The sequence below is a fragment of the Anser anser genome (assembly GCF_964211835.1).
Source record: "Anser anser genome assembly, chromosome: 11".
NCBI classification, from domain to species: Eukaryota; Metazoa; Chordata; class Aves; order Anseriformes; family Anatidae; genus Anser; species Anser anser.
The window spans coordinates 6,718,968-6,790,419 of NC_139732.1; the positions used below are offsets into that span (position 1 = coordinate 6,718,968).

General features: G+C 41.3%; 3 protein-coding genes across 10 annotated transcripts in view; 2 read left to right on the forward strand and 1 right to left on the reverse strand.

Annotated features, from left to right (window-relative positions):
- The window catches only part of LOC310879880 (uncharacterized protein), a 59,007-nt gene extending 49,065 nt beyond the window's left edge, over positions 1–9,942 (forward strand). Inside the window, exon 9 of one of the 4 annotated variants that reach the window (XM_083794861.1) lies at positions 9,460–9,942. The gene's annotated coding sequence lies outside the window, so the exon portion shown is untranslated. Of the gene's footprint in view, positions 1–497; positions 2,629–5,602; positions 6,333–9,459 lie in introns of those variants that run through there. The other 3 variants (XM_083794859.1, XM_083794858.1, XM_083794860.1) reach the window with 3 other exon arrangements.
- On the reverse strand, positions 2,770–10,793 carry SNX20 (sorting nexin 20). Its single transcript, XM_083794857.1, has 4 exons — positions 10,363–10,793; positions 8,106–8,284; positions 6,339–6,490; positions 2,770–3,769 (listed from the first exon to the last, which is right to left on the reverse strand). The coding sequence occupies exons 2-4, from the start codon at positions 8,269–8,271 to the stop codon at positions 3,101–3,103; spliced, it is 987 nt and encodes a 328-aa protein (XP_083650983.1). The 5' UTR covers positions 8,272–8,284; positions 10,363–10,793; the 3' UTR covers positions 2,770–3,100.
- Positions 10,794–16,127: 5,334 nt separating this feature from the next.
- CYLD (CYLD lysine 63 deubiquitinase) lies at positions 16,128–42,848 on the forward strand. Of its 5 annotated transcripts, none has more exons than XM_083794830.1 (17): positions 16,128–16,281; positions 20,088–20,740; positions 21,716–22,018; positions 22,866–22,971; positions 24,035–24,133; positions 24,815–24,931; positions 26,524–26,903; positions 28,487–28,652; positions 29,441–29,582; positions 30,184–30,306; positions 31,549–31,640; positions 32,702–32,768; positions 34,062–34,194; positions 34,805–34,913; positions 35,619–35,737; positions 36,384–36,600; positions 38,312–42,848. In XM_083794830.1, the coding sequence occupies exons 2-17, from the start codon at positions 20,234–20,236 to the stop codon at positions 38,494–38,496; spliced, it is 2,865 nt and encodes a 954-aa protein (XP_083650956.1). In that variant the 5' UTR covers positions 16,128–16,281; positions 20,088–20,233; the 3' UTR covers positions 38,497–42,848. The 5 variants fall into 5 exon arrangements, with proteins under 5 accessions (XP_083650956.1, XP_083650955.1, XP_083650958.1 ...); XM_083794829.1 differs by having other exon boundaries at positions 16,133–16,336; XM_083794832.1 differs by having other exon boundaries at positions 16,134–16,336; positions 21,716–21,883.
- Positions 42,849–71,452: the final 28,604 nt, after the last annotated feature.

A 71,452-nucleotide genomic window follows, 5' to 3' on the forward strand; every position in this document is an offset into this window, starting at 1 on the left:
GAAACTATGCAATCAACAATAATTATCTAGGTTTGACAATTTACTGCCTCTTGAGTTCTCTTCCGTTCCAAGAATATCTTCAAGAAATGAAATGGCTTGTATAAATCAAAATTGCCTCCATCTTAATGCATGTTCCTAAGTTAAACATTAGTCTTAACTTATTTGGTCAAGTTTCACAGCTTCTTTGTTCAGTGACTACTGAAAACCTGGTTGAGGAAACATTAGCAGGGAAGTACTGAATGAGGAAATAGAGGTTAAGTTACTTGAGCAAAGTTCAAATGAAGCCTGGGGAATCCAGGCCCCTTGGGTCCCTGTTCGCTGCCATCACCCTATTAGCTTTTCTTTTTGAGGATTTTCAATATCATCTCTGAAGTGATAAACCAGAAGGTCGTAGGCTCTTTATTGGTAGGAAGGGGACATGTACATGGTTTGGGGGAGGTTGAATTGCTGGGGAAGATTTTTGTTTTGTTGTATGAAATCACAAACTGATGTTACAGATGCTACGCTTGACCCTTTGCTAACATGCTGTAGGCTCTGTGGATTCATACACGCAGCTGCTTTCCTGGAAGTCTCAGTGCAGGTGAAATTGCAATCAGGCCCTTAAGCAAGGCGTGTTCTTCTTGCGTTGCTCTGAAGGTGGACTCTGAGGAATGATAAAAAGCTGACTGCGGCTAAGGGGTTGCCCCAGATGCACTGAAAAGGCTCTGCAATAAAAAAGTTCAGTATGGGGAAATTATACAACAGGCACATTGCTCTTTCTTTGCACCATTCCTGCATTTTTTTGTTCATTATCCCTACAATACAAAGAGGAGAACAACATCTGTCTTCAGATGGATAGGGACAAAGTGACGTGTTCTAGGAGCATTTTGCTGATATAACTTTGCTAATATATTATATGGAAAAGCATTCTCAGAAAGGAATTTGGCTTATACCGACAAAATAGTATTTTTTTGGCAAAGTTTATTTTAGTGCCTTTTAGATGATGTAAAATTTTCTCTTTGCCAAATTGCACCACCTCATATTCTTAATGTGCACTGCCATGCCAACAAAAATTGGTCAGCTTTGGATCACTTAATCCTTCAGAGACGGAAAGTTACAGCATCACCACAAGTAAAGGTTAAGGAAGATCTCTCTGTGCTGCTTTCCTGGTACTTGTCTTTGCCAGACAGCATGTACTTATGGACCCACTAATCTTGTAGTCAACTGTAGGACAAGGGTCTGCGGACACAATTAGCTATTCACACGCAGCCTCACAGGAACCTGAGGAGAATCCAAGGCAGCTGTGCCTGGGATGCTGCACACAATGAGGGGAGGGAACAAAAGGGGGGAACTTGTTTCCCTATTGTTCTGGTCTTTCACCACAAACTACTGTGGAGGTGGAGCAGCATCATGGCCATGCTTCCTTTCTGCCTTAACTCCAAGCTGCCTGAGCATGGTGCAGGCTGCAGGCATGCTTCTTTTGTCACTGTTTTGTCACTGATTGAGACGTGATCCTAGAAGAAAGTGTTACCGTTGGTCCATTTTGACTGTCCTGCAATATGGTATGTTGTGGGAAGATTAGTCCTTAAGTCTCTTAAACACTCTTAATTCTCTTACTTTTAATATAACTATAAAAAAATAAAATTATATGTCAAATATTATAATCCACATATTTTGAGTTTAATGCCTAGCTGGTAATACCTACTTAAAATATTAACTTTCCACCCTAGACCCATCTATTATTCTGTATTTTTTCCAAGCCGTTCACCTTGTAACAATGCACAGTAATGTTTTCCAGGTTGAATGCGTTTTCAAATGGCTGATTCTTTTATATGTCTGGGAGGCAACTTAATACAGCTATTCCTAATTCATAAACAATGCAGCTGTGGTGCATGTAGTATTTGTAGCTGGAGCACAGGCCTAGAAATACTCAGCAGACTACATTCTGCAGAAAATAATGACCCATGCTAGCATGACCTGTTAATTACAATATTTCTAACAATTAATTTACCAGATTATTACCAGTGTGTGGGAAAAGTGTCGAGAATGACAGAAGCAGGTAAACACAGGCTTTTCCATTTGTTAGGGAGCTTTCACAAGAGTGTTAGGGCCAAGCTAAGTGTGGTATTCATATATGTGGATTGGGTCCATCAAAGAATTAGATACGATATTGTAGAGCCACCAAAATGATAGTTGTATGGTGTACCAGGCTGTAAAACTAAGGCAAAGTCCAATTTACATAAACCTCTGAAAGACAACAGAGAAGCATGTGCTTAGGATAGACCGCTCATTAATCACGTGTCTCACAGCTTGATAATCAGAATTAAATGCTACCATTATATTAGCCAGATGTTCCCCTCAGCGGCACCCTTCAGTGGTTCCTTTCTGCTATCTGTACGTGGCATGTGGTATGAATTTTTTACTCAGGTCAGAGCTATTCTTAAAAATTGCCTCAAACAAGAATATGCCTTCAATGCAAGTCATAAAACTGTGTCAGCTACAAAAGGGAAATGAAGCGCGTTCTCTCACCTCTGATAGCATGACCATCACTTGTATTTTTTACTCCTACCAAAGTTGATTGCAAACCTTCCCCCAGATCCTCCCCCCAAAGAAGGTGACTTCAGTATGAACAGGACCAACCTCAGCATTCTCAGAAATGGCAAAATGTTGTTTGACTGGGCTTCAGCTGGAAGAGTAAAAAACATTTGGTGTCTGCAAATGTGTCCTTTAGATATTTTCCTTCTTGAAAGGAAGTAATTTCCCCAAGAGCAAGCAATGCCTCTGATTCTGCAGATTCTTAAGTGCTTTATTCATTGTATTTTCCTATTCTAGCTATCCATACATACAAAGTGGGCTATGTTCAAAATACTGTCAAAATAAGCAAATTATAAACGACTTTTAGTTACAAATTTCTTTCCAGAAGTCTTAAGCTTAGGCGCTTCTCAAATCTGTAGAGTAAATATAACATTTTCAAACATATGCTAATGTTGACATATATTTGTTCTACTAGTTTAAAGTTATGTTACCCTAACAGGTAATTTCTAGTTATTACTCTTTCAAGTTACTGTGTTCAGGAAAAGGAGCAGGCAACTTTGCTATACAATTAAATTATTTCTTGTATTCATTGTACATACTCCCGAACTGCAAGTTCTTTCAGGGAAAAAACCCGTACGGGATCTTTTTTTGCCTTCCATTCTTCCAGTTTCTCTTGCAAAGACAGAAAATCCTTGCCAAGTTCATATGCCAAAGTTATCATTGCTTCTAACAGGGGAATATAATACCTGTGACTGTTATGCACCCGAAGGCGTGATAGAGCTTTTTCTCCATATTCAAAGGCACTTGCTGGGTTGTCCAGGTCCTTGTGGCACACCACGATAGCACAGAGAGTAGGGACAATTGAGACAGGGTTGCCTCTCGTCAGCCTCTCCTGCAGACCAATGACTTCTAAAAGGATTTCCAAAGCTTTGGTGTAGTGGCCACCTCGCAGGCAGCTGTATGCTTCCTGAAGCTCTGGCTTTGTTAAAAAGTCAATAAATTTTTTTGATCTTCGGATATATTTCATAGAATATAGACGCCTCAGGTAGTCCTTAAAAGCTAATTTTCTCTCATTGATTATTTCTTCTGTGAAGTTCCCTGTTAGGGCTTTTTTGGGAAAGCTCACATCTTCCAATTCTTCACTAAAGTCCTCCAGAAGATTTCTGTGCAGTTTCTCAAAATCCGAATAACGCCGTTCAATTACAGACTTGTTGCTGTCAAAGCTTCCTGTCTGCAAAATTATGATTTTATACATCTAAACACAACAAAACAGAAAAACAAAAATGAAAAGGACCATCCTAGCCCCAGTGCAGCCACATTTTGGGTCTGTTACTGCTTTGAAAAGATTGTATACTCCGCCAGCTGAAACCTTCCTGCACCAATTTCATGCATATAATCCTGTATACTCCTCGGGATTGTTGTGCAGCTTCTAAATTAGTCACTGGCTAGGATTATAGAGTATGCTCGGTGTAGGGCTGATCTTTGAGATCTGTAGCCATCAAAGTAATAATTCCCACTTCCAGCTGTTTTGGACCTTGGCACTATACTTTGCCTTTTGCATGTACATGAGTTGTAGATAAACAAAGTACTAATGGATCCCATCCTGCAAAGTGCTGAGAATGGCGAACTAGCAGACTGAAGCACATAAAACCACTTACAGAGCCTTACAGAGCATTTCTGTAGCTATACTTGCTTGTGATAGCCATGGCTGCTGCAATCAATCTTCGTCAGTGGACTGAATGGATATCCCAGACTTAATATTGAACTTTACATTGTATTTTACATTGGTGGTAATACACAGAAATTGTTCGTATCAGACATTTCTAGGATTTGGGGGCATTATTAATGCTGTGAAAGAAAAGGGAATATTTGGCAGTAATATTTGGTGTATGCAAAAATAAGATGGAGCAAATCCAAAGTCTCTTTTCCCCTCTAAATGATTGTCCTGTTGGTCAAACTTACTTGGCATATAAATAATGCAAAAAAGTGACATTTCTACAAAAATCTGTTTGTTAGCCAAAATCCTTCACTAACAGCAACGCTGTCCCACATTAACAGTACTCAAGAGTCCATCTTCCTCAGCTCTTTTCTGGCCTCAAAAAGAAAATGACTATAATAAATGTGATATTAGCAAAATAGCTGCAAAATAAAATTGAGAGTTGTGTTGTACAGATACAGTCTCCTTTGGGCCTGATCCAAGCACAATAATGTTGAAGAAGGGCCAAATACCTAATATGCGTAAACCAGTGGAGCTCCACTGAGGCCAGCTTCGCTGTGTCATTGTGCACCAGCTAAGGGCATGGACTGTTGACCTTGCTGGCTTTTGGATGTTCACATTCAACTTCCCCCTGTTCCCACTGAATTATACAAGAGCTGGAGCAGTTTTACACACACCAATTGTTTTCTGTGCTGGAAAAGAAGGGTGCAAACTAGTACTAGCACTAGTGTCATTCTGATCCTCTTCCTTGATTTTCCTTAAAGGGAAATTCTCTGTATTAATCTTCATAAATGATCTTTACAGGCACTTCTTGAAAGGTTTCTAAATTTGAGCTGACTCCTCTGATCTCTTTTCATTTGTAAGCTCTGTGACATTTTGCTATATTTTGCCCTGTTCCCTGCTGAAAAGTGTATATACTCTTGATGCATATCCAAAGCAATCATAAGTTATCATTTTATCAAGGGCAGCTAAGTGAATAATTTACATGTACTTTTTTTGTGTGTGTGGAGTGTGCATGAGAAAGGGAAGAAATACCATTTAATTAAACTGTCATTCAAATTGGCTCAATTTTGTTGTAATGTAAATCATTTTGCCTAGGCTTGTGACTTAACGGCTAGGTTTAACTACTTGCAGGTACACCAACTGATAACCTTGTCCTCATACAGCTGTACTAAAATATTCTTTAATTGTTCAATAACCTATATACTCTTGAGGATGTGTAAGACAGTAGCATCGAAGTAGGTGTGTATAGCGTGCAACAAAATATTCGGACAATCTCTAGAACCTGCTTTAAATTCTACCGAGCTGCATCACCCAGCATCACCCAGTATCAGTGTCACCAGTATGATTGTTAGCACTTTTCATCTGCAGATCTCAGAGATTGTTGCAAATGAGGAAAACAACCCTATCTGAATTTCACTGACGAGTACTGAAGAAGACTTGCTCTAGATCAGTCCTCCAGAAGTCCGAGAGCAAAATCAGAAATAATGATAATAATAATAATAAAAACTAAGTCTCAGTGCTGTGAGAAAAGGTATGAAAATCCAACCTGTTCTCTTGTTCCTGTCCCTCATACTCATGCTTCACCTTAAAACTGCGACAGAAATATTCCATCTAATAGAGCCCTAGGTAGGGAAGGGGAACAATCCTGGAAGAGATCTAGCTGGAGGATGTCTTACACTTTGTCTACATCAAAGAATTTTGCACTTGTGCTAACATAAATCTCTGATGTGGAGGTTATATAAATACAATGCAGCTGTTACAGCAGTCTAGCTCAGTGCAAGCGTAACTGCATTGATATTTTTGTACTTGTGTGAATTTCTTTAATGTTGACAAGCCTCTGGGTGTAAAGGATACTCAAGCTACTAATTGACTTGATACTGCTTTCCCACTGCTGCAGGTTTTATGAACTGATTATCAGAGGTTTTTTTTTAGGGGCAGATACCACCAGCTATGCCCTTATGAACAGTGAGAACAGGCTCTACTCAGTATGATCACAGCTTGCAGAACTTGGCCATCGGAGCGGCCTTCATGCTGTGTGCTGTGCAGACCCATGTAGAGTGAATAAAAATTAATGAACTTCTTACATATTAATTTTTTCACTTACCACATATTTAGATAAGTGGTGCTCTACAATTCTGGTTGATGGGATTTCAAAAAGGAGTTTGACCTGTATGCACTGGCTTTTTTCATTCCTCCAGTATTCCTGAAGCTCCTTAGTGGTCATTGAAGAGTTGGGACTTAGGGATGCACTAGAATCTAAAACCAATATATTTAATATTTCAGATTATAACCTTTGCATTTGAAAAGAAAACTTATACACATTTATTGTGAAAGCAGAGCTTAGAATTTCTGTTGCCATAACAGCAAAACCTACAGAATGATCCCACTGCTAATAAAGACTGCTCCAGATTCTCTAAGGAAAGCTGTTGCGCTCTGAAATTTGAAAGACGCTACGTTGGCTGCAGAATATAAATTTAACTTATGGAAAAATATTGACAAGAAGTATTGTATGTCTAGGTTGTAGCCTCAGGTGCAGTCCAAGCAGGAGGTAGGCCTCAGCATCCTAGCTGAGGCCCAGTAGGCCTAAAACCCTCCGACTCAGTCTTTTGAATCAGATGCTTCTCCAGCCTTCTTCCTTGCTAAGAGGATGAGATAATACAATGCAGCTGCAAATTTAGACACATATTGAAATACTGACCATATTCAAATATCGGGACTGTGCAGTAACAGGTGAAAGCTGAGAAACATGAATGCCCTAACCTTAAAGAAGAAACTCAGATAACCAGCTTAGCTGAGGGAGGAATTGTCACATCCTCTTTTCTTTTGTAGCTGAAGTGATGCCACAGTGATATTTATTTGTGCACCTCCCTTCCTTCCTCCATGCACAAACAGTCACATACACACAAAATCCCCATAGTACATGCATATGTAAAAATGAAGCTTGGCTGGTTGAAATGTTTGTTTACAGGGGAATTTGATGAAGCTTTTCAAAAGGGTGATTTCTCTGTCTTTGAAATATAGCGACAACAGTTTTCATCAAGTGGCATACAGCCTAACAAAGTGGATAAAAGAAATGGAATAGTGGGCACAGCGGTCTCAATTTCCTATCAGTAATGTCTCTGTCAACACAGTCAGCTGAAGTCAGCCTGCAACATGCAGACAATGGAAATGAATGACCACAAGTGAATGGGAGGATAACTGCTTGATGCAGAAACAGGAATGTAAAGGCACTGTAGTACTCCATCAGTAGCCCCACTTTTACATGTTGTTAATCGTTTGGTCATACAGTTCTAATTATCAAGGCCTATACTGATTGGCTCAATCTCTGTAAAATGTTATTTCTTGAGAGAGAGGTGCTGTTTATGACAGCTTTGTAGGCTGAAAATCTTGATGAAATTATATATATTATGAGTTATATTTAACATTTTATTTAATAACGTGACAGTAATCTTAGGGATAGTAGAAGTCCAATGCTGTTTCTTCATTAGGCATGTGAGAAACTACTGCTTGAGATTAGTTTCAATCAAGTTCTTAGTGTCCTTGATGATACTGCCAAGAAATTCAGATTTTGTGATGTACAGAAAGAGCACTCCCGAGACAGGCCATCTGATGAGCACTGTTTTGGTCCCGGGTGTATAAATTGATTCTGGAATAAATTTCAGGTACAAGAGATTTAGAAGGAAAACTGTACGTGTGCGTATCAAGAAGTGCATCTGTTTTGCTATTGCTACAGTATTACTACAAGTTTAATCAAGGGTTACTTTCAGTGGAGTAGGCAATGTAAATTTGGACTATTGTAGTAAATAAAGTGAAGTTTTTATACAAGTGGTCAATAACTACATGAGAAATAAAATGAAAGGATAGCATCAACCTTGGAGGCCATCTTTTTCCGGGTTTTCTTTGCTCACTTGACAAGAAATTTCAGCTTTAGGTTGATTTTGTTCTTCATCAGGAGAAGCAGTGGTAGAAAACATAGTAATCCTGCTCACAGCTTCCAACAGCCCCCTTTCTGCTGTGCAGTGTGCGCCTTCTTCCATTGCAAAGCTGTCACTGAAAGATTACAAAAAATAGGATATTTCTTGGTAGCATGCCTTTAGAGGATCCAGTCTGGTTATCTTTTTCGTTGGCTTGCTCATTGCTTTCTGTGAACATGTATGAGGGCACCGGTAGTTTCATGAAAACTAAAGTAATAAATTGAAACATCTACGTAGTTACCAATGAAGAACTATTCTTATTAATATTACCACTGAAAGCGTTTGGATATTTTTTGGCAGAGTAAAATCAAACATGAAAACCACGGTAAGTTATGTTAGATAGGATTAGGTGCATAACTCCATGGTTACCTATGAGAATTTTGCCATAAACTTCAGTGGGAGCTGATTTTTTCTCCTGAAATCTGATTTATTTATTTATTTATTTATTTTGCCCCACACCTCACAAGTATTAGTTCATGTGGACTCAAATCTTGGAGATTATTAGTATAACTAGCAGCCTGGCTCTCTTATGCTGCTGGAAATTACCGTTCTCAAGACTCCAGAACTTGCCATCTGTTCTTAATCACTACGTTGGCCTATAAGGCAAAATAAGGCGCTATCTGAAACAGCATAATATTTTTGTTTTATTTCACAGTTTCAAGTTCTCTCCAGAGAGACTTGTCACTGTACTGTGAGAGAATAACAACTGAGTTTGACAATGGCTAGGTGGAAGGCAAACCGAGGTTTCTAACTATTATGCACAAGCAGTCCACAAGCAGTCTTTCTTTACTTCTTTTAGCCCATATACTGTGCTTGTAGTAGATTTGTAAGTCTGTTCTGCTAGGACTGATATTTTGCCATGTGCTTATAAAATGCTTAAAACAATCTACTACTCCATAGACTGGATTAGCTATTCTGCCACATAAATGTCTCCTTAAGATTTATGTTTTATTAAAAAAAAAAAAAAAGTACTTCTAACATCATTGCATTCTACCAGCAGTTTAGAAAGTTTTAAGAACATCCTAACAACTTTGCCAGGGTGCTGTGTTCAGTTAGTTACCATGAGAAGTGTTGCTTACAGTTTATCCAATGGGTGAAAATCAAATAACATGAAAACCTACTCTAAAAAAGTGCAAGTCTCCCTGCTCTAAATGTAGAAATAATGCCCAAGGAGAGGTTATTAAGTAATGAGGGGGTTTAGGACAGAGGTGTTACTACATATCATTTTGTCACCGCTTGTCTACCACACAGTTACGCAATGCCAGTTACAGAGGTGAGGAAACTCCTTCAGCAGAGCTATTGATTTCTGGCAAACTACAAGGCTGTAAAAAGAAAAGCAATTACTTTCCACGCTGGAAATAATGGAAGTGCTTTCCTCTAACAGCAGCCTTTCCTTTGCCTGGCTTGGATAAACAAGAACATACACATCATCATCCTCATTATGAAGAGCATCATAGAAGCCCTTAGTTTTGAACTTTGGACTAAGAGGTGAAAGTTCTCACTGTTCTTCTATTACTTTCCAAGATGTCCTTTTTGAACAGTAAGAGTAGCCGATTATTTCGATCTGCTTATTCCTTTTGATATTTGTGACAGTTTATCCCAAGACTGTAAACTTTCAAATATTTTTTTGAATGTAATTTTAAAATATCAGATTAAATGAGGCATCTGAAAATGGCCAAATTTAAATAAGGACATTTTTCTTGGTTGTGAGTTGGCATAACCTAATAAGCAAAATTGCATTTATATTCAAGAAATATATCTTTATATATCTATAAACTTTATATACATAAATATCTGTGTGTATACATATATAAATATCACTTTAAAACATGATTTATCTGAGCAATACAACATACTTGCAGATAGAGTGATGCAGAAGTGAATGGTGTAATATACAAGTCTTCACGTATCTGCATTGAAAACCATCTATGCTTCATAACACTTTTACTTTCCCAACTAAAAGTCACTGTAAACTTTTTTAACTAAGTGACTATTTATTTTTGCATATAAAAAAAGTCCAGAACAACATAAGGAAACCTGCAATAAATGACAACAATTTTACGTTGGCCAGACACTGCTGTTCTGTATCAGAGTAAATGTCACTCAGACTGAATTACAAGTATCAGCAGAAGCCAAAGTGCACAGAAAACTCACCTGGGAACTGCCAAGGAGATTTTAGTTGTGGTGCGTGGGTAGTCTGTACGAAGTCATGAGAGGCCTGCTTTGCATTTTCAAAATGCAGAAAAATATGTCTGTGTGTGCTGCTAGCAGGCACATTCTGTGTTTTACAAAAAGGAAGGAAGAAGTCTTGATTAAATCAGACTTCCTCATCCAATTGGCTCACTGCTTCGGTGCTGACTGATTACACATGTAATTTCCTATCTGCTTCGAACAGCCTGGCTGCTGTCTGCAGACAAGATGCAGCGATGCAGCTCCAGCCACAAGGGCAGGTTTGCAAACCCAAATGTCAGTATTACACACGCAAACACAAAGCAGGCAGAGGAAAGAGCTCAACAGTAAATGCAATTACAAAATCAATGAAAACTTGCCCACGTGGATTTCTGACCACCCTCCCTCCCCCCAAAAAAAACACCCCAGAAAAAAACCCACCCACCCACCCACCCAAGAAAAAAACAAACCCACACTTATCAAATAAGAGATGAGGAAAAAAAGAGTCAAATATGTAAATGCACTTATGTGGAAAAACATGCCCTGTAAGACATCTTTAAAATACAAACATAGCATCCAATTCAGGAAAGAAAATGCAGATGGTACCACAATAAATAGCCTCGTTCTATGTAAAATTGCCCTTCTGACAGAAATCCTGATTCTGCACAGTGCTTAAACATATGATAAATTTCAAATATCTGCTTAATTGAAGTTCAAAAAGGAGCATTATCATATTTGACATGACGACTAAACTTGAAATGGGCTTATGTGTGTGCCTAAAATTAATCCTGTACTTAAATTCTTTGTTGAGCTGAGGACAGAGTGAAGAAGAATGATGCATTAATCCACACGTCCATTAGCCCAGACGCTTCCTTTTGTAGTTCACTTCACTTTGGAAATTTGCTTTAAAACACCGGGATAGCTATTTCTGGGGTAAATAGTATGGACGCTCTTTTTTAGTAATGTAATTTTCCTGGTTGCCAAAGCTCACTCACTGAAAAAAAACAGGACAGTTTAATGCAGCACCAATGTGGGAGGCGAACGTCCAAAGGACCGCATGGATCCTGCCCCACACATTCCTTTAGAACAACAATTTCAAATAATATAAAACCAGGGCCATAAACTGGCAATGCCTCTCCTCTGCTTTATTCTCAATGTAGAACAATGCCAACTTTAACTTGGACTCTGTCTAAATGTAGAAGTTTTGCCAAAATAGCTGTCAGAATGATGAAAAATCACTCCCATGCAGCTACAGCCATACTGGCAAGACCCCTAGCATAGATGCTGTTATATTGGCAGAGTCCTTTAGCCCATTTAGCATGTTCCATGTGGAAAGTGATTTAAGTTACACCAGAAAAGAAATCTCTGCTTGCCAATACAGCTCTAAGGTGTAGCTGTATCAGCCAACTCTTTCAAGTGTAGACAAGGCATGGGTTCCTGGCTCAAGTCTTATTCCTTTAAAGTTAGATTTATGGGTTTGGTTACAATTGTGAACAAAAACCAAGGGGGATTTCAGTGCATTTCACCCCTGCTGACAGTTCACAGATGTATTTGAGCTTTGAATTCTGAATCCACTAATTTATGTTGCCAAAAAGCAATGTATTATTTTGTGATGCTTAGTGCTATTGTCCTGCTCTTGATAAAGCTGAAGGAAAAGAGGAAAGTGTATTTTCAGTATATGAAGAATGACCTCTGTGTTCAATTATTTCAGACCTTCTAGTCAAATTAACCTGGATGATTAAAAAAAAAAAAAAAGTGAAATCTATTATGAACATGGCTGACCGATACGAAACAGTTTACAAATCGAGGGTGTTCTGCAGGAATTCTGTCTACCTCAGCAGAGCCAGCTGTGGCAGGTACAGGCAGTTCCTGAACCAGTGGTAAGGGAACATACCCAGGGCTACTGCGGGCCTCACGCTTGGGAGCTGTGATAGCCGTTGCAGGCCTCCCTGGCTGCTCCTCCTCATCCTGCTCCCATCTACTCAGGTTTTGTCCAGACATCCCCGGCCCTTCACCGGGACCAACTGTTGTTAGTCTGGCAGTATTTTACTTTTCTGAATGTCTACTTGATTAGCACATATTAAAAAAACCCTACAATATACAGTGGTGTTTGCTAGGAGAATGCATAACGAATATCTTTCTCTTCATAGTTTTAGTTTCACTTCCAGCAGTCAAATACTGACTAAAGGGTTAAGCAGCAGAAAAGGGGATTTTTCACAATGGCAGCATACTGTTCTGAGATGAGAAAGTGCACTTACACCATCAATTTATTTAACTGTTCATAAAATGATGGTAAATGTTTATGAAAAAGCGTATTCTGTCACATTCAGTGATGGAAAAGGGGTTTTCATGCAGTGGCTTACTCAGAGTTTGTATTCTATGCAGGCACTGACTTTGTCTGGCATACATAAAGAGCACAGCATTAAGACACATTTACCGAGGGATATGGAAAAAGAATGCTCTGCAGTAACACAGGAGCTAGGCAAGGTTAAAATTGTAACACTGCAATGCATAAAAGTGATTGTCATAGGAGTTATATCCTCCATACATATCTAAGATGGAAGGTCCCATTTTAGGAAGAATTCCCTGGAAGCTTATGTCTAAAACTTGCTAATTAGCCACCAGATGAGCAAGCCTTGTGGTGCCACATTAAGGATGCCTGTATCCAAAGACCAGCATTCATGCTTTTGATGGTTTAAGAACTAGAAGGGATGTCTACAACAGTGTAAAACATCCTGCCTTGATTTGGGCAGTTAACGTTTTCCCAATGTGAAACACAAACCCAGACAGAAAAAACATTCAATCATAGAACACAAAGCTGGTATCAGCTTGGAAAATAATGCGATAAACCAAAGTTATGCACAAGCTGCAGTTTACTGCCAGGTTTGTCCTGTTGTAATGGGCATAACAAGCTCCTGTTCTAGTAAAAGAATGTGGTTGTAGTATTTCTGTTACAAAATCCTCTTCAGCTTCAGCCCTACGAAATGCAGCTTCAGGCTCCCTCCTAGGGCCTGTATGGCTTTTCCCTCTCGGGCTCCAACCTATTTAACTAATTCTTATTTCTTTTACCAAATCATTCATTACAATTGTTGGTAATAAAACAAAAACAAAAAACAAAACAAAACAAAACAACAACAACAAAAAAACAAAACAAAACAAAAACAACCACAAGGGGAGGCAGAAATACCTAACATATTTACCCAAGTACTCTTTTATCACACAACTAATATTTTGAAAGTGCTGTAATTTTCTTTGATGCTTCTACAATCATTTTTCCTTTTTTTTTTTTTTTTTTTTTAATGCAACTGCATAAGTAACTTCTGTTTCCATGTTTGAAGTAGGAGAAATACTTAGCTGTTCTGTACGAATATTCTGCACTTTTGGGGTACCATGATAAATGAATAGCATCCTGGCATAGCACAAAATACCATTCCATGTTATTCATATAATGTTTAATTGTATGATACTGTGTCTTTTGAAAGTGGAATTTGTTTACCATACTTATATATTACAAAACATGTTTCTTTTATCAAGAGTGCAGTTTAAAAAAAAACAACAACCTTGCCATTTAATGGCAAGTATCTTGTTCTGGTATTACAGACAGGGTTTTTAACATGAAAGAAATGCAACAGGCCCATTTTACACTGCCAAAGCCCTGTTACCACTTTACAACTCCTTTATTACTTCTAAAGGAGTACGAAGGAGCTTTAGAGTAAATAACAGTCTTGGTCTGTCTTTCATCTGCAGTCTGTCAGAGAGACAGAGCTGTAATGCAAGCCCAATGGGTCAATAGGATATTAACTCGGGTTAAATTTCACAAGCGCTATTCTCTCTGTAGAATGACAGACTTTCTAAATGGTGTATGTTGGTCATTTTCCGTGCTGAAGTAAGAGAGTTAAGTACATAATTACTTGGACTAGAGAAATATTTTTAAATATTTGTTGTTGAGTTACTAGGTATACCATATATAGTTATTCCTATCTAATATTTTGATATTTTATTCTTATAATGTCTGTCAGCTTTTCTTATTGTATGTGATTATAGTATAGTTAATACTTATAGTCATGTTCCACATGTAATTTATTTATACTCAAAATGTAAATATCACAAAACTTGGGATAATAGGATTTATAGCAGACGTACTGATGCATTTTGTAGTAGTATAAAAGGTGACTCAACAAATGGAGGAAAATGCAGCCGGTGTGTAGAGATAGCCACCCTGAGGATTATCAGAGCATAGCTAGGTTTTACTGACTGTCCTGCACAGTGGAGGAAAATAATGCATAAATCTTAATATTTTTCCACCACTACTTATTCTTTGCAAATTAAGTATGACTTTAAACGGGAATTCTACTGTTAAGCATCTAAATAAATGATTAGTGGGAGCTTTCACTCCTTAACGCATTGAAACTCGAGGGGTTTCCTCAGTCAGACCCATACCGCCCTGCTGGTGTCTGACACGCAGACCCTACCCCTTTGCACTTCGCACACAGCCCAAGCCTTGCTGTCACCCTGCTGAAGGCTGTGGCAGGGGCACACACCAGCTCGGTGCTGCTGGGCCAGACGCGGGTGTCCTGGGCCAGAAGCGGGTGTCCCAGCCCTGCTGCGGGGCCGTGCCGGAGCCGCTCACTGCCTGCTCCCCACCAGGCTCCAGAGACCTACAGGGCGCAGGGTTACCCAGAGCAGCCTTTACTTCGGTCAGTGCTGAACGGCGTGCATTAACACGCTACGCAAAAGTACGTGTTAAAGGGATGCTGGAGGTGCTAAGAAACTAGGAAAGCCTTTATTTACTGTGTTCAGTACTGGGCCCCTCACTACAAGGACATCAAGGCCCTGGAGCGTGTCCAGAGAAGGGCCATGAGGCTGGTGAAGGGCCTGGAACACAAGTCCTGTGAGGAGTGGCTGAGGGAGCTGGGGTTGTTTGGTCTGGAGAAGAGAAGGCTCAGGGCAGACCTTATTGCTCTCTACAACTGCCTGAAAGGAAGCTGTGGGGAGCTGGGGTTCAGCCTCTTCTCACAGATAAGCAGTGATAGGACCAGAGGGAACGGCCTCAAGTTGTGCCAGGGGAGGCTCAGGTTGGAAATGAGGAGACATTTCTGCTCAGAAAGAGCGGTCAGGTGTTGGGACGGGTTGTCCAGGGAGGTGGTGGTGGCACCGTCCCTGGGGGTGTTCAAGGAGAGGTTGGGCCTGGTGTTTAGGGACATGGTTTGGTGGTGACATTGGTGGTGCGGGGTGGTTGGGCCAGGTGATCCCCGAGGGCTTCTCCAACCCTAACGGCTCAGTGATTCTGTCACACGTCAGCATTATAACCCCTCGGCACGTGACTGTGTTGTTTTCTCCAGAGCAGCACGAATTTCAGAAGAGTGGTTTTGAAATGCGACGTTTAGTGCCTGGAGTACGACGCAGTTCAGCGCGTTCTTGTCCAGCCCCCACCGCCGACCCGTGCCGATGCCGGTGGCCGCGGGGCCGTGTGGCCGGGCCCCTCCCGCACCTGTGCCTCCCCCAAGCCCCTCACAGCCGCCGCCCGCAGGCCGGGCCGCGCCGTGTCCCTCCGCCCGCCCGGGCACGGGCCCGGGCCGCCCGCGCAGCCAATGGGCGGGCAGCGACGCGCTGCGTCACCCAACCACTCCTCCCTCCCGCCCTCGTCCTCTCGGCGGCCAATCAGCGCCCTCCATGGGAAACGCTCCGCCAACCGCCTCTTCCCGACCTCCTCGCCCGCCTCTCCCCTCTGCCGCTCACACAACCTCGATGGGCTGGAAAGCCCCGCGTCGCCCCGTCACCTGGCGGCGCTCTCGGCCAATAACACCCCGAAGCGCTGGCTGTCGCGCTCTGTGATTGGCTGCGGGGACAGGTGGGGGCGGGCTCGGCGGGGAGCAGCAGGCTGCGTTTCACCGGCCGAGAGCGGTGAGCTACGGCGGCTGGCATCGGGGCGCGGGGCCGTGAGGCGGGGCCGGGGCAGGTGAGCGGCGGCGGCCGGGCGGCGCCCTCAGGCCGGGGGTCGGGTTCCGAGGTCGTGGGTTCGGGTCCCGCCTGGCGGTCGCGGGGTGGCGAGGCCGCGGCCCGCAGCGCTCCTCGCGGGGCCCGGGCGGGCCGCGGGGAGCCGCCGCCGCTTCTCCGGCGTTATTTCCGAAGGCAAACGGGCAACTCGGGCGTTGTTGGGAGGGCCTGGGCGGCGAGGGGCCCGCAGGGCGGTGCTGGCGGGGGCTGCCTGCCAGAGCCGGCAGGGCCAGGAGGTGCGGCTGGGCGGCGGGGGGTGTCTGTGCCTCCTCTGGAGCCGAACAAATTACCGCGTCTGGTAAAAGCAGCCATGAGATTGCATTTCCTTCTGTGAATCACAATCTCGTTTACATTGGGGCGTATCTGGTGTTTTGAAGAAGCAGCGTCTGATTTCACTCGTGGCTTATGTTGCATTCGTGTGTATGCCGAGCTGCAAGTAAATTTACGTGCTGGCAATTCTGCTCTCATGTCCCTGGAGACGTTTCCTGGCCTGCTGAAGGACACAGCTTCGCACACCAGCTGTTTAAAACTTGGTATTCAAAGTGAAAGTTTGGTGAGAAGCTGAGCGCTTTGTTCCGTGTGCTGAGGCAGAGCCGTGGGCCTGCGCCCTGCCAAAACCTGTGGCATCTCCGTGCGTCGTGTGGGGCCGGTGCGGGTTGGGAACTGCCCGCACGTTGCAGAGCAACATCAGTTGTGTGATGAGGTGACTTGGTGGCGGCAGCCCTGGCTCAGGGCTGGGCAAAGAAGGAAGTCAGGGAAGCCCTGAAGTTGGGCAGCTTGTTACGGCCTGCCTCTGACGCTTCTCTCCCCCAAAGCGCATGTTATTGCAGTCATAACTGTTTTGTCTGTTGCTTCCCAAAGCCCTTGGAGTGTGGAAATAATGTGGGTAGGAGGTGGTAGCAGCACGTAAACAACCGTGCTGGTGGTCAGGCATGGTCTGGTATGCACCAAGCATCCTGGTCCCTGCACACTGTGGTCACGGCTTGTTGCTGAGCCTAACTGGCCTAGGTCTGAGTTAATTCCCTCTGGGGGCTGGTAGTGATGGCTGGGCTGATGTAGGTATTGGGATTCAGTGAGTGTGCTTTACTGCAGTGTAATCAACTCCGTTGGAAACATCTGTAAGAGGTACTGTAAAGTAAGTGCTTTGTGTACGAGCTTCTGATGTGTTGCTGGAAGCAACCATCCTTTTCAGCAAGTTGTTCTTTGCTGTTAAGTGCTAATTTATCACTTACAAAAGAAGGGGATAGCTTTTAGAACTGTGTATTTTCTTTGGTGTGGGAATGTGGTGAATAAGTTTCTTTGAAGGTGTTTTGTATAGTGATAACAAACTTTGTCATAATGGAAAACTTCCTGGTACTTTATTTAGTAGCTTCATGCAGTTTCTAGAGATGACTGGACTAGTGGACTAGGACTTTGGAAGACTGACCACATGTAGTGTAAAGTTATCGTTATGTAATCTAATCGCAGCTGTTAACATGTTTTCCCACTGAATTCTCTACTCCTAAACATGTTAAGATTATGTAACGCTGCAGCAGTGGACCTGCCAGCAGAGTAGAATTAAGTTTTTTTTGGATAGCTGCAAACAAAGCTTTACTTGATGTATTCTTCATTTCTTTTTTTAAGCTCTTCAACAGACCTTTGTTAATGTGTTGTTTCCGTGTGTACTTATTCATATTAAAATCGTTTCTAAAAGTGAAAAGGAAAGGACTGTGATGTCAGAGATGCTTGTTTGCAGTGTTTTGAGTGTCAATTCTATGTGGAATGGCTTGTAAAAAGGAGAGTTCAGTGCATCAGCCTTTGAAAGATCAGAGCATAAAGTGGAGCTGTACAGAATAGGACGGTATGTATAGTTTCCTCAGTGTCTGGTAGAAGCAAAGGGAGGTGGCAACTAGACAGATCTTGGATAGAACTTGATTTTGATATCTGAGTAGACTTCTAAAAATTCATGGTCATTTGGGTGTGTTTCCTATAGGAAAAAAAACAAAACATATCCTGTTGTATTCTTAATGAGTTCCCTTATATAATGGTACTGTTTCAGTTTAATGTTGGACTTTTTTTTGTTAAATGGGCTTTATTCTTTGTTGATGTTCATGTGTATCAAATAAAAGCTGAAGAAAAATATTTTTTAAACTTGAAAACAAATTGACAGTCTTTGTTTCATTACCAGACTTTGTTTCAGTGAGGTGCTCTCCCTCAGTTGTGAATTATTTTGAAAATGGAAACACTTTAAAACACGATTTTTACAGGCTGCTGTGGTAGTGGTGTCAAAGTGTGATACTGACATTGATGATGAAATGCCCTATACTGAGGGGTGGAATGGCTGTGTTGCACAGGAGCCTTTCTAGGAGGGCTGGGAAGTCAACATAGAAATGTGTGAACTCCTAGTGACTGGAAGATGCTACTTTGCTTAAACTTAAAAGTATGTGGGTGCTGTTATTTTTCTTCAGGTGAAACAGTTTTAAGCACCCTTCTTTAAAAAAAAGGTTGAAAACAATTACAGTGCTACTAGGTTGCTTCCTGATAGCCTCTAAAGCTGGGATTGAGCTGAGTAGGGAAGTGGCAATAGATTTAGTGGTACTTGAATACTATTGGAGTAAAGGTATGGAGGAAGTGGGTAGCAAGAAGAGGTGCAAGGACAAAGTATTTTTTTTATTATTTACTGAAGTTAAGTCCATAAGTAGTCACTGAGCTTCTCCTTTAACTGCATGCAAGCTAGCTGTGACATCACGGATTAGCAACAGGGGAATTTAAGTGAGAAGCTATTCTTAATTTGTATAGCACCCTTTTCTCTCTCCATTGGAAGAACAAATCCTGTTATGATATTGCAGATTTTCCTTCACATATTCAATATGCTCTTAACTGTGAACATATATACACGTATATAGCAAGTAACATACATACACATATATGTATCTGCTACCCTGAGCAGTGAAGTATTTTTAGATGTTTTTTGTTTAAGTATATTGATTGTGAGCTACAATGCCTAGGATGATATTTAACTAAGGCATTTTCTTCCAGGGGACTTTATTAACTGATATTTTTCTCACTTAATTGAGATGAATTACCTTTCTGAAATGATAAAAAGAAAAGCCTCCAGATTTTTCCTGAGAATCTAATGTTGCAGTGCTGACACAACGTGGTTTTCATATGGTGTTTGATGCTTACTGGAGCTGCCCATTTCTATTACATAAAGAAATAGCTATAACAAACTGGTAAATCTTCCATTTTCTGTTCATCTGTTACATTCACACAATTCTCTGCTTCACTAAATCAAAATGTTATATGAGATGACAGCTGTAGTACACTGTCAAAAATAGGTAGTCACTAAGCACAAGAAAAGGTCTTTACAGCAGGAAGCTTCCGAGAAATATTGTTTGTGAGCTGGAGCAGGATATTTATTCCAGTTCATCTGAAACTAAGATTTCTTTTTCTTTCACTTGTGTGGTTCTTGTGTTTCAGTATGCTTTTTCCATAGTCCATTGCTTCAGGGAACCAGAGAAGGAAAGGAAATACACAGCATTAACAAGCAGAAACGTGTGTGTGGTCAACAGTACTGTGGCTGTTTAGAGACTTGTATTCACTGTCTTGGATTTTCCTGAACTATTTTTACTCTGTAGGAGGAGTGGTTGTGGTCACAGATTTAAATGATTTTTTGTTCTTCAGGCTAGCGGCAGTTCCCCAACTTAAATTTACTTTTTTTTGGTTTGTCCTAGGTCTTCTGCTCTGGATCTGGTTCTCTACAGAATGAATACTGAATTGTGAACCTTCCAGTAGAGAAGATCAGCGTGTATATTTATATATCAACATCTTATTTTCTTTTTCCTGAAAGCTACTGCTCAGCATCTGAAGTTTAATCACAATGAATTCAGGCTTATGGAGTCAAGAAAAAGCAAGTTCATCATATTGGGAAGAGCGCATCTTTTACTTGCTTCTCCAAGAATGCAGTGTCATAGACAAGCAGACTCAAAAGCTCTTGAAAGTGCCCAAAGGTAGCATTGGGCAGTTTTTTCAAGACCGTTCTTCTGTGGGACACTCCAGAAATATTCCTTGTAAAGGCAAGAAATTACAGATTGGATTAAAGATTTTGGAACAACCTCATGCAGTCCTGTTTGTGGATGAGAAGGATGTTATCGAAATCAATGAAAAGCTAGCTGAGTTGCTTTTGGCCATTACTAACTGTGAGGAGAGATATAGCTTGTTTAAAAGCAAAAGCAGGTTAACTAAAGGCATTCAAATAGATATTGGCTCACCTGTTAGAGTACAGCTTCGGTCAGGAGATGATAAATTTCCTGGAGTTGTTCGCTTCAGAGGACCCTTGTTGCAAGAAAGGTCCCTAACAGGAATATACTTTGGAGTAGAGCTGCTGGTAAGTTTCTTGATGGCGGGAAGCATCATATATATTTTGTAAGATGAATTGAAAATCTTTTTTTAAAGAAGCAGTCATAACAAAATCTAGAAGCATTGTTAAATTGTACAATCTTCAGTCTTCTCATAAATAGTATTATTGAATATCTGTGATCTTGCCATATCACTTTAGCCTTGTATTCTGCACATCCAGTGAAGATACAGGGGCTGTGTGACTCTTCCAGTGTAGAAAGAATTGCTTAAATTTGTATCATGGCAAACATCTGACTCAGATTTCTGTTGAGTGCTTTAGTTTTCCTTGTTTATGATAGCAGTGCTAAGATACAGCCCATAAACTTAGAGCTGCTGTTCACTAGAGCACCAAAATTCAAATGGCAACTAGATAAGGTAGAGAATGTTGCTGTTTTGTGCTCCCAACAGGTATTTCTGCAAGCGTAATGTCTAGCACGAGCTTTTGAAGGGTCATATTGAGGAGAGTGCTACTCTTGTGCCAGGAGAGTATTTTTCAAAGTTGTTAAACTTTTTCCACATTGTTTGCAATTCCCAGTAAGAACCTCAGGGGGTATCTGGGCCTGAGCACTTCTGAAAAGCAGCTCTCTTTATTTGGCATCTAAGTGAAATTTTGAAATGCTTAGTGTTCACGTCTACTATGAGGTAGTCTTACCTTGATCTGGAAAAAATTTGATGATAGAAGCAAAATCTGCACCTGAAGAAAATACGCTTTTCTGCGTTAAGAGTCTTCTGCCTGCAGCTGCTCTCTAATGTAATGACATCTTAACGTTTATTCCCATAAGATAGTGTGTATATTTGCCACAAATTCTGCCTTTTTTTCCCAGTATAATGGTAGTTCATCAGACTAATTCATACTGTGATTTCTCCAGGTCAGTGGATTATATTGCTGTTTTTGTAGTAGCCTGATCCTGCACAAAATACACTACTCTTTTTTTTCTGTTCTTCTTTCCCCGCTGACACTTAGGAAGAAGGTCGTGGCCAGGGCTTTACTGATGGACAGTACCAAGGCAAGCAGCTTTTCAGATGTGATGAGGATTGTGGGGTTTTTGTTGCTTTGGACAAACTGGAGCTGGTGGAAGACGATGACAATGAACTGGAAAGTGACTATGCAGCTCCAGTTGATGCAATGCAGGTAGAACTTCCTCCTCTGGAGATCAACTCCAGGGTTTCTCTGAAGATAGGAGAGAGTATAGAGTATGGGACAGTTATATTCTGTGATGTCTTACCAGGAAACGAAAGTTTAGGATACGTTGTTGGAGTGGACATGGTAAGAAAATAATCTGACTTTAATAACTTTTGCATGTGTGTTAGCTAGTAAATGACATGCGATATAGAAGAAGAAGCATTATCCACAAGGTGCTTCAGTGGAGGCTGACCTAAAATGGGAAATAAACACTTGTGTCCAAAATGCCACTTGGTAATAATTGTTCTGGCATTAGGTAAATTAGATCCTATTTGATGCGAATGGCTTAGGAGAAATACTGTGGTTACTCTGAGGAGCCTCCACTGAGCTACTTGCAGTGGTGGATGTCAGTCTTCAAGTAACAAGTTTTGTTTGTCTTGTGAGACTGGTTTTGTTCTGCCTTTAAAAAAAAAAAAGTCTGGATTTCTTTTTTCTTTTTTATGTAACTTTGGTTTGTTTGACTTCGTGTTGTATCTTAAATGTTGAGTTTTAAGTACAAAAGTTGATGTTTCAAGAAAACATGAAGTTGGTCAATAAAACTTCATAAACTGGAATTTCTTAAAATGAGCTACTTCCAACTTTTTTGGTAGTTCAAGGGTTTTTTAGTAGATCAGGTACTTCCATTTTCTTGATTATAGTAGCTGTTAGCTAATGGTACTGAAACTGCTTTAACTTGTGCATAAATAATAGATTTTAGTGGAGGAATGCTTGTTAAAGTAGGAAATATTTCAAAAAACAGAAATGTTTGTCTTTAAAGACTAATGTCTGACTTAGTTCTAAATGAAAGTTTGTACAGAAAAAATAGTTGCTGTCAAACCTTTCATTTTCCTTTTTACCATTAATGGTTAAGCATGTTCCTAAAGACATTTGTGTATTCTGTATGATGTGAGTCTTTTCTTGGGGTACATGTAACGTGCTTTTCTATTTCTAGGATAATCCTATTGGAAACTGGGATGGAAGATACAATGGAATACAGCTGTGCAGTTTTGCAAGTGTTGAAAGCACACTCCTTTTGCATATCAATGATGTTATACCAGGTATGCTGTGCTTTCTTAATCAGAAAGCAGACTTTGATAACAACTTAGGCACAGTAACACGATTCAAACAATACTGCAGAATTATTGTATCCTGATTTTTCTTGAAATAGTTTCACCTTCTGTTATACTTCTTTTCAGTTACCTCCCCGTTTTGGTTACAATCTCACTAGTGGAAACTGGAAACCATTTTAATATTAAGCAGTATTCATATCATTGTATAGTATTCACAAATCAGATATGCAAGTATATGAGTGTCTACAGCAGAAATCTTATTCTTGGAATGTTTTTCAACTTAATCAAGGAATTCAAATACCTTGGTCAGAAAGCTGTTCTTCCTTTGGGTGGAGTATATTGATAGCATTATTTATGCATTCTGTGAGTAAACACTTGAAAATTCTCGGAAAAATTCATCGTAAGACTGTGTGCAAATATTCACTATTCACTGAATGGTGTTAACTTGTAACCACCACGATCCCATGATTCCCTTTCTAAAGAAAGAAAAATGTCATGTTATTTATTAGTGTTCTATCTGAAATCAGGTGCTAATGAGAGTGCAGTCTTGTACTGCATGTAGTCTGTAACTGCTTCCCCTCTCTCTTCAATCCAGCCAACTTTTCTTAAGTTCACCTACTGCTTGGTTTAGTTGAGATGCATGTTTTTGGGCCCTCCTTTCTCTGGAGAACTGGCAGGGACTCTTATTTATTTATTTATTTTTGAGAAAAGAGCATTTGCTGTAGTTCTGTTGGTGGGGGGAGGGGGAGTTGAGATTTCATGCTTTTGTTTCCCATAATGGAAGCATGAAATACACATTGAAGAACCTGAAGTCAGACTGGGGTGTTCAAGAAATAAAGGTAGACTTTAGAGTAAGTAATGGTTGATGTGATAGAAGCAAATCTTATAAACAAACAGAATTATTATGTACCAAACAGGATTTTGCTCCACTCAGTTTTAAGATTTAGGATGCCAGACCTTGATTCATTTACATTTCAAGTTGAATTTTTCTGTGATGTAGTAAAAATATAGAAAAGGAAAACTAATACCGTGTTCATATATTGCATCTTAGAGACTGTGTCACAGGACAGGAGGCCTCCCAAGCTTGCCTATACCTCAAGAGGTGGTGGTGACAAAAGCTTGTTCAATCATAGTAAGCCAAAGGCAACAGGTATGTATGAGAAGTCTTTTTTTTTTTTTAAATAAGATTATGAATTTATCTATTTTTGGGAAAAATGTTGCCTTATATTTCATTTATTATTGCAGTCACATACAAATAACTTTCTTTGAAGTAGTGAAAGCACAGAATGTTTGTATGAACTTATTTTCCATAATAAAGATGGTAGACTGTTTTCTGACTAGTGTTTTTGTTAAAATGCAGGCAATAGTTGAGATTGCTTTCACGAAAGCTAGTTTGAGCTTTAACAGAAATTCAAGAGTATGTTATCTGCTAGCCCAGTTCTTAGCTGCATTCTCCTTCTCTGAAAGTGTTTTGTTTTTTTCTATAAAAACAAAGGAAAAAAATGCTTACTGTAAACTATCTCAAACTGCTTTCGTTTATCCATAGTTCACAATAACGAAAAGTTAGCACCTTTGGGGTGTTTTTTGTCTTCTTTTCGGGTTCCTGACTTTGAATTTCAGCTTGGAAGATTATTTAGTTATGGAATAAACTACTGCCTTATTGCAAGCTTAGGACTGTGTTAGCCTTGATGCAGGAGTTTGCTCCTTTGTGGAAAGGCAGTTCTGTTGTCTTGAAAGTGTAGTAACAAATTTATACTATTAAGAAGAGAGCACAGCTAACAAACTGTAAATGATGATGAATCTCTTCAGTACAGCATGCATTCTCTTCCAGGGTCTACCTCTGAACCTGGAAGTAGAAACAGATCTGAAGTCTTCTACACATTAAATGGCTCATCAATTGATTCTCAACCTCAAACAAAACCAAAACCTCCATGGTATATTGATGAAGGTAATGAGAGATGGTAGTCTTTAATGTTGGCATATCTTTTTCTAGAAAAAAAAAAGTGCATGTACTTTAAATAAAAACAAGTATAAGTTTTAATTTAAACAGTTGGAATACGTTGCTTTAGAGGAAGATATACTATATCTTAAAGTATCTCAGAACCCCAATGTAAATATACAGTCTTAATTGACAGACCTCTTTATTCTGCATATAGGAAGTTACATCTTGGAAATGTACGTGCAGCACTGTGGGAATGTGTATGTCTTGTAGGCAAAATAAAAGCTGAGGCATACAGCTTGGACGGAAGACGTGAAGATACTCCTAGTAGCCAAGTATATATAGTAATTCTATTTTGCCTCTTTGTTCTTAATGTTACAGATTTAAGGGAACTGCAGTATTCTGCCATCCTAACTGATCAGTATGGAAGTAGGAAAAATTTGATTAATCATACGTGTGTGTGTATAGATTTTTGAGTATTTTAAGTTATTTTTGTAAATCTATCTGAATTCTCCCAAGTCTGTGTATGTGTATTCAGAGCATAAATGGATCTTGATTTGCATCCAGATCTAATGCAATTTTTCTTTTCTTGGCTAATTCTTCCTGAAGTGTGGCTGGCTCAAGGGATAGATACTAAACCAATAATGTTAATGTATAGTGGATACTTACAGCAGTAGTAGGCCCTGTATTCTGGGAACCATGAAAAAAATAGGTTAAAATTGTTCTTGGTTGCCTAACAGATTTTAAGCATGGAAATATGTTTAAAAATCAGTTATCATATTTTAAATAAGCTAAGTACCCTATCTAAAAAGAGTATAGAAGTAAAGGATTAATTTCTTTCTACTTTTTTTTGGATGTTAACTTCTATTAATAAAACCATGTGGGTAGAAGAAGTGAGGAGGCTTTTGCTCTGTTAATACCAATTTTGTAGTAGAGACCACATAGAGAGATGACAGAAGATGCAAAACATCTGTGTTACTACATCTAGTTGTGATCTCATTAATCAAGCACTGTGTTAGTCATGACTTATTTAAATCCTTTATTCTCTGTGAACACTGATAGATTCCCTGTGCTAGAACCAAAGTATGTTGTGATGCAGCCAGGGGAATAAACACTTACCCAGTTACAAATAATGCCTGCAAGCAATTACTCATCTGTGTGCAAGCTATAATCCCAGTTCTTTCCTTGGCTGTACGATGAGTTCCTACTAGTTTTATCCACTACAGGAATAATCCTTGTGGCTGTTAACTTGTGTTCAAACACCAGTTCTAACCTGGGATTGATGTCGGGAGGAATCAGTCTAAGCCTTCCTATAATTCCTGGCTAACATCTCTTTGTGCTGCTTGTTTCCATTGGTTGTGGTAAAAGTGGTACGGCTACAGTGATGTCTCCTCAACCACTTCTGTGTCTCCATTGCTAAGGGACAAACATCTTCCTGCACATCCCCAGCTGTTAATGCTTCCTATGCAGGACACTCATTAACTCCAATGTAGTTGCAGACACATTTAGTGGTTTGACAGCGAAGTCTCTTCTTTTTTTTCCTCCCCTCTAACCAAACCAAACAAAATCTGAGTTAACGTCTTGTTTTTGATTCTTAACAGTTGCTGAAGATCCTGCAAAATCACTTACTGATTCATCTTCTGGATTTGGGCATTCTTCACCGCCACTGCAGCCACCTTTGACAAACTCTGTGTCTACAGAAAACAGATTCCACTCCCTCCCCTTTAGCTTGACAAAAGCATCAAGTACTAATGGTACTATCGGACATAGTCCCCTGTCTTTATCTGTTCAGTCTGTCATTGGTGATGTAAATACTACGGCTAACCAGGAGAGTCCATCAACAGCAGGCCCCATTGGTAACTCTCATGGTCTTGAAGCAGGCTCCTTGGCGGAAGTTAAAGAAAATCCTCCTTTCTATGGAGTAATCCGCTGGATTGGCCAGCCCCCTGGGGTGAATGAAGTATTAGCTGGACTGGAACTGGTAAATATCTGATAAATTGTAGTTTGTTTTAATATTAATTACCTGTTACTAGTTTTGTTTTTTAGATTTGGTCTCTGTATACTTTGCAGAAGTAGTCAGTCTGGAGGAATTTGTCTAAATGGGTTGCTATGTGATTTTGTAACATAGCTGAAGTCTTAGATGGGCTCTGACTTTTGTGGCTGCCCTAGGCCTTACTCTGTTAATAGGCTTTAAGATGGCTTTGTGTTACTAAGGGTAATTGAATTAAAAGGACTGTAGGTGACTAGTTTGCTTTGTAGGTCACTTATGTGCTTTAAAGGGAGTGTCCTTTGCTCACCTTACTGAGATCCTCATGGCGGGGAGGGTGGGGAACAGCTGTTTAATGGCTCTGAAATGTAGATCTACTTAAAACCTCCCAGGCGGAAGAGGGGAGATGATGATGCATGCCAGCAAACAGGCAGTGTCTATCAGTAGAGTCGTAATACTGATTTCGGTAATTGATGGTAGTGATGTTCTGTTACAGTAGCCGCATGCTTCATGTTTCTACCATCCCTTGATGAACGCACAGTTGCTGCAAAAGTAATTGCTCTTATGTACTAACAGTTACTCTCTAGTTGCTGCTGCTGTGGTGGTGAATGGCTATCAGTGATTAATGTGTATGTGATTAGAGTCACAGAATCAATCATCAAGGCTGGAAAAGACCTTCAAGGTCATTAAGTCCAACCATCAACCTGACCTATTGAGTCTCATCACTAAACCATTAGGTACATGGAGTTCTTTACTTTGGCATAACTTTTCATAATTGTACGCTGCTTTATCTGACTTTTTCATAAACAGAAAATATTTTTAGCCAAGTAGGTGAGATTGTGACTGGCATTCCAGCTGTTGGAAAAATCCTGATACTTCTGGCTTCTTTGGGTAGAGCTCAAGCTCTAGTTAGCCACAGGGTTAGACTGCACCTTAGGATAGCGTGTGTTAAACTGGCATCATGGATCTCTCTGCCATGTGCTTCTGCACTAGAACCTAGCAGTTGTTGGTAAGCAGGTAATATACTTTCATCATGTTGTCAGAGATAATTACTGATGATGATTTTTATCCTTCAGACAGAGCTTGTGTTGTATTTCCTTGACATACACATTGTGTTTTGAAGCAGGTAGTTTTCCTGTGCAGTTCACAATCACACTGGAAGTATTCACACTTCCCAGTGCTTAGCAATTTTAATTGAGTACTGAAAGATGCTCACTAGTCCGTGTGCGTCCGTTCTACCTACTAAGGGAATCTAGGGTAAGTGGCTAGCTTAGTTGAGTTCCTAAAGTTGACTAGGTTTTATTCTCAATCTTCTTCCACATCCTTCAAGTTTTTTTTGATGGAATTTTTATTTTATTTTGGATGGAGTGAAAGGTTAAGTGTGAAGAAAAAGTATAGCTTTTAATTTTCTCAACAAATCCAGTTAAAGAACACCTCAACTGATGTTTTATACCAAAATGTGGGAACGTTGTATATTAAGCTTCAGAGGACCTAAAGGGTGATTTATGGATATGTATTTTCTCATTACAGAATTGTAGAAATATGAGAAAACAGTGAATTCTCACTTTAATTTTCAGGAAGATGAATGTGCAGGTTGTACAGATGGAACATTTAAAGGAACTCGATACTTCACTTGTGCTCCAAAGAAAGCTCTTTTTGTTAAACTCAAAAGCTGCAGGCCAGATTCCAGGTTTGCATCGCTGCAGCCTGTCTCCAACCAGATTGAGCGCTGCAACTCTCTAGGTACCAAGCTTCTGCTTATTAAATTATCAGCTGGGAACTGACATGGGTTTTGGTTTTGTTTATTCCTGCAGTATGTACTGTGTATTGAACACTTGGAAATCTGTACAGCTATTACTTAAATGAGAATCATGAATCTGTACAAAACATAAGTTCTCTGACTTGCTTTTTTATACTTTTAAAACAAGACAATCTTCATTTATTTAAGGAAATGCCATAAGACTTAAGGATTTCTTGTTGTGCTATATGTTTTCTTTACTTTAGAAATTGTAAAGTAGTCTTGCTGAAAATGATATCTGCAAGCCCAGCAATATGAGACTGCAATATCAGAACTAAGTTATTTTGTCAAATAATTTCTTTTTCTAAACACTAAGAGAAAGTGTGCTTTTATGATTAAAATTAGTGGTCGGGAAAAAAAAATGGCTTTAGATATCTTAGCTTTCTTGGGTCCATGTCATTGTGCCTGCAACAACCCCAAAGGATGGGTGTCTTGATATTTGTAAGATGGTGTGAACAGGGCATTTAAACTGAGAAGAGAACTTCATTCCTACAGGATAAAATTAATTGAGTGCTGTAGGCTTTCTGAAGCACTCTGGTGTGCATTGTGTGTGGAATGCAAGGCCTTGTTCACTTTGTGGACGAGATTGTGTATCAGTTATAGTAAAATGCTATTCTAGTCCAGAAAAGGAAAGTTTACACTAAGGCAGTAGCTTAGCTATAAAACATTAATAGGAAAATCTGAAGAGGGATAAAATTGGAGGCTTTAAAGTGTCTTTTGAAAAAAATTTCAGCCTTTGGAGGTTACTTAAGTGAAGTGGTAGAAGAAAACACTCCTCCAAAAATGGAAAAAGAAGGTTTAGAGACAATGATTGGAAAGAAGAAAGGTATCCAGGGTCATTACAACTCCTGTTACTTAGACTCCACCTTATTCTGGTAAGTTCATAATTTGTATCATGGCATCCCAAGGCATATGGGACATATGCTAGAAATGCAGAACACGCAATCTTTGTTGCAGTGATTGTCTGCTTTTTTTATTACTGTGCAAATAACAAGCTTACAAAGTCATGCAGTACAGTCTTTGACGCATTACTGTGTTCTTTAAATTTGAACAAGTTCTGCGGGATTTGCTGCTTAACTTGAAATACTAATCGGTCTTCCCTATGTCCAAATTGCACTGGCCTTAGATATCTATACACTTCCTGACTGAAGTCTGTGGACTGTTGAAGGATGAAAGAGTACTTCGGGCAGGGCAGAGTCCGGGGGAACAATCTCTTGTTTGCAGAATCCTGTCACGGCAACTGTTCTTGTATTCTGCTGGAGTGAGGATACTGGTTTAGAGTGGACCTTTTACTCTTCAGTATGGCTGTGTTGTCTTGTGTCTGTAATTATCTGATTTTGAACTTGTTTAGTTCTTGAATTCTTCCTATGGCTTTGCTTGGCTTGTTTTATGTTGCTGAGGCATCTGAATAGTTCTATCTTCCAGAATCAAAACAACCTTTGTTTTTTTCTTCTTTTTTTTTTATCTCCTTTATAGCCTGTTTTCCTTTAGCTCTGTTTTGGACACTGTGTTACTCAGACCTAAAGAAAAGAATGATGTAGAGTATTACAGTGAGACTCAAGAGCTGTTGCGGACAGAGATCGTGAATCCTCTTAGAATGTAAGTAAAGACATAAACTAGTCTCTGGTCTAATATAAACTTTATAATAAATCCTGCTGTCTGTGCATTCCTGTTGCAAATCTGAAAAGTTTATAGCTGCTGCTGCCAGTTTGATTTTTTAAAAATATTTGTACTTCATTGTAAATTTCATCGGTGCGAACTATGAATAACTATTTCTAGATTAGTTATAAAATGCTTACATTTGTAGTCTCTATTTGGAATTAAAATCAGCATGAAGCTACTGTAAAACTTATGGAAATGAGTACAAAAGAATTGATAAATGTGGATATTGTGAATTGATGTAACTTATGTCTTTAATGTTTCTGTTCTTGATAAGAAAACTATTCGGGTTATCTTACGGAGTTTCACAATTTCATAGACTCTGAGGGGCTTTTAAAGTTACACTGATTCTTTCGTGTGGTCTGCAAGTGGCCAAAACTCTCATAGAACTTTATAATTTCTTGGGTACAATGAACAAAGGGGAAATGGCAAAAATTATCATAAATTATTTGGCTTCATCCTAATTTTGTTACATCTGCAAATAACAGTTCCGAAATTCTATGGGCTGTCTCTGAACAATTCATTAGGAAGTTTTCTTCACATTCACAGAATAAGATGATGGGTTCTGAACCCTTCCTTATATAAAGTGTGTAGTCTGGATGGTTTATTCAAGGGTTCTCTGGTAGGAGCAATAGCATACACAGTAGCAGAAATCTCAAGTGGCTGAGAGGACAAAGTGTTACTCCTCTTGCCTTTCTGCCAGGTTTAAAACTTTCTCTCTACTCTGTAAAGATAGAGGAAAAGATGGAATGCTCAAAACACCAACTTCTTGGGTCAGGGATACAGTTCTGTATCTTTCTCAAATACTGTTTTTTTTTTTATTAATGACTTCCACAGTGCTGTTGCATGACATTCTGAAAATGATGCATTAAGTGGTGCAAATCAGTGTGAAAACAAATCAAAAGTAGTTACTTGACTAATCAGAAACACTTATCTTTTTGGTAAGTTAACGTTTAAAAAAAATGTTCTTAATGTTTTGCAAGAACATTGAGCACGGCACTGCATTTGTAATGCATTTAGAAAACTGGGAGTCATATGAGTATGAGGAGCCAATACGTAGCTTTGAAGAAATACTGTACACAGTAATAAAAAGTGAGCCTCTGTTTCAACGTTTAAGAGTGTTTTCTGCACCTCTGACTTGACTGCAAAGTAGCTAATAGCTTATTAACCCATTTATCTTAGATATGGATATGTATGTGCTACAAAAATAATGAAACTGAGGAAAATACTTGAAAAAGTTGAAGCTGCATCAGGATTCACATCAGAGGAAAAAGGTAACTGGGAGGTATTCTTTTCTTTAACTTTTGGAAGAAATGTCCTACAAAGGAACTTAAAAGCCTATATTGGTATACCAAAGTAAAACACACACATCTTTCTGTAGCAGCAGTATATGTACCAGAGATTTGAGTGACCACTGGTGGTAGAAAGGTTCTTTTCTACTTCCTTGGGTCCGTAAGGAATCCCTTGTCTTTCTCTGACTGGATCTTTTTTCTTTGCTGTTGCTTTTCTGTGCCTGTGTCTATGTGAAGAGAGAACTCCCTTCTAGTAGTTAGGGGAGATCTCAGAAGTGAGACTGTGATAAGGTTGTGGTCTGTCCTCTTTCAAAATGTCACTTTGCTCCCTTTGATCTTTCCACCACAACATTTCATCATCACAGTGGTTATGCATTATTTCAAGAAATAAAATACATGTTATATTAGAAAACATGTTTTAATCTTTTGATCTTCTGCTGCATATTGTGATGAATGCTTTATTATGTGGCTGGTGTGGTTTTACCTGAAGAAACATTAAGTGCTTTGAAAATCAGTATTTATTGCAGTTGGTAGCAGGAAGAGAAATATACTAGAAAACTGTATGTCAGGGGAGCATAGACCTCTTGGGAAGCTTGTTCTGGCTGCATTCTTGATTAGAGAACTCAGTCTCTAGGATAGATGAACTTTGTACTGCTGTGTGTTTTCATACAAGTGTTACTGTCACTCCACCTCCCCTTTCCTATGTGCTTTCACTGTTGTATTTTGAAAGCTTTTATTTCTCCCGGGAAAAAAAAACATGGTGCCAAATGATTCTTCTAAAATACAGAGTATGTTTTCAATCTGTACTGGAAAGCCTTGTTGCCCTGTTGAGCCTGCCTTTTTTTAGGGCCATTTGACACCAAAAGTGTAAATAGAGGTTAGGGTCATAAAAATGTTCATAGCTTGTCATAATCTTACTGTGTAAAAAAAAAAAAAAAAAAAAAAAAAGCTTTGCATTTTTCCTATAAAAATTTTGAAACTTTCACATCAGTCTTGAATACTGTACCTATTTTTACATAGTAACAATTCATTTTTTTTCCTAGATCCAGAAGAATTTTTGAATATTTTATTTCACCATATTCTAAGAGTTGAGCCACTATTGAAAATAAGGTGAATCTCTTTTTTATGTTGAACTTGTCTATCTGTAGAGTCTGTTGCTTTTCACATTGAGTCAACTTGTAAGACACTTTTGACTTGTGTTTATTACTGCTAATAAAATTAAATGTAATGAAGTTATATTCACAAACCCAACAGTGTATTTTGCCCTATTCATCTTTTAGTTTTAAAAACTCAACAAACAGTCTCATGAGAAGTGGATGAAGATTCCCTGTCCTAGGGATGTGTCTGTGGGAGCTTTAGTGCCTTCCTATGCTAGGGAAGGGCTAGTGTAAGAGGACCTTATTAATGTGGCCTATAGCTTATAGCTGCTTATTTTTGGAACAAGCTGCAGAGATTCCTGATTCAGTGTTTAAGCCATGGAATCTGACTTGCATGTCAGAAGGTGTTAGCCTTCCTTGTTAGGTCTAATGCAAAAGTTTCAGTGGCTTGTCTTGATCAAGTTTTGCTTCTCTTTTCCAAAGTAACAGGTACTGGCGTTTAGATCTGCCTTTGCTTTGACAGTAGCACTACGAGGATTCAGTTGTCATAACTGCAATGAACAGAGGCAGGGGGTTGTTGCCCATTGCTGTCATTCTGCTAGCTGGCCCCTGACACTCCAAGGTTCCTTGCTGTATTCCATGGCAGCAGCAATGTTGCATTTTATATAGTTTTTCAGTCTTTTCCTCACCACGGGAGTTGTAACTGAGAACTGGGCAGCTCCCCAAGTTTGGATTACCCTTTTGAAGAGTTGTGTTGGCTGTGTAGGAAGTCTAACAAGACTCGCCATTTCTGAAATTTCTACTGAAGGTGAATATAGTTAAGTAGTGTAAATGTCTTCTTGATTAAAGTGAAATACTTCATTAAACCCAGTCAGATTTTTTTAACTCCTTTTTGGGAATATTGTGAAGGCACAGAAGAGAATTACTGTTGTTCCTTTTGATGCTTTATTACTGAAACTCTTTTCTTGTCTCTCCAATGAAAGCTGCTTTAGTGTGTTGGAGTTTTCACTGTACATGCTTAGGAAGTATTTTTGAGTTGGTAGTTTAGTAATGCATAGGCACATGCTTTTAAAGCACACTGCTTTTGTTTCCTAAATAAGTCTTTCTACAATCAGTCCACATTTAATACTTGATTGCCTATTGTTTAATGCCTTTTGTTGCTGGTGTTGGTTTTTTTTAAAAGCACAACATATTTCAAAGTAGAATGTTGGATATAATATTTTATAGAAGTTAATATGTTCTTAGGAAAATACAGCTGCTGTTACAGTAGATCTGATTTTTTTTCTCTCCTATAATCTGTTTTTAGATCAGCAGGTCAGAAAGTACAAGACTGTTATTTCTATCAAATTTTTATGGACAAAAATGAGAAAGTGGGAGTCCCAACAATTCAGCAGTTACTGGAGTGGTCATTCATCAACAGCAACTTGAAGTTTGCAGAGGTTGGTGACGATGGTTGCTTTGTTAGAAATGATACCTAAGTGTTTACCCATTCAGCAATAGGACAAAAGTGGGATTTTCTTTGAAAAGAAAATGCCAACATGTTGGAGTTGGGAGAACTAGGTCAGTGGTACAGGTAGCCTATGTTACACTAATATTTTATGGTTGACTTAATAATGTATATTCTTTGGCTAAACAGACCAAAGTAATTTAGGTAAAGAATTACTGAAAGAAAGCTTTTTGATTACTGCCAGTAATTTGTCTTAAGGACTAATATTTTCAGATTCCTGTGTTTGTAAAAAGCTTTATGAAGGGAAGCCTTAAGTCATGTTTTATCTTTAGTTTTGCAAGGGGAGGAAGTACAGTATTTAATACTGTGCTTGACCATAACTGGAACTTAAGACATTTGACAATTAGATGCTAGATGCCTATTTTGTAGCTGTAGTTTTTTTAGTTTTAATTTTGTCTTGCTTTACTCTCTTGTTAATTTTGAAGACAATGGGCTGCAAGTGTAAATAACGCAAATATGTTCATAGTATTAGAAATATCTCTCTACATTTAGATTGTTACCTATTTGAAACTCATTGCATTGTTTTCTGTCATTTTACCTAGGCACCCTCTTGCCTGATTATTCAGATGCCTCGATTTGGAAAAGACTTCAAAATGTTCAACAAAATTTTTCCATCCTTGGAGTTAAACATAACAGACTTACTTGAAGACAGTAAGTATATAGTATTGTGTTGTACAATGAGAATGAGTTTTTGAAAGTGGCTAACACAATGTAAGTAATTATATCGGGCAGTTTTCAAGTGTGTGTGTATGTTCAGAACTGAGTAGCGTGTAACCTGTAGCATGTCAGTGATGGTGCATGTTCAGCTTTAAGTCTCCCAGTTTTTCAGTTAGGCAGTCCTAAATTTATACTTGTCATCCACTGAGTTTATCATCCCATTACCTATGGGAAGACATCTAGTTCTAAATATTCTAATCAACTTTAACAGTTCCATTAATTCTTGCGTTAATCTCTGTTCTGAAACTGTCATTACCTTTTCTTTTATTGTCATGGCCATCAGCTTATGTCACATATTTCTTTGATGCTGACAGATGCAGAGGCTAAGACCAATATGATGTTTTTATTTTTAAAAACCTGTTTTTACTTTTCATCCAGTTGGTCGACCTTAAATTTTATCATTCTCTGTTTGCAACTTAGCATTGTTTAAACCTTTTTCTCTTCTTCCACATTATATCATAGGGAAGAAATTAAATACAGTGGTATATTTCTGCTTTGATCAGCAGTATGGCTTAAGCTTTTTTAATATAATTTTTCTCCATGTAAAGTAATAAGCTTCCTTCCTTTCCATACCTGTCATCTTAGAAAACTAAAAAAGCCCCCCCAAGTGGGAGACTAATATCTTGTTTAAAAATGCAGCTCCCAGGCAATGCCGTATATGTGGAGGGCTTGCTATGTATGAGTGCAGAGAATGTTATGAAGATACTGATATTTCTGCTGGAAAAATCAAGCAGTTCTGCAAAACCTGTAACACACAAGTAAGCTGTCTTGTCTTTTCTCCATGTGTTTACCCCAAATGGTATTCGCTGCAATAATAAGAGTGTGGTGAACCTTTCTCATCAACAGTAGTGTAACTGCCATGCCAGGTAGTGTAGCCTTCAGTGGCAAATTGGAAGCTCCACTTGACCCTGAAACATATTTATCAAGAATTTCATAATAAAAATGTGGCAAATACTAAGTCTGCTACTGAATGCATTGGAAAAGTGGTAATTGCAGGCAGCTTGGAATCTATTCCCGTGTGGCTTGCTTTAAATCATAATTTTACATACCTGCTACCTTGTTTGAATTGATAAATTCATGACACAGAACCATTTAATGTTTAGAGCTGTTTGGTAACTTGCATAAAGCTGTCAAAGTCATGGCTTGTTTTCAATTCTAAGTATAGTAGAAATTATTGCATTAAACCTGCCCCCCCTTCTATCCTTAGATTTGACTTTTCTGGGAAGTATTGAACTAACTGTTGGGAAAAAAGAGAAGAAATGTTTACTCTGCTACCTTTATTGCAGTTCCTTCTCTGATGCCATTAATCTTCAGTTCAGCAGTACTGTTCTCTTTAGCTTAGTCTGCCACAGAAACAAATAATCTTGTGTTTTTTTCTCTTCTGAAATATTACTTCAATTGTAGGTTCATCTTCATCCCAAGAGACAGAGCCATAAATTCAATCCGTTGTCACTCCCTAAAGACCTGCCAGACTGGGATTGGCGACATGGCTGCATCCCATACCAGAAGATGGAGTTGTTTGCTGTTCTCTGCATAGAAACGAGCCACTATGTAGCTTTTGTTAAGTATGGGAGGGATGACTCCGCCTGGCTTTTCTTTGACAGCATGGCAGATCGGGATGGTACATCTTCTTCAATTTATTATCTTATTCATTTTTTTACTTGTATTACTGTTCTAAATTGTAGTGCCAATTTCATTATTCCATTACATCTGTGGATACTAGTATCATCTAACTTGAGGTATTTAATGCTGAGACATGAATTGACTCAGCTTTTCCTCAGCACACTGATTTCATAGCAGCCTGAATGTACGGTCTGAATTTCACCTAAATTGGATGTTTTAGTAGTAAGTAGATGCTACCAAAATAATTGCAGAAGCTTTCCAGCAAGGCTCTTCACGGCTTTTTCTATATTTTGCAAGTTTGGCAGAGGGAACGTCTTTAAAATACCGAGCTGCAGGAATGTGTTCATTCAATTTAAGTGGATGTACACGATTATCAGGTAGTATTTCAAATATCATTTTTACTGGTCTTGCTTAAATGAGTTAGTATAATTTTCTTTGGGATAACAAATAATGTTGCAAAATCTATGCCACTTCTCTGAATCTCTTTAGAATCAGTGAAAAACTTACCCTGTAATAATACAAGTATCATTAATCAGGTGGTCTCTTAGATACTGCTGCATTAAGTAGTGTTTAAATAAAGGACTGTGTTTAGTTCTGATGCCTGCAAAAAAACAGTAATAGGTACAGTGTCGGACTCTTTCTATCAGTTCTGTGCCTGCAGAGGTCTTGAGTCCCTATATGTTATGGTGTGATTTTTTTTTTTTTGGAGTGCGAAGAAGAATCATGCTTCCTGCTGAAAATGAGAAACTGCTACAAGGCTTAAGGTCTCTTTCTTAACACCTGCAAGGCAATCTAGCTTTGTTTTGAAGTGCTCAAAATGTGTATGACTTAAGTCTGTTAAGAAACACCATATTTCAGGAAATATAGTTCACATGAGATGCTGCTGATCTTAGTTGTTTTTTTATATCACAAATATTTTTCTTCAGCTTGTATTATAAACTAAAGTGTCTCCTGGAGAGCAGTGTCATGGATGGCTGTAGTTATGTTTCAATTTACTGGTTTTTGCATTGAAAATGGCCATGAGCAAACTCTGCCTTAGTTATATAAGTCAGGTACAGACACTCATGGCTTATAAATTCATCAACTGTTATTAGGTGTCATTTTATTAACAAATTCAGTAGCATGTGAGATGGAGTTTATATGCAAGTCACTCTTGTGAGGTTGTACACAACTTTTAGTGTTAATGAATACCCAGAGTGTTCTTTCTGGTGGGGTTCATGTGTGGTGGTTGTGTGGGTTTTTGTTTGTTTGGTGATAGAGCAATCAAACTTGGGAAGCAAATCTTCTGAGTAAGACGATAAATACCTTGCCATTTTTTCTTACACAGACGAGTATTTCAAATATATAAAAGATGCTCTGTTAGAAAAGCAAATACTTGTGCTTGATGTTACTTTTTCATGATGCTTTGAAGTCCTTGTGCAGAAGGAATTATGCAGTAATTCTTTAAAGACTAAATCTAATGTCAATTGGTTGAGTTGAGATTTTTTGGACACTACAGATATTCTGATCAGTCGTAATTTTTCTTGGACACCTATGCTTTTTGTGTGTGTACCCTGAGGTAGTCCAGAATGAAACATTTACTTTCTTTAGAAGGCCTTTCCAAGAATTGTTGATGCTGTCGTAATTAAAGTAAATTATAAAGAATAAATATATATCCTAATAGATGTAGATGGTATCCTAATCTTTCTTTCTTTCCTTATACGTAATAGGAGGTCAGAATGGCTTTAACATTCCACAGGTTACACCATGTCCAGAAGTTGGTGAATACCTGAAGATGTCTCTAGAAGAACTACATTCACTGGATTCCAGAAAAATTCAAGGTTGTGCGCGAAGACTGCTTTGTGATGCTTACATGTGCATGTATCAAAGTCCAACGATGAGTTTATACAAATGAACAATGTCCTCTGGAAAACTGAAGAAACAGTAAAGAGATTTCTACTGTTGCATTTGCTGCATTTTTTGGTTAGTTTTAATGCAACCGTTGCTGGCAATGGATGCGATGACAAGGAAGAAGTGGACTCTGAGAACAAAAGGATTACTGTTCCAAAAACTACATGTGGAGTTCTGTAATTGAAGTATTTAAGCATTTTGCACTCTAGGAAGTGTGCTTGTGTGTGTTTGTTTTATAAACAAAGTCTAAATGAAGTTACTAAAACTTAAAGCTTTAAGTGCATTGATAATATACAGACTTTTAAAAAAAAATCTTTGGAGTTTTATCAGGAGAAGCTTCCTTAGTCCATTGAGAATGTAAAGATGCAGTGCTATTGTGCAGTGTATTTCTATGGACCAAGGATGATGAGTCTCATATTTTTTTCTCCTCTCCCACCCTCCCCAGCACTGCTCCTCACCCTTGATCTTTTCAGCACCGTAGATTCTCTCTTCAAGAGAGAACTTCAGTTTTAAGAACACAAATTTTAAACTGTTCATTGTAATTAATTCTGTCTTGTTAGCTGTTCATTACTGCATTCTCTTCAGTTCATGTATTTACATCTCTGAAAAATTCACATCCATTTAAATATCTGAATTCCTGTCTTGTGAAAATCAAGCACACTGATTTGCTGTTTGATAAGTTGGGATTTTTGGAGAGAGAAAAAGGAGAAAGAGAAGAAGGTTTTGACGGGAAGTGTAATTGCTGAAACAAAACTACCAATGCTTTTCCTAACTGTATTTTTAAAGGAAGCAGACTGGAACAACATCAACTGTGTACAAATGGTTGGAGGACAAAACAATAAAATGGAGAATTGCCTCAGGGAATGTTACAGAAGTGGACTCTGGTTCTTGGTGAAACAACACCTGACGTTTATACAGTACATTAAGCTACTGCCTGGGAGTATGTTACACATCTGACTCTTCATTTCAGGATTATTAAGGACTATTAAAAATCTCTGGAAAGATGAAACCAGAAATAAAAGTAGATAAGAGTATTACTGTATGCCAAGTACCTAATGAAAACTAACTCAAAGCTGCAAAACCTGTATTGGTGTAAAATATTATTGGTTAGAACCAGGTTTATTGGTTCTTGTTTGTAATGAAATACTGTTGTTTTAGCTGCTTTTTTTAGCTACTGCTGTCTATTCTGACTAGCAAACATTATATATATATATATACACACACAGTAAAATCTGGTTGTACAAACATGATAAATTGCGTATAGAGAGCGCTGTACATTTTCAAATTTTAGGAAGCTTTCCATACGAAGCATCTTATGTGGGATTGAGTCTGTAGAAGGAAAGGTCACAAAATCTAAGAGGGAAAGTCACGTGCTTCATTCTTGTAAAGACAAGGGAGAGTGATCCTATATTGTAGAAAGTGTTACTTTGTGCTTCTTGGGAGAAGAAAAACAAACAAACACCTAAAATGTGTATTTGGCACATGCTGTACCACAGTGTTGTACTAGAGCAAGATATGAAAATTACGCTTGAAGTACCTAGCTGTCAGCAATAAGAAATGTAGGTATGTTGAGAGAGTTGATCTGTTCTGTTGGCTGCTGCTGAAGTGTGTTTTAACTTTTCACTGTGAAGAGCAAGGAAAGTTCTTTAAGTGTCACTGATGCTTTTGCCTCTAATTGTCTGGATTCCACCATCCCTTGCCTTACTTACCTAGTCTGTGCTCTTTGGCAAAACTCTGATTCTCTAGTGTCAGTAGTACTTTGCGCTCTTGAACTGTTTCTCTCCTGAAAAATTCCAGTAAAGCTTTAGGTGATGGATTCTGTACGTAAACAGCTGTCACTAGAAGGGGTTATTGTCCATGGGCTCTTAGGCTGTGTACCAGCCTGCTCTGGAAAAGCAGCTGCATGCACTTACATGTCTTGACAAAGATGCCACAGAAGCATTGCAAGGGAATACAAGCTGTGTGGTCTTTTTTTTAACCTTCTGTTTATTAATGTAATGTGAGCATGAGGTATGATCATCCTTCCTTTTGGCTGCGTATTGAAGATATGCAAGATCATGCCCCTTTGTGACTGAACCTGAAAGTACTTGCAAGTAGTACTTTAAGGTACTTCCATACAAGAAGCAAACATAAAGGCTTTACGGATGGACAAACACAAGCCCACATAAAAGTGCGACCAGTCTGAATGTCTGGATTTCTTCTCCCTAGATTTACTTTTCACTTTTCCCTATGCATTATACTTCATATGGCATAACAGCAGCCTTCTGCTCTTGAATCAGCTGCTTCTCCTGCCTCCATCTCCCTGCCTTCATCTGTACTGAAAGCTACTAAAGTTGTAGGTAAGCCTTACCTCTTCCTGCCGTAATTCAGAGACCCTTGGAACGGCTGTGGCTGGAGGGGAGACTTGGGCCTGGCAACCACATTAAATTTTTCTAGATGAATAATCCTGTAGCAAAGTATAATCAACTGTTTTTCACAAATGCAACTATCCAATGATCCTTTTTTTTTTTTCAGAATGCATATTTTATTAGCAGAAGTATATTAAAATAGATAGGTGTACATATCACACTCTTGGCTTCTTGACTCTAATCTTCTGGGCTTAGACTGGAAATGTAAAAGTGTGAACTTTTACTGGGGTATGTGCAGAACACACAAAAACCAGTTTAAATGCATTACTGTGCATGCTTCTTGGTGACAAATAGTGCATTTTGAAATGCAGACAATGTTTTACAGCCTGCATTTTGTACAACTTCATTTTGTACAACTTCATTTTGCAAAACCGCAACTAGTTTTGCAAACGGTGTGTGACTACATGGTTAGTTTATTGCTCATGAGCTAAGAGGGCAGGAATGTATTCTATGGAATTAAAAAAAAAAGTTTTTGATAAGTGAGTCTTTTTCCTTTTAATCTAAAAATCTTCTAAGTATTAATTTACTTCAGATCCAATGCAATACTTAAAGTATTAATCTGGCAATGTAAATGAAATGGAAACGTAATGAAAATGGAAACTAACCCTAATTTTGGCTTTCTTTCTCAGAAAAGGCTTATGCAGGAGAAAAAAAAGTCACTGTGAAAGGAAACTTGTAAAATAAGTCATACAATAGGGTGATAAACTGTTTTTAGCCTTCAGCATTATATTGATGGGGAATTGAATAAGATAGTTTGAAGAAAGCGCCTGTATTTTAACACATCCACTGCTGGTAAATGTAATGCCCAAAGGTTCCGGTGACTAAGCACCCACCTTTTATGTATTTAATGCATTTGGAACCTCCCTTTCAGTTCTCCTTTTTTTTTTTTAAATATGGTGGACATACCCATAAATTGACAGCAGTTAGATGATTGCTTCATGGGTTTGCCTCTTAAGCATTGCTAACAATGGTCTTATACTTAGCAAAACACATACAAACTGTGGCTCCTAACAGCATGTAAAAAAAAAAAAAAACAGAAGCATCTTTTCTTACTTGGGAGAAAAAAATGCACTCCTGGACAACTCTCAGCCTCTAATCTGTTTTTTTTTTTTTTTTTTGAAATGGCTTCACATTTCACATCAGTGGAAAATTGAACAAATCGCTGCAGTACTTAATGCTTATTTTGAACCTATGCGATAGAAAGAAAAGGTATTACTTAAAGGTGATACCTTACACATTGCTGTAAAACAAAGGCAAACAAACAAAAAAACACCACCAAAACCAAAGCACCATAGGCTACATCAGAATGTTGGTATCTTTTGCTGTGGGAGGCAACTGGAGGAAAAAAAAATTACAAAAGTACCTGTTCAGTATAGGTTTTTCTAATATTTGTGATACTGACTGTGTGCTCTTGAAAATGTAGTACTGTGTTTTACTAAATAGCTTGAGCAATTTCTATTTTAAGCAAGTACCATGTGTAACAGACGTTACTCATAATCATAACTGGTTGGTTCATTTCAATGCACTTATTTTTCTTGTGCACTTTATACGCCACTTAGATGAACTTGGTCACCATGATCCCTAATGACAGCCTGTTTAATACAAAGCTAAGGCATGACTTGCTGCAAATTGGAATTTTATGGTTTCAGAACTGTGATAGTATAAAAAGCAGCTTGAAAACATTGTGTATTTTTACCACTGTAACAAAGCATGTTTTTTCTCTGTTCGTGAGGTTTTGCTAATAAACATCTCATGTTTTGTGCACAAATAGTCTCTTAAACTTACGAGCGCTGTCTGCAAGAATGAGTTTGGGAAACAAACCATTGTATCAGGTTGGCCTGTACTAGCCTTAACCCCCCCCCCCCAATGGTAGAAAGGAATTAGCTGCTGCTGGAAAGGAATGTACCATGTGCTCTTTCTGTATTGATATTAATTAAAAGTATTATTCTTATGGTGCTCTCTACTTCTTTTGGGGGGGGGGGGGGCTTAAGAGTTTTGTGGGTGTAACAAGCAACAATGAACAGAGTGTTGAACTAGCTTGCGTACTTATAGAGGGTTTTCTTTTATGTATTTTTGTTAGTGGCTTTTAATTGCAACTTTTCTAGAAAACTTAGGACCTGCTGTAGCTGACTGTAGTTTGCCTATGGGAAAAAAAAAAATTTAAATGCTTACTATATGAACTTACTGAACATAGATGCTCAACTCCTTCTTGGGTCATGCTGTTGTTTCAGCACTGCATCCATTATTTGTACACAAATTTGCATTCTCTAAGAAAATATTACTAACCATTATTTTTAGTTTTCTTTTTCTTTTTCTTTCTTTTTTTTTTTTTTTTAAATTCCTTGAGTATAATAGCAATGATTAATGATGAGATCTACCTCGGACTGTAAAAGAAATGCTGTCAATTTACGTACTCTTAAAACCTCCATCTTACTGCAAATACTTAAATACTTGTAAAAATAGTTGTAAAATATATATTTTTAGGGAGTGTATTAGGTAATTCTATAAAGATTTTTTTTCCCTACTCTTAGTACTCGATTTTTCATTTGAAATAAGATTATTATTTCACATTTAAAAGCTAAGACCTGTGCATCACTCTGGGAAAGGTGCTCAGAACATCTCACCTTTTTATAGCACTAGCATCAATGTTTTCTTCACTACAGCTGGAGGTCTGACTATTTTGAGTATTCAGTCACAAGAGGGCACTGCCTGTACCAGCTGAAAACTGCCTATTTCTAAACCCTTGATTATAAAAAGTGAAGATTTATATTCATATTTGGCTATGCAGATATTGTAATCCCATCTGTCTACTGCTACTGTTAAAACTACCTTTGAGCTAATGAAATTAGGTACGTATGCAACTTTCTCAGGTGTGTAACCTTCAAGCAGAGTAAATGTCACACTATAGGCTTCAGGTCTGAACTGCAGATGTGTCACTCGCCCAGCGGTCGAGTCCACGGGGGTGAACAGGCACGTGCTGCAGCCGAGCTTGTGTCCCTGCTGAGCAGGACAGCCCCCCCCCCCACCCGCCCCGAGGGATTGGTGTTGGGGCCAGCTGGGCAGGCTGCCTTCGCGTAGCAGTGCTTCCCAAAGGCCCAAGGGCCCTGCAGCACTGTGCAACACGCCAGAGAGGGAAAATTGGATCCGAATGAAGTTGCTGTTTCAGTGAGCAAAGCCGCTCTCTACAGGGAGATATAAAATACCTACAAGATCCTGAGGGATTAGAGCTTAGTAGAAGCTAATAAAGACTGTAAACAATTTGAAAGCAGTAGCAGTTTTCAAACGACTATGCATGCAAAACAAAATGTGGTAGAAAGAAAAAATGCATGAGGTGAGTCGAGGTCTTCAGCACAAGGTGCAGACCCAGCCATGGCTGCTGAGCCCAGTGGTATGGCTGCAGCCAATGGCAGACCTCCCGCTTGTCCCCAGACGTTTCCTCAGTGATCTGCTCCAGGCTAGCTCAGGAAATAGGACCTGGCTGAGGCCCACCTCCCCCATCAACAGTACAGGAATTAAAAGTTTTGGAGGGCAAAAGGTTGCCAGGGCAACCTGAGAGCACCTTGCTCTTCAGGCAATTTTTGGTGGGATGGAGCCACACTGCTCTAGGGGCACTGAGGCTGCCCAGCGGAGGCAGGGCTGGCACTGCAGCTCTTCAGGCCCCCCAGGACCCCCCACTGATGCCGCTTTTTGTGCTGCAGGGACCCTATGCCAGTGTGTGGCTGCCAGGTCCAGGCTGGGCCTGAAAACAGCAACACTGAGGTGCTGCTCAGGGCACGATGGAGCTGCCTACTGTGAGCAACTGCAGAAAGGGACACTATGGAAAAACAAAAACAGGGTGGTGCCGGGTTTGGAATCAACCCAGCTGCACAGTGAGGGCCTGAGGTGCTGGGGCAGCAGCACGTAGGCTTGTCTGGGAGCAGCGAGGGAAGCCCTCCGGCTGTCATTCCTGCCTCAGCCCACATGCAGCTCTGCAGGTGCTCATGAGCTGTGACAAAGACATTTGATGTGTTTTATAACTCAGCTAGTAGTACAATTAAAACATATACAAAAAGCCAGGGGGAGAGGGGAGCATTTTCTGGCCCTGATAGTCAACTTTTGCATCCACTTTAATGGTGGCTACAGTAATTTGATAACAGATATTGGCATTTATGTATGTTTACAAATGTGAAGTAAACTCCGTGTGTGTGGGCATGCAACTGTTCTCTATACGTTATTGTTGATGCTGTCTTCGTTGACATCCATTAAGCCACAGATCTTCCCCAGCCAGATGCTGCCTTCACTGAATTAATGTGGTGACAATGGCTGAGGTTACAACATTACTGATCTGTGGGGGGATGCAGCATGGCAGGAACAAGGATGTGTGCAAGGGCCCTCCTACTGCAACCTAGCGGCATCTACCCCTACTGGAACCTAGAGACAATGCAATGGGGAGTTCAGGGAGGCCTTTAGAGAGCCCTGAGAGGCTTCCAGGGGATGCAAGAGCACACTTGAGAGCCTTATGATTTCTCAAGGTTGTGTTAGAGCACAGTGGGGCTCTAGAGTCATACTGGAGGCCTCCCAGGGCCCTCCAGTGCATTCTCAGGTTCCCTAGGAGCCTTCTATTGGCCCCTAGAAGCATCCCAGGGGCACTTACTGTAATGTAATGCCCCCTGGAAGCCTCGCAGGGCACTCCAGTGTGCTCTAGGGCACACTTGACGCCTTACTGGGCCCCACTGTGTCCTCTGGCACCAGTTAGAGGCCTCCTACAGTTCTGCGCTGTCCTACGGTGCTGTAAATGCCTCACAGTACACCCTAGAGGCCTGCAACAGCCCTCCACTTGACTCCAGAATCTCCGAATGTATACCAGGTCCCCCCAGTGCACTCTAGCTCCCACTGAAAGCCTCCCAGTGCCCCCCACTATCCTCTAGGATTCCCTAAGTGCGTCCCAGTGCAGCCTTGAGGTATTCCATGGCCCTCCAGTGTACTCTAGTGACATTTCTAGGCCTTGCAAGGCCTGTTGGTGTACTCTAGCGCTACTTGAAGGCCTTGCAGGACACTCAAGTACTCTCTAGCGTCACCTACTGGCATCCCAGTGCCCCCGAGTGTGCTCTACTGCCCCTGAGTGGCTCCCCAACACTCCTGGTTCACTCGAGTGTCCCCCAGATGCCTCCCAGTGCCTCCCAGTGTCTTCTGTAGCCAATTAGATGCCTTGTCCACCTCTCCACTATCTTCCAGGTTGACCTGAAGCAATCCCAGTGCAAACTAAAGGCCTCTCGTTGCCATTCTCTCTGCTCTAAAGGCTCTACAAGTTTACTTAGCTCCTGCAAGGCTTCAAGTGGTGCTAGAGTACACTGGGAGGCCCTGCGAGGCCTAGAAATGTCTCACCAATCCCAATCACTTGGGGCCCCAAGGGGTGTCTAGTGTGTCTTAGAGTGCACTGGAGAGCCCTGCTGTGTCTCCACAAGGTGCTTAGAGCACACTTGGGGACACTGGGAGTCTTTTAGAGTGTGCTGGACTCCACTGGAAGGCCCTGGATGACTCTTGGGTACACTGGGAGGCCTCTAGTGCTCTCTAGAATGTGGTGGGGGTTCTAGAAAGCCTGCTGGGGATACTAGAGGGCACTGGGGACCATGGAAGGCCTCTAGAGTGCCCTGGAAAGATTCAAGAGGGTGCAAGAGCTCACCAAAGAGCTCTGTAAGGTCTCCCAGGGACATTAGATTACACTGGGAGGCCCAGGAAGACTCGGGTGCATGGAGAGGCCTCTAGTCCTCCCTTGAGTGCACTGAGGTCCCTGGGACATCTCTAGCACATTCTAGAACAAACTGGGAGGGGTTAGGAGGCATTTGGAAGTGGTAGAAATCACTGTGAGGCCCTGGGAGGCATACAGGGGACACTAGAGTGTGTGGCTCTCCAGTGTGCTCTAGTGACATTTCTAGGCCTCGCAGGGCCTCCCAGTGTACTCTTGCACCACTCGAAGCCTTGCAGGACTCTCCAGGGATCTCTAGAGTTGCTACTGGCATCCCAGTGCCAGTATTGTTATGACCCTAACTCAACACCAACCCCAGCTAAGTCTCCCATGAAATAGCGCTCACAACAGAAGCCTTTTGGTAGCCCTCCACTTCCTTTGGCAGCCTTTATACAACCCCACTCAGAACAGGACTCTGCGCCGAGCCACTTGCCCACACTGCACTCCTGGACCCTGGGCATGAGGACAGTGACACTCAGCATCTCACCGAGGGTACAGGATGCAGAAATGCATTTTGTGACACCCCCACATCGTCTGTGGCAAGGCAGTGAAAGCCAGGGACACCTGAAGGCAGCAGCTATGTAAATAGACTTTTTGTAAATGTGAAAAGTACGCTGACAGTCAGCCCCTACTTACCCAAATGCTTTGCAAACTTTGTATGTTTATGTTTCCAATTTTTGAGTCCTCTTTTCTTCCCATCCTAGTTATCACTCATTTTCAGCAGACGCCCAGTTTCATGAAGAAATGAGACACCTGGGAATTTAAGTATAAATTGCATGTAAGTTCCACAGTCGTTTCTTTTGCAACAGTATTGAAATTGCTTGGATTCACCTTCCCTTTCCAATGAGACCGGTTCCTATGCTAGTGCTCACGCATTAAGATGCTACCAGCTAGGTAGTACCTCAAGTGCCACGCTGTTTTTTTTTTTTTTTAACCACGCAGATTTCCCACCTATCCAAGTAATTTGCAAAGGTAATTTTCTTTCTACTCATCTATTACAATAAATCAATGAATAAATAAATGATAATGCAGCAATTAAATGTGTAATGAGATGGGTAAGAACTATTAATAAATGCAGAGCTAGTTGCCCAAAGGTGAACAGACTTACCCTCTCTTCTTACAAGCCAAGTAATGAACTTTCTATGATGGAGAAACAAGCAGCTGCTAAACATGTAAATGAAACCAAGGTATATACAAGTTCACACTACAATGCTGTTCTTCAGCCTCATTATTATTGCCACATTATCAGTTCTCCTGTGACTTTTTCTCTGAATATTTAAAGATAGGGTGGGGGGGGATATGCAATTATTTTTAAACACCCTTCTGCCAAATGACTGTCTGAATCAACCCAACGGTGCTGCTGAGGTGTTGGCTCACTTTGGGACCCTATGCCGTGCAGTGCAACGGAGTTTTATCTGAGCGAAGCTACTCCAGAACCAGTGTTGTTCTGCAGGAAAAAGCCAAAAGAAAATGCAGAAATTCTGAAATTCCATGAGATCAGAAGTACTTTTTTTCTTTTTAAAACGAAATCCAGCATTATTTAGTATCAAAGCTGAACAAATCAACACAGGGAGGGTAGATACTAATGTTTCTTCTCAGTTTATAAATTATAATATTACTACCCTGTACACAGTCGTTTGGTACTGCCAAAATGAAAAAGCAGAATGCTCTTAATACTTTTTTGCCTCAGAGTTCTTGCCACTTAAGTAGGAACGCTCTGGGATACTTCACGCTTCTTCATTTTGTGTCTGTCTTCAATGTTTTTTTCCGTTCAACATTACATGACAAAGGGTTACCCTTTCATACAAAACTCCCTTACTGCTTACTTCAATAACCACAACAGGTTGCCATTTCACCCCCACTCTTTACTGAAAGTGTGCTCTCTGCCTGTTCCATGTTTGCATGTGTTCAGCTGCATATATGCTTCACTGTACAAGATCACATTATTCAGAAAATTTGTTTTCAAAGGAATGATTGGTGCATTTATTCTTTTTGTCCCAGTCCGAGTTGATAATGGCAGGATTAATCCATTAACACAGGAGTGAGGAGATACAGCATTACCCAGAATGTCAACTTGTTTATCTAAAACTTTCATATACTTAGAAGAAAAAGGGTTGCCCCTCTACCCCCTTGCATACTGTTTGAGAATTTCAAGGGCAGCTCCTTAGTTAGCAGAGACTTCAGTGAAGCTACAGTGCTTGATTTATTATAATACATGTCAGGTAACAGAATTATCTTAGCAAATTAGTTTGGCTGGTGGGAAAGCTGGCCAGCAGATAAGGTGCAGTGCTGACGTTTGACCTGATGTGCAAATGCTTCTGCTGGAGTCTGGCAGCTTCACAGTTGAGGATGAGTCGCAGCACACAGAAAGTGCTCAGGAAAGAAGAAACAAACCAGCCATGAAGGTGGCCAGGAACTGCATGCAGCATGCTACCTGGGAACATTGTCCCTGAGACTGTCTGGCTGCTGAGCCTTTTTTTTTTTTTTTTTTTTTTAAAATTCAAACACTCAGCGGAAGGCCACTTCACAGAGGAAACTGGACAAGTTTGTTTGTTTTTTTTTTTTCCTCCCAAATCTCGTACTGCAGTCATGGAAATTTAATTGCATTTATCAACTGTAATGAAGCAATTTCTTTGGCTTTCCGTGGCTGCACCTGTCTGGGTCTTTAAAACACAGCAAAAGCTGGTATGATGGGATCCTGCAGTAGGCAGTTGACCTATGGAGCTTTGAATAGGGACTCTTATTAAAAAAAAAAAAAAAAAAGTTATATGCAGGATCTTTTATCCAGTAAATCCAAAAGCATCTAACTCTCCCCCAGCACTTCACTGACTGCTACTACTTCACCTGTCTACATGGGAAAAAAAAAAAAAGAAATACCAAAGCCTTTAATGACGTTGAAGAATATGTTATATAGCACTGAATGCACCTGTCTCTGTAGTAGTGCGCAGAAGCTGTTTAAAAACAGGCAGAAAAAAAAAGAAAAAAAAAGATACAAGCAGATATGAAAAACTCAGGTTTGAAAGGACTTTAGTTTGGGAATTGTCATTAAATGCATTTGGGTTTGCGCGTGTGCACCCAGGTGGTTGCAGAAAAGGCACAGTAGTGACACAACAAAGCAGGATTTTGCCCTGCGATTACCTCTCAAGCCCCAGGACACCCACGGTTTGGTCAGGGATGCTGACTCTGATGCACAGCCCAAAATTTTGGAGCTTAGCGGAGGACTAGATTTTTCTGCACTAGTCAGGCGCCACGTAAGCTCACAACTGCTGACTTGTGGAAGACTCCATCATAAGAACAGACCAAGAAACGAGCATGGAAGTCCTGATCCCCACAGCAAATGGTCTCAGTGGCTGGTTGAAGCTTTGCCACTTGTGGCACGCCTGGATCAACACGCGTGTCAGCAGGGTGTGAAATGATTGAATAATAGGAGTTTTGCAGCTTGCTTGGTAGCACTCGTCCTGTATTCACAGAGGGCAGGAAATGTGCTAGACCTTCTACAGCCAGAACCAATGGCCACCTCCTTCAGTTCTTACAACAAGTGTGGGGAAACGGAATGATAAACAGAGAGAGCAATGAAATGGTAAATGGGGAGAGAGGAGAGGGAAAAGGATCCCTTTTTGCCAGGTAAGAACTCAGTGATAAATAGGTCTGTGCATGTTCCCCGTCTCATTCCTCACTTGCCAAGTCTGATGCTATTTTCATTAGGTCATGTTACCATACATGTCATCTTATACAAAGGTGCAGTATAACACAACTGGAGGTTGAGGTGCTTGTAGTGAACACAAATGAGCTTGTAATGGTCCATCTGCTTTGATTTTATTTAGTGATCCCTCAAGGGCTGGGAGCTAGAGTGAGAATAACAATGCTTCAACCCATCTGCTATTGTAGTACCAGCTCCAGTTGAATTATCACATGTTCTGAGTGGCTGGCATATGCTGTGACATAAAGCTACAAGAAAGTGTTGCTCTCCAGCTGTTGTGTTGACAAATACTTTTCAGCCAGTCATTAAGTTCAGCTCAATAACCAGGAAGCAGCTAAAAGTTGGTTATTATTTGATTTTATTTTAAGCATTAGAAATCACTAGCATGATATATTTTATTTAAAAATGTGTCACTAAGGGCACACATTGTATATGAGCTCCAACAATAAAAATTTCTTTGTGACGGCCATAAATTTTTGTGTTATAGGATCGGATGGGCATCTCTGTAACGGACAGTGTAAATCTTAGTGATGAAACTATGGCTAACCTTGTTTTAGAAGCAGCACATCTGAAGCAGTGTGCGTATAAACTTGTTGGCTTCGTGGTGCTATGGGCCATAAGCATGCTTGACTACAGAAAGGAAGACTCAGAAGGAGACTGTGATCTGAGGCCACACGCAGTGCCAGACAGCAGGACTGTCTCTAAACTGAAGAAGAGGAAGGCAGGAAGGGATGCGAGTAGAGACATTCATCTGCTGGAGGCAACAGGTTCCCAGGGCTCATCTGGCCTTGCACCTCATCTGCAAGGTGCAGTTGCTAAAAGCGGCCACAAATTCTGCCTTTATGCCCCCTTCCCTGTTGGTGGCCTGCGGAAGAGCTCAGAGTGAAGACACTCTGGAGGCACCCTGATTTCACAGAATCACAGAATCATTTAGGTTGGAAGAGACGCTCATCCAACCTCTGACCTAATAGTAACAAGTCCTCCACTGAACCATATCACTAAGCTCTACATCTAAACGTCTTTTAAAGACCTCCAAGGATGTTGACTCAACCACTTCCCTGGGCAGCCCATTCCAATACCTAATGAAACTTTCAGTAAAGAAGTTCTTCCTAATATCCAACCTAAACCTCCCCTGGCACAACTTTAGCCCATTCCCCCTTGTCCAATCACCGGGCACGTGGGAGAATAGACCAACCCCGACTTCGCTACAGCCTCCTTTAAGGTACCTATAGAGAGCGATAAGGTCACCTGTGAGCCTCTTCTTCTCCAGGCTGAACAACCCCAGCTCCCTCAGCCACTCCTCGTAAGACTTGTTCTCCAGACCCCTCACCAGCTTCGCTGCCCTTCTCTGGACTTGCTCGAGCACCTCGATGTCCTTGTAGTGAGGGGCCAAAACTGAACACAGTACTCGAGGTGCAGCCTCACCAGAGCCGAGTACAGGGGGACAATCACTTCCCTAGTCCTGCTGGCCACACTGCTTCTTATACAGGCCAGGATGCTGTTGGCATTGTTGACCACCTGGGCACACTGCTGGCTCATATTCAGCCGACTATCAACCAGTACTCCCAGGTCCTTCTCTGCCAGGCAGCTTTCTAACCACTCATCTCCCAGCCTGTAGCACTGCTTGGGACTGTTGTGCCCCAGGTGCAGGACCCGGCACTTGGCCTTGTTGAACTTCATGCAGTTGCCCTCAGTCCATTGGTCCAGCCTATCCAGATCCTCCTGCAGAGCCTTCCTACCCTTGAGCAGGTCAACACACACACCTAACTTGGTGTCGTCTGCAAACTTACTGAGGGTGCACTCGATCCCCTCATCCAGATCATCGATAAAGATATTAAAGAGAACTGGCCCCAGTACTGAGCCCTCGGGGACTCCACTAGTGACCGGCCTCCAACTGACTGGATTTGACTCCATTCACCACAACTCCTTGGGCCCGGCTACCCAGCCAGTTTTTAACACAACAAAGTGTACGCCAGTCCAAGCCATGAACAGCCAGTTTCTTCAGGAGAATGCTGTGGGAAACGGTGTCAAAAGCCTTACTGAAGTCAAGGTAGGCCACATTCACAGCCTTTCCCTCATCCACTTTAAAAAAAAAAAAAAAAAAAGCACGTCACTTTGTCATAGAAGGAGATCAGGTTCGTCAAGCAGGACCTGCCTTTCATAAACCCATGCTGACTGGGCCTGATCGCCTGGTTGCCCTGCAAGCGCCGCATGATGACACTCAAGATAATTTACTCCATGAGCTTCCTTGGCACCAAAGTCAGACTGACAGACCTAAAGTTTCCTGGGTCCACCCTCTGGCTCTTCTTGTCGATGGGCCTCATGTTTGCTAGCTGCCAAAGATTTGCTGCCAGATTTGTACCCGTATGTAACACTTGCTTCAGAGACAGCCTGCTGCTAAGGGTAGGGGTCGAAGGGACTGGTAAGGAGGCATAACCAGCCTCTAAATGATGTCACTGAACCCTCAGCGCTGCCGCTAACCCGGCAAGGCAGTGCATGCTCTCTGGAGCATGGCTCTTGTGCGTTTCTGTTAACCATTGCATTAAGAGCTCAGTTCTTAAATATGACTTATGCTTGTATTTTTTCTCACAAGAAGAATAGGCCCTGTTCACACTGCAGCATTTCATTTCTCGAGGCTTGTATTTCCTATTGTATCCAAAGACCTGTGGGTGCCAGCTGTCGCGGGTGCTGCCGTTGTATTATGATCCCCTGGCTAGTGCAGGAATTGTTGATTACGTTGCCTTTTGAATCAGTTGATTACCGTGAATAATAGGCCAAAAAGGCTGTCAGCATTTTGACTTTAACTATAACTGTTACAATTAATTATGGGCTTAATTAGCATATATGCCTAGCAGTAGAGCATATCATACTTCATGGCTAACAGATGATCCTGCAGCTGTAACAGAAAGCGTGATACAGGTTGGGATACAGATAGTTATTAATAAATGGGTTCTATTGTTTGAGGTCCTTATTTACCCAAATTAGCAAGCATGACATAATCAACCCAAACTGTATAATTTATAATAATTGATTTCATTTTGACTGACCACCAGTCGGGCCTACTACATGCCCTCGGAAGAAAAATAGCCCTATTAGGATAAGTTTAATCCTAAACATAGCTAATGAATCCTATTACTTTAAGGTCATATTTGAAGCTTTTGTTAATTGTCAGAACCATTTTAAATTGATTAGAGTTAAATTAAATCAATGTAATGTTTAGAAAAACAATATTTCTAATGGATGAGGCCAAGCTGACCTCGAATAAACATATTTATCAACCGATTTCAGTGAATGAGAAGGCTAGCATCTGGGCTCATAATTCACGATTGTCTATAATATGGGAAATGTCACTATCTAGGCAATTAATTATGTCAGGTAATAAATCTGTTGCTCACAGTTGAGCGTTTGCCTGTTGGGGTGACGATTCCCTCAGCAAGTTTATGATGTTTAGAGACACTCTCTCCCCCCCCAAACCCACACTTTACAGGAGCAGAAAAACTATAGACAACATCAGGGAGAAAGAATGTGGAATATTTTCCTAGCTGTCAACACTTAGCCTTTCCTAGCCTGACAACATGCCAAACTGCAATAACTTGGTATGGAAACATGGTCATTTGGAGTACACGGACACCCTACGACGAAGAAGTTTTGCTGAACTGTCCAGCAACATTTCCCAGGCTGGAGAGGTCAGGAGGTGTTAACATTTCCTTACGGACCACCATGGTTAAGTGATTGGTTTGTGGTAAATCACTGAGAGGCAAAATGCGTAATGACTAAAGAAATATATGCCTTGTACAAGCTTGAGAGTTTCAGAAATTCAGAACAGATAACTTGAGCTAGGTAGGCTACAAGCTATTTCACAGCTAACGATGGGTACAGTTCAATACAACAGGGCGTAGGAAAAATGATACACAAGTAGGCTCAAATTAACATTAACCTGCATTCAGCAGCTTAGGAAAAATTCTGGCATTATTGTGACTGAATGCTCTCTGTTCAGTGGTTTGTCAAAAACAAAACAAAACAGGTAAACTAAATATTCATAAAGAAAGTGAAGGAAGTGTAAGAAAGCTGTATAAAAAATGGTGCAACAGTAGTCAAGAGACGGGTAAATTCAATCTGAATAGTATCACGTGTGCAGCACAAGCTCTCTTACATTGAACAACTCGCAATGGAACCAATAAGGCTGAGTATAAATGACAAAACATTTCTATCGGAAAGATGTATGAAAATTGAGGAAAAGTTGAACAAATTGAAAAGAACCTGTAGAAGTTCAAAAAACAAAGAGAAACAGAGGTCATCAGGCAGAATTAGATCCTTGCGTGAAGCACCAAGCACCCTATGGACAGGGTGTCCTGATCTCCGCTGCTTCCCTCACAGAGGCTACAAGCCAGAAAAGGCCCCGCTCCCACATTCCCTTTCCCACCAAGGGATAGGTTTCAGTTCACACAGTTCAGCTTCCCTCATGCTTTGCCATGACTCAACTTTATTGACTGGATTGCCTGTGTTGACACGGTGAAAAGCAGCTGCCCTGCCACCACTTCTGTTCAGGTTTAGCACAACTCATCACAACGGGTGAAATACAGCTCCTTGTATTTGGACAAAACTCTTACATCCCACTATTTGCATTACTGAGAATAAGACATCGAGCTATAGTAAAAGAGTGTGCGCATCCTTAGCGTGCACAGACTTCATTTAGTGTGGGCTGAAGCTGCCACTTCAACTCCTTGGCAGATACTTTGCAGATACTACGTGCAATTAAGCATGTAAATAGCAATCGGTTACATTTGTATAGAATTTATCAGCAGGTTTGGAAGAATATGAGGAAATCAAACCCTCGGCTGTGAAACACTACGCTGGAGGGCTGCTTTAGGATATTAAGAGAATTTTCTGTGTTTCTGTGTACGTGTGTGAGAGAATGAGAGGCTCTGTGTGTGAGTGTGTATATAATTACTATTTCATTTCTTGGGTAAAGTTCCCCCTCCTTTCCTTTACGACAAGGAAAATTGCTCTTCAAACCTGTCTTCAAAATGTAATAACTTTACTTGCAACCAACCACTGCGGACCCTGACTGGACTCTGAATTATTACTGTGAGATGAAACATTTCTTTAACAAAACTGAGTCCTTTAATATCCCCCATCTCTGTTATTAGATGGACAAATGAATTTTACTTTGAACATAACATGTGGCATTGTCTGAAAATTGCTGGTATGAACTGAAGTTGGCAGGTATTTTCTTGCTCCCCTCGTCAGTGATTGCCATTTATTATATGTTGCACCTTTATCTGTCAAATACTGCAGAGCGCTATATTGATTTGTGTCTGCTGCAAAGCAAAGGTCACTTTGATCAACATACTACAAAACCAGAAAAAGTAGGGTTCTGACATTTCATTACCTGGGAAAAAAAAGGACTAAAATAAATAAGAATATGTTTGAGAACAGAGCTCTTCAATATCACAGTGTGCAGTAACTGTAATTAACAAAAGAACCGCTCTATGGAGGTTAAGGAGAAAAAAGAGAAGGCAGGTTTTCTTGCAGGTACTATTCTTTACATGACTGATTCTGTAACGTTACAGCTGTGATCTCACTGAAGTGTTACATTCATTACAAATCAAATACATTGGCTTCTCAGATTCAGACTTTTAATGAGCAATAAAGCTCAGCAAGTCTTGAGGAAACTGGGGAAGATTTGATCAAACTTTCAATTTTATCTTAGAAACCCTGAAGGCACTTCCTGTGCTATCTCCAGAGGAAGAGATGGTCCCTACATTAGGAATTTACAGGCTCAAGAGACAAGAGAAAACATGGGAGAATGAGCGGGATCCACATGCAGTTTGCCCAAGATTAACCGCGAGCAGAAAGCAGAGCCAAAAATTAAGCCCAGACCTCATTTTCCCAGTCTAGTTCCCAACAGCTTAGTTGTCTTTCAGAACTGGCACACAATTTACAATTTACTCAAATAATTTTAAGGGAAGTGGTGTCCCAGGTGAGCTGGTGGTTTTTTTTTTCTTTTCTTTTTTTTTTTTTTTTCCTTCTTCTTCATGCCTGGTGTTTATGTATTGCTTAACTTTTTGTCAGGCACCTAGATGCTCTTGCTCACAAGCTGAGTTACTAGACAGGGCTTTTCCTGGAGCAGGTTCTGGTAGATCATGTCTCTCTTGCCCTGGAACTTGGTCATTCTACACAGAAAAATGAATCTGTGATCTAGCCACTATTACTGCTCTACCTGAACGTAGAAAACAGAATGGCCAAACTGCTTTCCCATCATTACTGCTCGGAAGTGTCTTTTTTTTTTTTTTTTCTTTTTTTTTCATTTTACATATAGTATTTCGTTCTTCACAGGAAACACCACGTTTGCACTGAAATACAGCAAGCAGTTATACCTAAGGTCTTTTGTTACACCTAGGATGACTAGGGTGCACATCACAGCTTGCATGGCATATGGCAGTGCTTATCACGTCAATAGCAAAGTCTGAATAATGCAATGCTTGGTTGTAATTATCTTTTATTATTATCAAGGGTCATTCCTGGGCTCTTCATCCTTTCATCATCTCGTGTGGAATTTTGGTCTTCCTTATTAATTAAATAGCCAGTGTGACTGAGTTAGCCAATTAGCTCTGCCTGAAGGGATGAGCATTGATCCAAATAAAGGGCCCGAGTCCACAAACTTGTTGCTTCGAGGGGGAGTCTTGCAGGGAGCGGGCTGGCAAGAGGGGACCTGTGGGACTTGGCAAGCTATTGTTTGTCTATCCCAAATCATTTGTGCTTATTAGACAAGGCCAACGTTTTTTTACTTGAATAGTTTCCTGTTTGGAAAACACTGCTTAACAAACATGAAACCTTTCACTAGGGGCATGATTGATTTTATTGAAAATAATGGCTTTCATTAAATGAAAATTAGACATTAAATCAAAATCAGGGATTGACATATTGTGTTCTGATGTTACTTTTTTTTTTTTTTTTTCCGAGTGACTTTAAGTTTGTCATTGAAATTTTGTAAAGTTTAAAGTGATAATCAGTACAATACCTTTCAACGTTAGGAGTGCTGACTCCCTCGTTATTGAAACAGTTTTTATGTAAAATGGTGTGTGACAGAAGACACTCCAATAAACATAAAAAAATCAGCTCTGTCTTCAGCAGTTAGCCCAGCAAGATAATGTATGTTCCCTAATGGTATAGCACCGACTAAAATCCCCCACAGCACCAGGTCTGGCCGTGTTTCCACCACCAGTGCCCGCAGGCACACTGGGTATGTATGCAAATATCGCTCATCCCTCATGCGCCCCCCTTTGCCCTCCCTCTATCTGGTCATGGCTACGACTTCTTCGGTCAGTCCCTGAGGCGATTGGCGCCGGGGTGGGCGCTGCAGCGAGTCGGGGGTTCCGGCCCGGAGGGTCCCGCCTCGGGGCACCCCCAGGGGCCAGGAGGGCTCTGGGCAGGGCCATGGGCGGCCGCTCCTCTTCGTAATCAGGCAGTGTCAGCCAGGGAGGGCCCGGCACCCCGCCAGCTCCGTCAGGAAGCTTGGCAGCCCCCAAGGGTTGCAGCCTCCCTGGGCGAGCTCCGGGGACAGCCCGCTGCCACCCAGCTGTCCGGCCGCAGGCTGTGTCCCGCTCGTAGGCCAGTTCAGGACGGCTGGAGCGAGCCCACCGTGTGAGGTGTGCCCGGTGGAGGCAATGCTCCAGGAGGCCAGGGCTCCGGGGAAAGGTGAAAGCTGAATCTGGGATTCGGACAGGGAGATAGGCTCCTGGAGCTGCTCCCTACCGTCCCTGAGACAGGCCCAGCAGGCAGCAGGTATGCTCAGTTCTGAGGGGTTTCCCTATCCTCGGCTCCCGACTGAAAGCACTGACCTAGAGGATAAAGGGCAGTGGCAACAAGACCATGTCTAGTAGGGAAAACCCCTCAGGGACTTCACAACCTTCCCAGATACCCAAATGGAATAGGTACGAAGCTTTGCAGGTTGATCTGAACAATATTGAGCAACACCGTACATCTTGGAAGTGACGCCTAGGAAAGGGCATACCAGCCTGCGTCCCGAATTAAAACAGCTCCCACCAAGAAAAAAAGAAGGGTTGTTGTGGGAGACTCCCTTCTGAAGGGAACAGAAGGCCCAATATGCAAATGGACCCACTTCATGGGGAGGTCTGCTACCTCCATGGGGACTGGATTAGGGATATTAAGAGCCCTTCCAACCTTGTTTCAGCCCTCAGAATATTACCCATTACTGTTTTTTCAACTAGGCAGTGATGATGCTTCAAGATGAAGTCTGAGGGCAATCAAAAGAGACTTCAGGGCCTTGGTTAACAAGTTAAGGGGTCAGAGCACAGGTGGCGTTTTCCTCTATCCCTCCAGTTGCAGGGATCGATGAGGAAAGGAACAGAAGAGCCACCAAATGAGTATCTGACTCCGAGCCTGGCGTCACCAGCAGAACTTTGGGTTCAACCAATACCTAGGGGTATTGGTTGATAGCTGGCTGAACATGAGCCAGCAGTGTGCTCAGGTAGCCAACAATGCCAACAGCATCCTGGCTTGTATAAGAAACAGTGTGGCCAGCAGGACTAGGGAAGTGATTGTCCCCCTGAACTTACTCTGTTGAGGCCACACCACAAATATTGTGTTCAGTTTTGGGCCCCTCACTACAAGAAGGACATCAAGCTGCTAGAGCATGTCCAAAGAAGGACAACAAAGCTGGTGAGGGGTCTGGAACACATGCTGAAAGCCATTAATTAAAGTCTAGAATCCATGATCGCAATGTGAGATCAATGGGTTATGACATTTTGATGTCAGGCTGATGGATCTGACTTTCTAAATGAAGAATGATTGATTATGACTCTTCAAAAATACGGCTCATTATCAGCATATTGAGGCAACTGTTGACACCGAGCATATATAACACCCATTACGGCATGTCAAAAGTTATCGCTTTGGATGGGTGGCCACGATATCTGAGAAAATTAATTGCTCTGATTACTGCAAGATGTTATAGTATATTGCATAAAAGAAAAATAGTGCATAGCAGCTACAAGGAAAGTACTATACAGGCAAAGGCAAGACAGTGATTTTTTAGCCCAGAGTGCATGTTGTACGTAACAGATGGTACACACAGCCTGTAAGAAGCCTTTCTTTCTGATGGTAGTAGGAAAATTATATAAAGCACAATGTGGGTTTCATTTGCTGCATTTTATATAAAGCCTACAAATTTGTCTTCCAAACCCAAAATCACAGAGACCCATAAGAAAGCGTATTTCTTGATTTCAAAGAAAGCAGATTTCGTACTAACTGGTTTTGAAAATCTCCTGCTATGCAGCACCCTATACTTTAATTTAAAAAAAAAAAAAAAGTGTTTATAGTACATTACAGTCCATTGTGCAAGGGCTGTACAGCAGATGATATAGAAACTGTCATGGAGAGTACATTAAATGCAGAACTGAACAATATTCATGGTAATAAAACAATGCATGAGTAGCCCAGCCCCATACACCATTCTGTAATGAGCACTACTATCAAAAGAAGTTGATATTACAAAAGAAAATACTAAATACAATCCAAAAATGTCATGTTAAATGCGGTCCGCGCACCAATACACTATGGTTTTCTATACCCTTCAGAGTTCTTGGAAAGGCTCCAGGCCACCGAAGAAAACAGCAGAAACCGTCACAGCAGATTTTTTTTTTTTGCCACAAAACGTGACAGAGTGAAAACAGAAAACAGCCAGGAAGAGACAGATTCTTCTCAGGAGATGAAGTCCCTGAGTACCCTCAGCTACTACCTTCTGAAGCTCCGGATGTAGGTTATACAGGATTTCAGACAGGCGGTTCAAACAGTTTCAAACCACCACATTTAACATTATATTAATTTGGCTTGGGGGACATCATATTGTATTGACTTTCCATCTAGAAAACGAAGACATTAGACAATTACAAGTCAAATAATATCACTAATTCTGCCAAGTCTTGCCAATTATTATGTCTCCCCAAGGATAAAGAATACAGAAAAGCTTCCAGCTGAGAAAATTGCCTTTTTACAAAATATTAAAGGAAACGCTCTTGTGAAGAAATGTCCTTTTATACCCAGGAAGGATCTGTGGAAAGAATGTTTTTTTCTTCTCCTGAAAAAAAAATAATATTAAAATGGTGTCCAGCTGAAATGAGGTGGCAGTCTTTCAGGTGGGGCTTTACTTTAGGGGGCTTCTAGTAGGAGTTGGACTTAACTTGTGGATCGCTTTTGAAAAAGTCAAGCCTTGAAAATAGCTTCTCAGTAACAATAATTACCAAAGCAATCATTTTGCAAATTCCTCTCTGTTTTGGAAGATCAGTAAATTCTTAAGTAAATTGTGATTTAGGTATACCCTTTCCTTTTTGCAGCTGGAGAATATCAGAATGGCTCTTGAGAAGCAGCAGTTTCCAATACACCTGCTGAACTTCTGTTTCAGAGAGAAATAGGATGTCCCTGTTCGTTGGCTTTCATGCATTTCTATTCACACATGTGGAAGTGACTGAGACTTACATGGGACACAATTTGCCACTGTTCTGAACCAGGGCTGAGTGCATGTAGAGAGTTCTGCTCCAATTTCATCTTTTCTTACTTTACATGTATACTGACTGGGGCAAGTGATTATGCAAATCAGAGGACAGTGGAAATCTATGAACATCACCTGCCAGCAGCATCTGGAGTTTAGGTATTTAATAGTTATGAATTAGATTTTTCAGGAGAATAAGTGTTAGGGGATTTTGCAAGATCTGAAGAAATTTTACTAACATTACAACACTGTATCATTGCAGAGAAATCCTAATAAGGCCTAAATTCAGTGTCACAGCACTGGAAGTGTGTTTTTTTTTTTTTAATTTATTTTTAATTTTATTTTATTACTAGATTCTTCTCTGTGAGATTAAAAAAAAAAAAAAAAGAGTTGTACGTTTAATCTACCCAAACAGATTGGTTTGATGGAATGTGGTTATAGAACAGCTCATAGTCTACCAGCTGAACCCTTGTAAGCAGTTCATCAGTCATTGAATTTAAGCCAAAATTTTCTTCATCCTTAATGGAGAAGTCTGTCACAATGCAATACGAATGCTGCAGAGTATTAATAGTGGGTTTATAGAAATTGCTGTGAACATCTAGAGAATCCACTCAACTCCATGTTGCCCAGCTGTGCCAGTTTGAACACTTTATAGAAGAGAACACAGTTCTCCATCATTTTTAAAAACATTAAGAAACTGAATTGGTTTACTGGAGCTCCAGCACTTGGGCTGCTGGAGAGCTGTATTACCTCAGGTGGGTTTGCAGGCTCCTCCAGCACCTTTTCCTGGAGTAGCTGTTTGCTTCTCTGGCCACTAAACTCCCTACTCATGAACCCTGGGAGACCTCTAGTGTGCAGTACAGTGCACTAGAGAGCCCTGACAGGTCTTCAGGCGATTTTAGTGCACATCTGGGGGCCATGGGGGACTTTCAGGGTGTGCCAGACTCCACTGGGGAGGGCTGGAAGACTCTAGGGTGCACTGGGAGGCCTCTAGTGCTTTCTAGCACTAGAGACCTGCAGGCCCTAGAGGGGCCTAGGGACTGTGCGAGGCCTCTAGAGTGCCGTACAATTATTCTAACGGGTGCTAGAGCTCAATAGAGAGCCCTGCAAAGTCTCCCGGAGGCACTAGATTATACTGGCAGGCCCTGGGAGTCTCTAAGGTGTACTGGGTAGCTTCTTGTGCTCTTTAGAGTGTGGTAGGGTCCCTGGTAGGCCTCCTAGAGTATCCTAAAGCACCCTAAAGCAAACTGAGGCTGGGCGGTGAGAGTGGGGGAGGGAGGAGGGAGGCATTTGGAAGTGGTAGAGGGCGCTGGAAAACTTTCAGGGGGAGGTAGAGTGCACAGGCTCTAGAGCGGAGTGAATTCATGGAAGCTGTGTAGTGAGCACTGGAAGGCCTTTAGTGCACCCTAGAGGACACCGGAGAGACTTACAAGGCCCCTGCATGGCCCAGAGAGACATTGAGTGTACTCTAGAGCACACTAGAGAGCCTAGCAAGGCCTCTAGGAGGCACCAGTTTACAGTGTGTGTCCCTAGGAGGCCCGTAGGGTGCAGGAGAAGGCTGCTAGGGTACCCTAGAATGCACTGGAGGGCCTTGAGGCCTCTAGAGTGCAGTGGGAGGCCTTGTAGGGTGCACTGGGAGGCCCCTAGGTCTCCAAAGTTCAGTGGGAAGCACTGGGAGGTGTCTAGGCTGCACTTTGAGGCCCCTAGTGTGCCTGAGAGTGCACTTGGGAGCTCTGGGCAGCCTCTAGAGAGCCCTGGGAGGCTTCTAGGGGATGCTGGAGCATATTATGTGGTACCTTCTGAAGGCATGGCAGGGCCTTGCAGGCTTCTAGGTCAGGCTAAAGCACACTGGAGAGCACTGCAAGGTCTCCGAAGGGCATTAGAAAGCACCAGAAAGCCCTGGGAGCCTTCTGGGAGGTGCTAGACTACACTGAGAGGCCCTCAAAGCCTCTAGGACACACTGGGAGGCCTCTAGTGCTCTCTAGAATGCTGTGGGGGGTCCTGGGAGGCCAAACAGACATCCTAGAGCTACCTGTGGGGGTGCCTGGGAAGCATTGGTGAAGTGATAGTGCACATTTGCAGGCCCTGTGAGGCATCCAGGGAACACTAGAACTCACCGGGAGTGTTAGGAGGCCTCAGGAGGTCACTAGAGCAAAACGGGGGTACTGGGATGCCTGTAAGGTACTGTAGATAGCAATAGAGAGTCCAGCAAGGCCTTCAGGTGGTGCTAGAGGACAGTGCAAGTCCCTCTGAGGCCTTCAGAAGGTTCTAGATAGCACTGGAGCACCACAGGAGGCCTGGGAGGATACTAGGGCATCCTAAAGGACAAACTGAGGGGCACTGGGAGGTATTTGGGGGGAGCTAGAGTGCACTTGGTGGTCCCGGTGGATCTTCAGAGGATCTAGAGTGGAGCAGAAGGCCACTGAAGGCCTCTCGTGAAATGTGAGGCATTTACAGCACCCTAGAGGACAGCGGAGAGCCCTGTGAGGCCTCTAGCTGGTGCTAGAGCTCTTCAGGGGGCCCCAAGGGGTGTCTAGTGTGTCTTAGAGTGCACTGGAGAGCCCTGCTGTGTCTCCACAAGGTGCTTAGAGCACACTTGGGGGCACTGGGAGTCTTTTAGAGTGTGCTGGACTCCACTGGAAGGCCCTGGATGACTCTTGGGTACACTGGGAGGCCTCTAGTGCTCTCTAGAATGCGGTGGGGGTTCTAGAAAGCCTACTGGGGATACTAGAGGGCACTGGGGACCATGGAAGGCCTCTAGAGTGCCCTGGAAAGATTCAAGAGGGTGCAAGAGCTCACCAAAGAGCTCTGTAAGGTCTCCCAGGGACATTAGATTACACTGGGAGGCCCAGGAAGACTCGGGTGCATGGAGAGGCCTCTAGTCCTCCCTTGAGTGCACTGAGGTCCCTGGGACATCTCTAGCACATTCTAGAACAAACTGGGAGGGGTTAGGAGGCATTTGGAAGTGGTAGAAATCACTGTGAGGCCCTGGGAGGCATACAGGGGACACTAGAGTGTGTGGCTCTCCAGTGTGCTCTAGTGACATTTCTAGGCCTCGCAGGGCCTCCCAGTGTACTCTTGCACCACTCGAAGCCTTGCAGGACTCTCCAGGGATCTCTAGAGTTGCTACTGGCATCCCAGTGCCAGTATTGTTATGACCCTAACTCAACACCAACCCCAGCTAAGTCTCCCATGAAATAGCGCTCACAACAGAAGCCTTTTGGTAGCCCTCCACTTCCTTTGGCAGCCTTTATACAACCCCACTCAGAACAGGACTCTGCGCCGAGCCACTTGCCCACACTGCACTCCTGGACCCTGGGCATGAGGACAGTGACACTCAGCATCTCACCGAGGGTACAGGATGCAGAAATGCATTTTGTGACACCCCCACATCGTCTGTGGCAAGGCAGTGAAAGCCAGGGACACCTGAAGGCAGCAGCTATGTAAATAGACTTTTTGTAAATGTGAAAAGTACGCTGACAGTCAGCCCCTACTTACCCAAATGCTTTGCAAACTTTGTATGTTTATGTTTCCAATTTTTGAGTCCTCTTTTCTTCCCATCCTAGTTATCACTCATTTTCAGCAGACGCCCAGTTTCATGAAGAAATGAGACACCTGGGAATTTAAGTATAAATTGCATGTAAGTTCCACAGTCGTTTCTTTTGCAACAGTATTGAAATTGCTTGGATTCACCTTCCCTTTCCAATGAGACCGGTTCCTATGCTAGTGCTCACGCATTAAGATGCTACCAGCTAGGTAGTACCTCAAGTGCCACGCTGTTTTTTTTTTTTTTAACCACGCAGATTTCCCACCTATCCAAGTAATTTGCAAAGGTAATTTTCTTTCTACTCATCTATTACAATAAATCAATGAATAAATAAATGATAATGCAGCAATTAAATGTGTAATGAGATGGGTAAGAACTATTAATAAATGCAGAGCTAGTTGCCCAAAGGTGAACAGACTTACCCTCTCTTCTTACAAGCCAAGTAATGAACTTTCTATGATGGAGAAACAAGCAGCTGCTAAACATGTAAATGAAACCAAGGTATATACAAGTTCACACTACAATGCTGTTCTTCAGCCTCATTATTATTGCCACATTATCAGTTCTCCTGTGACTTTTTCTCTGAATATTTAAAGATAGGGTGGGGGGGGGGATATGCAATTATTTTTAAACACCCTTCTGCCAAATGACTGTCTGAATCAACCCAACGGTGCTGCTGAGATGTTGGCTCACTTTGGGACCCTATGCCGTGCAGTGCAACGGAGTTTTATCTGAGCGAAGCTACTCCAGAACCAGTGTTGTTCTGCAGGAAAAAGCCAAAAGAAAATGCAGAAATTCTGAAATTCCATGAGATCAGAAGTACTTTTTTTCTTTTTAAAACGAAATCCAGCATTATTTAGTATCAAAGCTGAACAAATCAACACAGGGAGGGTAGATACTAATGTTTCTTCTCAGTTTATAAATTATAATATTACTACCCTGTACACAGTCGTTTGGTACTGCCAAAATGAAAAAGCAGAATGCTCTTAATACTTTTTTGCCTCAGAGTTCTTGCCACTTAAGTAGGAACGCTCTGGGATACTTCACGCTTCTTCATTTTGTGTCTGTCTTCAATGTTTTTTTCCGTTCAACATTACATGACAAAGGGTTACCCTTTCATACAAAACTCCCTTACTGCTTACTTCAATAACCACAACAGGTTGCCATTTCACCCCCACTCTTTACTGAAAGTGTGCTCTCTGCCTGTTCCATGTTTGCATGTGTTCAGCTGCATATATGCTTCACTGTACAAGATCACATTATTCAGAAAATTTGTTTTCAAAGGAATGATTGGTGCATTTATTCTTTTTGTCCCAGTCCGAGTTGATAATGGCAGGATTAATCCATTAACACAGGAGTGAGGAGATACAGCATTACCCAGAATGTCAACTTGTTTATCTAAAACTTTCATATACTTAGAAGAAAAAGGGTTGCCCCTCTACCCCCTTGCATACTGTTTGAGAATTTCAAGGGCAGCTCCTTAGTTAGCAGAGACTTCAGTGAAGCTACAGTGCTTGATTTATTATAATACATGTCAGGTAACAGAATTATCTTAGCAAATTAGTTTGGCTGGTGGGAAAGCTGGCCAGCAGATAAGGTGCAGTGCTGACGTTTGACCTGATGTGCAAATGCTTCTGCTGGAGTCTGGCAGCTTCACAGTTGAGGATGAGTCGCAGCACACAGAAAGTGCTCAGGAAAGAAGAAACAAACCAGCCATGAAGGTGGCCAGGAACTGCATGCAGCATGCTACCTGGGAACATTGTCCCTGAGACTGTCTGGCTGCTGAGCCTTTTTTTTTTTTTTTTTTTTTTAAAATTCAAACACTCAGCAGAAGGCCACTTCACAGAGGAAACTGGACAAGTTTTTTTTTTTTTGTTTTTTTTTTTTCCTCCCAAATCTCTTACTGCAGTCATGGAAATTTAATTGCATTTATCAACTGTAATGAAGCAATTTCTTTGGCTTTCCGTGGCTGCACCTGTCTGGGTCTTTAAAACACAGCAAAAGCTGGTATGATGGGATCCTGCAGTAGGCAGTTGACCTATGGAGCTTTGAATAGGGACTCTTATTAAAAAAAAAAAAAAAAAAGTTATATGCAGGATCTTTTATCCAGTAAATCCAAAAGCATCTAACTCTCCCCCAGCACTTCACTGACTGCTACTACTTCACCTGTCTACATGGGAAAAAAAAAAAAAGAAATACCAAAGCCTTTAATGACGTTGAAGAATATGTTATATAGCACTGAATGCACCTGTCTCTGTAGTAGTGCGCAGAAGCTGTTTAAAAACAGGCAGAAAAAAAAAGAAAAAAAAAGATACAAGCAGATATGAAAAACTCAGGTTTGAAAGGACTTTAGTTTGGGAATTGTCATTAAATGCATTTGGGTTTGCGCGTGTGCACCCAGGTGGTTGCAGAAAAGGCACAGTAGTGACACAACAAAGCAGGATTTTGCCCTGCGATTACCTCTCAAGCCCCAGGACACCCACGGTTTGGTCAGGGATGCTGACTCTGATGCACAGCACAAAATTTTGGAGCTTAGCGGAGGACTAGATTTTTCTGCACTAGTCAGGCGCCACGTAAGCTCACAACTGCTGACTTGTGGAAGACCCCATCATAAGAACAGACCAAGAAACGAGCATGGAAGTCCTGATCCCCACAGCTAATGGTCTCAGTGGCTGGTTGAAGCTTTGCCACTTGTGGCACGCCTGGATCAACACGCGTGTCAGCAGGGTGTGAAATGATTGAATAATAGGAGTTTTGCAGCTTGCTTGGTAGCACTCGTCCTGTATTCACAGAGGACAGGAAATGTGCTAGACCTTCTACAGCCAGAACCAATGGCCACCTCCTTCAGTTCTTACAACAAGTGTGGGGAAACGGAATGATAAACAGAGAGAGCAATGAAATGGTAAACGGGGAGAGAGGAGAGGGAAAAGGATCCCTTTTTGCCAGGTAAGAACTCAGTGATAAATAGGTCTGTGCATGTTCCCCGTCTCATTCCTCACTTGCCAAGTCTGATGCTATTTTCATTAGGTCATGTTACCATACATGTCATCTTATACAAAGGTGCAGTATAACACAACTGGAGGTTGAGGTGCTTGTAGTGAACACAAATGAGCTTGTAATGGTCCATCTGCTTTGATTTTATTTAGTGATCCCTCAAGGGCTGGGAGCTAGAGTGAGAATAACAATGCTTCAACCCATCTGCTATTGTAGTACCAGCTCCAGTTGAATTATCACATGTTCTGAGTGGCTGGCATATGCTGTGACATAAAGCTACAAGAAAGTGTTGCTCTCCAGCTGTTGTGTTGACAAATACTTTTCAGCCAGTCATTAAGTTCAGCTCAATAACCAGGAAGCAGCTAAAAGTTGGTTATTATTTGATTTTATTTTAAGCATTAGAAATCACTAGCATGATATATTTTATTTAAAAATGTGTCACTAAGGGCACACATTGTATATGAGCTCCAACAATAAAAATTTCTTTGTGACGGCCATAAATTTTTGTGTTATAGGATCGGATGGGCATCTCTGTAACGGACAGTGTAAATCTTAGTGATGAAACTATGGCTAACCTTGTTTTAGAAGCAGCACATCTGAAGCAGTGTGCGTATAAACTTGTTGGCTTCGTGGTGCTATGGGCCATAAGCATGCTTGACTACAGAAAGGAAGACTCAGAAGGAGACTGTGATCTGAGGCCACACGCAGTGCCAGACAGCAGGACTGTCTCTAAACTGAAGAAGAGGAAGGCAGGAAGGGATGCGAGTAGAGACATTCATCTGCTGGAGGCAGCAGGTTCCCAGGGCTCATCTGGCCTTGCACCTCATCTGCAAGGTGCAGTTGCTAAAAGCGGCCACAAATTCTGCCTTTATGCCCCCTTCCCTGTTGGTGGCCTGCGGAAGAGCTCAGAGTGAAGACACTCTGGAGGCACCCTGATTTCACAGAATCACAGAATCATTTAGGTTGGAAGAGACGCTCATCCAACCTCTGACCTAACAGTAACAAGTCCTCCACTAAACCATATCACTAAGCTCTACATCTAAACGTCTTTTAAAGACCTCCAAGGATGTTGACTCAACCACTTCCCTGGGCAGCCCATTCCAATACCTAATGAAACTTTCAGTAAAGAAGTTCTTCCTAATATCCAACCTAAACCTCCCCTGGCACAACTTTAGCCCATTCCCCCTTGTCCAATCACCGGGCACGTGGGAGAATAGACCAACCCCCACTTCGCTACAGCCTCCTTTAAGGTACCTGTAGAGAGCGATAAGGTCACCTGTGAGCCTCTTCTTCTCCAGGCTGAACAATCCCAGCTCCCTCAGCCACTCCTCGTAAGACTTGTTCTCCAGACCCCTCACCAGCTTGGTCGCCCTTCTCTGGACTTGCTCGAGCACCTCGATGTCCTTGTAGTGAGGGGCCAAAACTGAACACAGTACTCGAAGTGCAGCCTCACCAGAGCCGAGTACAGGGGGACAATCACTTCCCTAGTCCTGCTGGCCACACTGCTTCTTATACAGGCCAGGATGCTGTTGGCATTGTTGACCACCTGAGCACGCTGCTGGCTCATATTCAGCCGACTATCAACCAGTACTCCCAGGTCCTTCTCTGCCAGGCAGCTTTCTAACCACTCATCTCCCAGCCTGTAGCACTGCTTATGATTGTTGTGCCCCAGGTGCAGGACCCGGCACTTGGCCTTGTTGAACTTCATGCAGTTGCCCTCAGTCCATTGGTCCAGCCTATCCAGATCCTCCTGCAGAGCCTTCCTACCCTTGAGCAGGTCAACACACACACCTAACTTGCTGTCGTCTGCAAACTTACTGAGGGTGCACTCGATCCCCTCATCCAGATCATCGATAAAGATATTAAAGAGAACTGGCCCCAGTACTGAGCCCTGGGGGACTCCACTAGTGACCGGCCTCCAACTGACTGGATTTAACTCCATTCACCACAACTCCTTGGGCCCGGCTACCCAGCCAGTTTTTAACACAACAAAGTGTACGCCAGTCCAAGCCATGAACAGCCAGTTTCTTCAGGAGAATGCTGTGGGAAACGGTGTCAAAAGCCTTACTGAAGTCAAGGTAGGCCACATCCACAGCCTTTCCCTCATCCACTAAGCGTGTCACTTTGTCATAGAAGGAGATCAGGTTCGTCAAGCAGGACCTGCCTTTCATAAACCCATGCTGACTGGGCCTGATCGCCTGGTTGCCCTGCAAGCGCCGCATGATGACACTCAAGATAATTTACTCCATGAGCTTCCTTGGCACCAAAGTCAGACTGACAGACCTAAAGTTTCCTGGGTCCACCCTCTGGCTCTTCTTGTAGATGGGCCTCATGTTTGCTAGCTGCCAAAGATTTGCTGCCAGATTTGTACCCGTATGTAACACTTGCTTCAGAGACAGCCTGCTGCTAAGGGTAGGGGTCGAAGGGACTGGTAAGGAGGCATAACCAGCCTCTAAATGATGTCACTGAACCCTCAGCGCTGCCGCTAACCCGGCAAGGCAGTGCATGCTCTCTGGAGCATGGCTCTTGTGCGTTTCTGTTAACCATTGCATTAAGGGCTCAGTTCTTAAATACGACAATGCTTGTATTTTTTCTCACAAGAAGAATAGGCCCTGTTCACACTGCAGCATTTCATTTCTCGAGGCTTGTATTTCCTATTGTATCCAAAGACCTGTGGGTGCCAGCTGTCGCGGGTGCTGCCGTTGTATTACGATCCCCTGGCTAGTGCAGGAATTGTTGATTACGTTGCCTTTTGAATCAGTTGATTACCGTGAATAATAGGCCAAAAAGGCTGTCAGCATTTTGACTTTAACTATAACTGTTACAATTAATTATGGGCTTAATTAGCATATATGCCTAGCAGTAGAGCATATCATACTTCATGGCTAACAGATGATCCTGCAGCTGTAACAGAAAGCGTGATACAGGTTGGGATACAGATAGTTATTAATAAATGGGTTCTATTGTTTGAGGTCCTTATTTACCCAAATTAGCAAGCATGACATAATCAACCCAAACTGTATAATTTATAATAATTGATTTCATTTTGACTGACCACCAGTCGGGCCTACTACATGCCCTCGGAAGAAAAATAGCCCTATTAGGATAAGTTTAATCCTAAACATAGCTAATGAATCCTATTACTTTAAGGTCATATTTGAAGCTTTTGTTAATTGTCAGAACCATTTTAAATTGATTAGAGTTAAATTAAATCAATGTAATGTTTAGAAAAACAATATTTCTAATGGATGAGGCCAAGCTGACCTCGAATAAACATATTTATCAACCGATTTCAGTGAATGAGAAGGCTAGCATCTGGGCTCATAATTCACGATTGTCTATAATATGGGAAATGTCACTATCTAGGCAATTAATTATGTCAGGTAATAAATCTGTTGCTCACAGTTGAGCGTTTGCCTGTTGGGGTGACGATTCCCTCAGCAAGTTTATGATGTTTAGAGACACTCTCTCCCCCCCCAAACCCACACTTTACAGGAGCAGAAAAACTATAGACAACATCAGGGAGAAAGAATGTGGAATATTTTCCTAGCTGTCAACACTTAGCCTTTCCTAGCCTGACAACATGCCAAACTGCAATAACTTGGTATGGAAACATGGTCATTTGGAGTACACGGACACCCTACGACGAAGAAGTTTTGCTGAACTGTCCAGCAACATTTCCCAGGCTGGAGAGGTCAGGAGGTGTTAACATTTCCTTACGGACCACCATGGTTAAGTGATTGGTTTGTGGTAAATCACTGAGAGGCAAAATGCGTAATGACTAAAGAAATATATGCCTTGTACAAGCTTGAGAGTTTCAGAAATTCAGAACAGATAACTTGAGCTAGGTAGGCTACAAGCTATTTCACAACTAACGATGGGTACAGTTCAATACAACAGGGCGTAGGAAAAATGATACACAAGTAGGATCAAATTAACATTAACCTGCATTCAGCAGCTTAGGAAAAATTCTGGCATTATTGTGACTGAATGCTCTCTGTTCAGTGGTTTGTCAAAAAAACAAACCAAAACAAAACAGGTAAACTAAATATTCATAAAGAAAGTGAAGGAAG

Coding starts and splice junctions, on each gene's coding strand:
- SNX20 (XM_083794857.1), bottom strand. CDS start 8,271: ATGGAAGAAGGCGCACACTGCACAGCAGAAAGGGGGCTGTTGGAAGCT. Junction 6,491..8,105: donor GGAAAAAGATGGCCTCCAAG/GTTGATGCTATC, acceptor TATTGGTTTTAG/ATTCTAGTGCATCCCTAAGT. Junction 3,770..6,338: donor ACCACTTATCTAAATATGTG/GTAAGTGAAAAA, acceptor TGTTGTGTTTAG/ATGTATAAAATCATAATTTT.
- CYLD (XM_083794830.1), top strand. CDS start 20,234: ATGAATTCAGGCTTATGGAGTCAAGAAAAAGCAAGTTCATCATATTGG. Junction 22,972..24,034: donor TATCAATGATGTTATACCAG/GTATGCTGTGCT, acceptor ATTGCATCTTAG/AGACTGTGTCACAGGACAGG. Junction 26,904..28,486: donor TATTAGCTGGACTGGAACTG/GTAAATATCTGA, acceptor TTTAATTTTCAG/GAAGATGAATGTGCAGGTTG.